A 72,089-nucleotide genomic window follows, 5' to 3' on the forward strand; every position below is an offset into this window, starting at 1 on the left:
ACATCACATTAACTGGAATGGGAGGTCAGAACGGACTCACTACTAGTGGGAAGATGTGCCGTTTATGCCCATCTTTCACTTGATAACTAAGCCATTTATGAAAACCCTGCCTTTAAATTATGACCCTGTGGAGAGTGCTTAGATTTTTCAAAAATAGCAAACCTGCAAGTACTTTCAAAGTATCTAATCCTATGCAATTAATTTATGTGCTAATGGAGAAGCACAGCATTCTAGTCACCCCAGTAGGGTTCCTGTAACCTGTGTTAAGCAGCATTTTTAGACTGGTCTCCACCGCACCCCCCGGGCCACCTGATATTCTCTGTATTGTGTCTATATAGACTGATGAAACCATAATGTTGAAGTAACCCATTTTTTAATTGTACTAAAATATTTAAAACAAAGTTTCCATTTTAACCATTTTTAAGTATACAATTCATTAGTATTAACTCACAATGTTGTGTAAACGCTGCTACTATCCATTTCTAGAACTTTTTCATCATCCCATACAGAAACTTTGTACCATTAAACAATAACTCCCCACAGCCCCTTCGTGGCCATGAAAGATCATGTTCGTAAGCATATTCATTTAGTGTGCTGTAGGGAAAATGGAAGTTCCATGGCCAGGATCCTTACCTGATACCCACTGTGTACCTGCGATGAGGTAATACTTGGCCCACTGACCAGGCTCGTGTTTGCATACCCATTGGCAGTGAGCCATTACTGCTGGTATTGCTATAGGAAGAGCTCTGCCTGGTGCTAAAAGCAGAAGAGTGGAGCCCAGAGAAGAAAGCAAGAGAACAGGAGAGAGGGGAGCAGAGGCTGAGCCAGAGGCACAGGTGCAGGTAGGTGTTTGGGAGTCTAACGTTCGACCTGCTGCTGTGATAATAAAGCTTGGTGTGGGCCCTTTTTACCTCCACCATTCAGTTATCATTATTCAGTCTCATCAAATCCATGATGAACTTGCCCAGAGTGGGGAGACCCATCCAGCAGGGAGCTAAATGTGCCTCGGAGTGAGAAAGTCATTTGGAACATTCATGAAACAAAGAGTTAAAGTAGGGGTGTTGAAAAATAGCAAAACTCCACAATCCAATCATGAAAACCATAAATTTGTTCATTTTTTCCTAAAACAAGATGAATATCAGAATTGGCTAGTGGTGTGAAATGTCCCTGCTCACAGAAAGTAAAGATGACACCCAAGATGTGTTTGCTGAGTGCTGAGGTTGCTCCCACAAAGTAAGAAAGACACGGAACCTCCTTAGAGCCCAGGAGGAGCCTATAGGCAAGGCTGGTAGGTGTGGGTGCCTGGCTGGGGTCAGCGGAGGGGTGAGGCCTCAGTCTCAGCTGAAAACTTAGTGTTAATCATCTGAGCTCTGAACATTTTTCCAAAGCTAAACATTTAATCACTACCCAAAAGGACATTATTCTACAATTTGAAACACCTACACCATTGCCTTTTAAATAAAATTCAGTCCCTAAACCAACCACAATTCATACTTTTAAGAAAGCATAGATAGGAAAACAATGTTAATGAAGATATTAATGGTAACAATGATCTATCTTTAAGTAAGACTCATGAAATCACTTCTTTTATGCTTTATTTACAGTCTTAGGCACTCATTCTAACTGGCCCCTTTCCAGGACCCTGCTTCTTCTGAAAGAACACAGACTGCCTTGTGAAGGAAATACATACACTTAAGGCCTTTCTAGGCTCCCTTCCCCCAAGGCATTCTTGAAAGGAGAAAAAAAAAGAAAAAAGAGAAAGAAATGCTTTGTAAAGAAATGGTCTGCCTCTGGGCACTCCTAGCACAACTGCCTCCTATTAACCGGCAACCTGGTGAAGAGAACGGGAAGTGACTGATTGTATGCAGGGTGGTGCTTTCTGTAATCACAGCTAACATTCATGGAACACTTACTTGCCAGGCATTGTGCTGCATTCTTTCTATGGGTAATCTCATTTTCTTGGCACAAATACCTAGTAAGGTAAGAATAATTTTTATGCATATCACATATTTTGAGGAAACTGAGGCTTAAAGACTGAGCGACTTGCTCACAATCACACAGCAAATTAAGTGACAGAGCCAGAATTTGAATTCTAAAAAATCTGACTCCAGGGGCCTCACTGAATTTAACTACGCTTATTTAACTCATGCAAAATCTCTATAGTATATATAATTTTTAATTATTTTAAATTAATTTAAAAGATGTAAATTTTTACTTATATTTTACAGATGAGAAAACTGAAGTTTAGGGTAGTTAGTTAATTGGCCCAATCTTGTACCTGTTATGTGGCTGAGCAGAGAAGCAGGCCTGGTGTATTGGATGGACCCTTAAACCCTTGTTGTTCTCATTAAATACACCATCTATGAGCTGCTCCCATTCCCCGAGGACACTTTAAAACCCAAAGAGAAACTGAATTGACATACAGCAGGAGCAGTTCAGTGGCAGTTTATCGCTCCTACCAACCTTTTACTTATGGGAAGGCTCCAGGGCCAGACAGATCTTCACACACATTCTCTGACTGTCCTTGCAGTCTCTTGAATGGCACTAGACACGCAGTAGACAGTGAAGGTTCAGTTACTGAAGGAGATGATAATAATACAGATTGGATTTGTTTACATGCTAACTGGCACTGATAGGAACCACCAGCCAATAGACATTTCTAGTCCAGTTGACAGAGAATGAGAGATAATAAATTTAGTTGTTTTATGGCATGCTTAAGTGCTCTCACCTTAGCATTTGTTGTTTCTCTCAGGAAAAAGCAACTTCAATGATGCAAACTCTGTAATTTAGGACAGGAGCATTTCTTTACACTCCATGAAGTTTTTACAACCTTAAAGCTATGACTCAAGCTTCTCTCCAAATGTGCCATCAATTTGGCCTGAGAAAAAAAATCTATAAATATACATAGATTGACTTTTTATCTTAAAATGTTAATTTTTAATGTGACTGTTAGGAGAAAAGAATGGTTACAGTCATCTGAGAATGAACAATCCTTTCTGTCAGGGTGCTGGTTAACTAATCATTATGGAAAACCTGTGTTCAGTAAGTTTTAAAGATACTCTCTGGTGATCCCATTTAAAATGAGCAACTATTTTGGGAAATGTAAACAATCGATGCTTATTTATCTGTTTTTAAAATATTTTTCTTTTATTTATTTGTTTAATTTTTAAATAGAAATATAATTGACATATAACATTACATTATTTTCAGGTGTACAACATAATGATTCAATATATGCATATATTACAAAATGATCACCACATTAGGTCTAGTTAACATCCATCACCATACATAGTTACAAGATTTTTTTCTTGTGATAAGAACTTTTTCTATTTACTTTTAGCAATTTTCAAATCAATTGCTTTTGTTTAAGACTGAGATTTAAAGGCCAGGAAGAGACTGTTGAGAGAGCAAGTTGACTGCCCAAATCAAATTGGAAAAGATAGTTCTAGAACAGAGACTTGCAGAGCTGGAGCTCGGTTTCCTTTTCTTTCTTTCTCTGCTTACTAAAGGCAAGAAAAGACAGGATACTGTAAGCTCGAAACTCAGTAGGGCAACTAGAGCTTTCTGCCAAAGGAGCAGCAAGCAGACAACAGGTGACGAGTGTCCTTATCAGAAGCTGCTGTAAGGAAACGCATCCCTCTCATCACACCTGACACCTCAGCCAGCCGTTTCCAATTGCTTTCCCCTGAAAGTTTCCACTGGTCTCATTCCAAGAGCGGTTCCCTCTGGGTAAGAGACAAATGAAGACAACTGAAAGTGGGTCAGAAAACTGCCTCTACCTACTTGCTTTGCATGGCGATTCTTTTATTTTCTGTTTTACCTCTGTCTTCCTGCACCTTCCTTTCTTGGAGACTCTCAAGTTGGTGTTCTTGAAACTACTGTCTTAGACATCACCCATGAGGTTGTGTCCATCTCATTCTTTCTTGTTAAGATTTCTGCTCTACTTGACTGTGCAGATCTCTATTTTATTCTGCAATTCGGGTGGAACCCTAAATCTGCCAGAGAGCCGTTTCCAAAATGGTAAGAGGTTTCAAAGGCTGGCCTTTAGGGAGAATACCTAGGGTCAGTGGTCAGGTTCAGGGCCAGGAAGTCGGACTGCTGGAACAGAAAAGTAGGAACGTGAGGTGGAAAGTTGGAAATAACAGAGCTCCGAGCCCTGGAGACCACGCCGGCCCCGGACAGTGGCAGCAGCTGAGGCGAAGGGACCAGCAGGCGTCTGCACGGGGTGGGGCTAGTGGTTCTCGGGGTTGATAGAAGAGGTTCTGATGCCCAATCCTGCCCACAGAACTTGCCGTTCTCTTTGGTTTCTGAGCATTATATATTCACTGTGGTTCCATCCGACCCTCTGACCTTTGGCCTTCTTTCCTCTGAGTCTCTCAGTTCATCCTCACTCCGCCTTCCCCGAGAGCCCCTGCCTCCTCGTTCACGGTCTCCTGGTTGCCTGTGCACGCCGCCAGCCCTGCTTCGTGCCTACATTCCAGTGCTCCGGCCGGATGGCCTCCCAGCCTGTCCTCACGGGCCTTCCCCTTATCGGCCCTCCCTGGACAGTCAGCAATCATGGCAGAAACTTATAACAGCGGTGTCACAGTCGAACTGAAAAATGGCACCACCCTCCTCTTCCCAACCTCTTGATTCAAGGGATGGGGTTTTTTCTGGTCCATGCTATGGAAGTTTACGGCCCCTTTAACTCAGAATACAATCATTATATTGGAATCAGCCCTTCTCTTAAGGGATTCTAACTGCCAGGGGATTGCTGGACACCTGCAGTCCCTCACCCTGAGGATGCAGAGCAGAGCGGCTCAGTTCTGGAAACCCCGGGCGAGGCCCACTCACCGACCCAGAGGTCCCTGCCCACCAGGCTGGTATGAGAACATTATTCCTTTGATCCTCTGCTTCTTGAGCACACAGCTGGGTCATTTACAGAGCGGCCAGTTCTCATTTATCCAAAATCCCCTGGCTCTTTCTTTTTTGCCTTTGGAATTTCTTTGTCCCCTGCTGGCATCAAGTCTTTTCCATGCAATTCTTTTAGCACAGATGTCTAAAAAGGTAAATTTTCACTTTGAAGTCTATGCAAGAAATATTACTTTTAAAACAATGGGGAAAATCTCCTAGAAAGGGTAAAATATTAATTATTTATGATATTTTCTGGCTTTTGACACAGAACAAAGATTCTGTCTTGTTTTTCTAGAACAAATAGGGCTTTCTCCCATCTCCCTTTTTTCCCAATAACCTTGACTTCCCTTGTAGCTTCTTGTTTGCCTTAATATCCAAACTTAGGAAAGGTTTGAGATTTTGAAATATAGATTATTTCTAAGACCAGGATGAAGATATTCCAATTTGACAGCTTGTTTTAGAAAAGAAAGGATTATGAGAGTAAGAAAAATTTTAGTAGTGATACTCATATGGACAGTGAATCTAGGGTTGTGTGGATTGGTGCACTTTACAAGGGATGGTGACGAGAATGGAAAAAGAACTTATGGCTCACTAAATTATTTTAATACCAAGAGAAATTACCTTGCAGTCTCCACTACATTAAGGTTATTCTGTCTGCTTTTTCTCACTAACTGTAGGCTTCAAAATTTGCAGTGTAATTGCTATCAGCTTTAATGTATGTGATTGTGATAAGAGGATTTAATGGTTCTTGTAAAGTAATGAAATCCTACAGCACTGGTATCTTTAGAGAAGTATTGGATTATATTTGTTATTATCTATAATAATTAGTATTCAGGGAGCACTTTACATTTTATATTATAGATGGAGTTGAGGTCCTCCATACCATTTCCTTCCCAGAAATATATACTATCATGAATTTGATATTTAACATTAGCTGCATTTATATGTTAATTAATTTATTAACAATATGTAATATTGCTTTCCATGTTTTGAAATTCTATCTAAATGTAACATACTGTATAAATCTTGCACTTGTATTTTTTTGCTCGTATTATTTTAGGATTTAGTCCATTCATTCATGTAATCCAGTTTACTTATTTAATGTCTGTATAGTATTGTTTTATATGAATATACCTCAAATTATTTATCTGTATTTCCTGTTGATGAATATTTAGATTGCTTTAATGTTTCTTACCATTATAGTGTTGCAATGAAGTTCTCTGGATGTGTTTTCTTGTGCATATTTGTGAGGCCAATTTAGGGTATATAACTAGGAGTGAAATTTCTAGATCTTAAACTTTTCTTTAACCCTACTAGACAGCTGTTCTATCAGGAAAACTTTGGTTACAGGTTACAGGAAAGCTCACTAATAGTTGTTTATGCATTAAAGAATTAATTATCTAACATTGTCAACAATAAGCCCACCCTCCTGCTCTTGCCACATTAGTGTGATGGTTTTAGTCCTTCTGCTTGTTGCCTCATGATCACAAGATGGCTTCCACAACTCCAGGCATCACAATCTCATTCCAGTGTCCCAAGAGAAAAAGCATGTGGAAAGGAAGTTTTATTTTCTTTTCTTTTTTGAGGGAGGAAAAAAGTCTTCCTATGTCTCTAGGTATAGGCCCCTTCTGACTTCGGATGAAGACACCGTTGAGGAATAGAGGGACCACCTCTCATGTTCTATCTAGCAACCAGAAGTTCTCCATCAGCAACATTTGCTTTGAGGTTGCTGATGTTCAGAGCAGCTAGGCTCTCCTGTGTGTCCCTCAGTGGCCCTGCCAGGCAATATGTCACAGAGGGAGAAGCTCTCTAGCCAAGGTATGTCAGTTTTTATGTTCCTGAGATACTTACATTGTCTATCATTGGCCTATATGTCAGCACCATTTCCTCCTCTTTTCTTTCAGTTACTTTAGACTCCAAGCCTCAGTTATAAAAAAGAGTGGATTATTCCCAATTCACTCCAACCCCTGAGGGGAGACAGCATGCCCTCTCCACAGACTCTCTTGTCAATAACATCATAATTCACATCCTCTTCTCAGGAGTTTGGCATCAAGCCTTCAAAGAGTTCTTCAGTTCAAAACAAGCACCATGGAGAGAACAGGTGGGAGTACAGGGGGGAGTGAGGCATTGTTATGGGCTGAATTGTGTCCCTTCAAAATGGTATGTTGAATTTCTAACCTCCAATATGTCAGGACATGACTGTATTTGGAAACAGGGTCTTTAAAGAGAAGTTATGTTTGAATGAGATCATTGAGGTGGGCTCTCATCCAACCTGACTGGTGTCCTTGGAAAAAGAAATTAGGATACAGATGCAGCACAGAGGGGGCATCAGGCGAGGGCACAGAGGGCACACAGAGGGGCCCGTACGAGCCAGTGAGAGAGGCCTTGGGAGAAGCCAACCCTGCTGCACCCTGATCGTGGACTTCAATCCTCCAGAAATGTGAGGAAATAAATTCCTGAAGTTTAAGTTCTCACTCTGTGGTACTTGTTATAGCAGCATTTGCATACTCACACAGGCATTCTCTGCAGTAAAGGCTTTTGCATTCAGTAAAGAAAAGGGCCTGCTTGGGAACAGTTATAGTGCCTGGGCCGAGTGTGGATAACCCCTCCCCAAGGGGGATAACCAGGGCACGAGGGAGGAAGTCACTTGCAGCTGTGGCAATGTGGGACAGCTCAGGTAGGAAGTGGTCTTTGAGCTAAGCCCTGACAGATGGCATGGGAGACATGGACGCTCAAGGTAGAAGAAATAACATGAGTGGGGCACAAAGCCTTTTAGAAGAAAAGAATATACTGTAACAAGTTGTCTCAGTTTAGCTGAGACCCCAAAACATCAGAATGAAAGGAATTGATGACACATACTTGTTCATTCCAAAGTAAAGTTCTAGACCATCTTCTTAGGACTTTAAAAAGAGGTTGGCAAAAGCCACTTTTGCATCTCTTGGCACCTTACACAACTTGAGGGTAAACAAAAGATTCCTGTCGGCAAGGATTAGAAATTGGACAGATAATTCTTTGGAGGCTGTTGTGGGAGTGCTGCCGCAGTCTCCTTCCTCCCAGTTGGAAGTAGTTCCTCTCCTCTTAGACCAACTGAAAGGATGCTTCAAGGACACCACTCTGAGATGAGGACCTAGGCCTGCTGGATTCTGTAAGGACAAGAAGCTGCTACTGGACCTGTGACTGGAAAATCCTTGAATCAGGAGTCTGTTGGGACCAAGGATACTTGAGTGATTTTCCAAGGGCCAGAGGTGCCCACATGGAGAGAAACAACCTGCCCTAGGGCCTTGCCTGGAGTGGGCTGTGACTGTAGTGGAAGGAGTGACTACCAGCTGCCAGGGGCTGAGGGAGGACACTGAACAGGGGAAATGCTTCCCCTGGATCAGGAGAGATTCAGGGATGTATACTTGGTGGAGCCTCCGTAGACCCACAGACACACTTTAAGAGAACTATCAGCTTCAGACCTCTGCCAGCTGGAGAACACCAGCACCAGGCCCCTCTGCTGCCAGTCAAGGCAGACGTGCCCCTGCCCTTGCCTCCCCGGTGCCCCCCTCTGTGGGGCTCCAGGGGCAGCCCCCTGTGCAGAGGAGGGATAGAAGCATGCTCAGAAGATCAGACACAGTATTACACGAAGAAGCCAACGTGCCTTCTTCTCCCACAGCATCAACCTGGGGCAGCCTAAATTGGGACACAGAGTGTCTGAGTGAGATTTGGAGTGCTGACTGTTACATGTGTTCCAACAATTCACTGAAATAAGGCTAGGACTTACACTGACCCTTTATCACCCATGAGTGAGCAGATGGGCTATGTGACCTGCCTGAAACTTCACTGAGGAAAATGATGCATCCCAGAGCAGGTGGGCTGGGCCACGAGGGGAAAGAACTAGGTTGTCTTCTGACTGTGGCCTGCATTCCTGCCTATTCGGTGCCAAATGGCTACAGTAGCTTAGCTTGAGGTAAGGAGTAAAAAGAGGAACAATGGAAAACGCTGCTTTAAAAGTAGTGAGACTGTTACATTCTCCATAGAGTATAGAATTTACTCGGGAGACCCCAGGAGAAGTTAAAGATGGGTTAAAAAGAGTAAATGGCCATCATGTCAGGCAGGCTTATGTGGGGATGAGCCAGGTGAGCTTAGAAGAGGAAATACAAAGCAGTCCACCCCCTGACCACCTTCCAGCCAGATGGCCCAGCTGTGTTTCCAGGACCCCCTCATGACCCTCTGCACTGACAGCCCCAAAGGGGAAGCAGAAGCCTGATTATAACACAGAGAAGCTCTTCAGCTGATCGCCTAGTAGTGGCAAAACTGTCTTTTCCGTACATAGTTAAGCTTAGGTTTTACTTAAAGTCCAAAACAACTCTAGGTTTGTCAAACATGAATGCTATGATGTCTAAGATTTTATATGTATACACACACACATTTGCCTGTATATGTGTTTATGTATCCATCTACTGATTATGTGTATATACCTACTTATACACATATACATATATAATATATATGTGACATTCATAAAGAAAGCAACAAGAAAGATTAGTTCCAAGATCAGTATCGTTGTTACCTCTGGGAGGAAGAAAGGAGACTGTACCGGGGAGGGGCAATGTTAAAGATGAAATGAAATTAATTGGTAGAAAAAGGTATTAAATGTAAGAGGTAATAAAATCAAGGTCCATGTAAGAGTTCATCTTTGAGATAAGCAGGGAAACTCTTTTCTAAATAATGCTGGATGGAAGAAAATGTCTTTAAAAATTGGGAATCTAAGGAAGAAGATAGAAAAAATTCACAGCAAACATTTCAGTGAAGTGGAGTAGAGGTCATCTGCGGAGAGTGTGGGAAGTGGCGGGGGTGGCATGTCAGCTCTAGAGTCTGGAATACGATTGCTTAATAAATGTGTGTTGAATGCTGAATAAGAGTTTAGAAAAAACTGGAATAAACACTGTTAGTCATTTGCTAAGGAAGTAAATCATGATAGAATATAAGAATAAAAGAATACTTGGACAGCTCTGTAGGTTCAACTTGGGTTCAGTTTCACGAATCTATTGTAGTAAAGCCAACTGGCAAACCAACAGTTCTAGAGAAGGAAGAAAATGGTGGGACTGGGGAGGAGGGAATAACAAAAGAGAGGCATTCTGGAGGGTTAGTGAATGCCTGTTAGAAAGAGCCCGTCACGGGACAAGCTGCCTAAAGAGGGAAATGAAAGCAGCCTGGGGGCAGAGGGAGGAAGGGTGATGGACCAAAGGTCTCTCCACTGGCTCATTCCCATCACCATACAAACTTGCTGGTATTTCTCTCATCTTTAAAGAAAACTAAACAAAGCCCTACTCTCTGACCGCGATTCCCTTGCCAGCTCCTGCTGTTGCCCTGGATGTCCTTGGAAGAATCTCCTATACTCACTGGCTCAAATTTCCTTCCTCCCAGTCTCTCCTAAACGGTCCACTGAGGCTTCTCTCCGCTGAAACTGCTCGGGCCGAGGTCACCAGAGACTCCCATTTTGCTAAATACAATGACCAATTCTCAGGTCTCATTTTACCAGAGGTACCAGCAGCATGAGATACGGCTGATCACTCCCGCCTGCTCAGCACAATTTCCTCGCCTTACCTCCCAGGGCATTGGATCCCTGGCCGCCCTCTGCCCTCTCTGGCTGCACCTTCTCCCTCTCCTCCTCTGGTCCCCCTCTTCTCCCTGACCTGTAAACCCTGGAGTATTCCAAAGCTGAGTCCTTGTTCTTTTTCTCTTTGCTGTATCTATACCCACTCCAATCCTGTCTCAAGGCTTTAAATACCTGTGCCTCCCAAATGTACATCTCTCCTAAAAGTCATCCTCACACATCTGTTGCCCCTCCATCTGCTCTGCCAACAGTCTTCCACGTCCCAGTTGATGTCAACTCCGTCCTTCCATTAACTCAAACCAAGTCTTAGTGTCAGTCTTTACTCCTTTCTTTAACACTGCACATCCAATCTGTTGGCACCACTTGTAGGTGCTTTCAAAATATATCTAGACTCCAACCTTCTCACAACATCCATTACTGTTATTCTGAACCATTGCCTTTCACCTGCATAATTGAATAGAATACCTAGGTTTGTTTTTGCCTTTCTTATAACTTTTCCCCTCCCATCAACTCCCCCAGCTCAATCTGTTCTCAAGCCAGCAGTCAAAGCATTCCTTTTAAAAATGATTCAGATCCTGACATTCCTCTGTTCTAAAACCTCCAGCAGCTTTCCAGCACACTCAGAGTAGAAGCTGAAGCCCCTCCAGGGAGCTACAAAACCCTGAACAGTGCTCTCAAGTTACCCCACTGAGCTCATCTTTATCCCTGCCTCTCAGTGTTTTTGCTCCTATGACACACTTGGCCTGCTCCTTACTTTGGGCCTTTGCAGTGGCTGTTCTGTGGCCTCCAGAGCTCTTCTCCTAGATCCCACAAGTCTGTCTCCCTTACCTGACTCATATCTTTGTTCAAGTGTCAATGTTTGATTTAAAAATCACACAGATGTCATGCTGGTAAAAGTTTATCAGCTGCCTATTTGGGCAAAAAGAAGTACTTCGTGTCATTTGCAAGTGCCCGTGGTTGCCAGGGTGACGTCACTGAAGTGGTACTGCTGAACTTGGTTTTGGGGAAGAGAAGCTAGTCAGCTCCTGGGAGCTGGTGCAAGGTAACTGTGACACGCCACTGAGTGCGACCCACTCCACAGCTCCCGACCCCTCTTAGTGCCCCTGGTGTTTTCCAGAACACGTATCACCTTCTCATGTAACATGTCATGATTATTACGTCTATCATTTATTATCTACCTCCTCCTCCACCATACTCTCCGAGACTTTTGTCTGTTATACTCATTGCTGTGTTGTAAGAACAATACTTAGCACAGAATAGGCTCTCAATACATTGTTAAATGAATGAACGGATTTCCTAATGAGGGTGACACAGTGCAGGTATGATAATAATGATTGACCAGGAGAATACACAGGACAGAGAGCCGTGATCAGATTTGAGGATCTGAGCAGACAGGACAGCTGAGGAAGGGCTGATGTGAAGTGAAATGGAATTGACGCCTTTGGAACTGAGATGGTGTGAATCGGGAGAGCTGTGAGCAGTCATCACCTTTACGTAGCATAGCTTTAGAACTAATTTCTCCTTAACAGTGACATCTGGAAACAAGGTTAGAAACCTCAGGGCTTTCTGAGGTTGAATAGCAGCCCCTTGTTTTGAAGCTCCTTATTTAACTTAAAGAATGTTATTTCAGAATGTGTCATTATTATCAGTTTGAATAAAAAGAATAATGTGCACTGAGAATGAACAAAGGGTATTTATAGGTGTGCATTTACTAAAGAGAGAATTCTTGATAGTTCCAGGATATCCTCTGCTGTCACTTTTCTTTGAATAATCTGCTCTAGAGACTTTCTTTTATTCAGTGGACGTGTCAATGTGACACATTCTTCACATCCTGATCTGGGTCTTGAACATCTGGATTTTTCTCCTTTTGCAAATGTGTTCCCTCTTACAATTTAGCAATTCCGTTTACACTAAAGCTTCTATAAAACTTTTTTCTAATGTACCACAGAAATCCATTTATTTTTCCATGCTGACATAGGACCATCCCAGTGTGTCATTTTTATGAGTTCAAAGCTTAATCATCAATTAATTGCCCTGCCTTCCTGAAATTCAATGTCATACTGTTTTCATACTTGAATATCACCAGCCTCTGCCTACACTACTAATTAGAAAGCTACTTAGCCCATTAACAGCAATTTCAAATCTTTATGGGCACATTTACTCTGGCGAGTTGTTCTCATTTTTCCAGTTCCTCCAAAGGGTATCTTTTGTGAATGACATAAAAGTAGAGTTCCATTTAATATTCTCCTTTCATGGTTGTTGGTCCTGCTGTTTGGGTACAGGGCAGTGAGGATGGAAAATATTGTGCTATTTTTACTTAACTTTATCTACTTAAAATTTTTAAAAATCATATCTGATGCAAATTTCCAAAATCAGAAATGAAAGGAAGACCATAACACAGATAGTAAGTGTCAGCACTGGCTCTTGGCATAATGAGTGAAAACCTTTGTTCAGTGTCTCCAGGACAGGATATTCGAGATCTCCCAGAGAATAATTTTCTGCAGCTGTTTATTTTGTACACAAGAGAGCTTTGGCATGTGGAGTGTGGGTTGTGGTGGGGAGGCTGCCATCAGCAATGTGGATTCCCTCCCTGACTAGGAATTCTCCTCACCCATGGTTGGTCTGCAGCAGGGTGCACCCTGCTCATCCCAGGAGGCAGGTCTTGCTTCCTGAGTGGGTTACCCTAGGCCCTTTGCCGTGATGGCTGCCAGATGTGTCCATGTTGCTCACTGCTCTCCGCACGTGCCTCTACCCTACCTGGTGGTTCCTGACAAGGTGTGCTTCCCCAAGTAGGGCCTCTGTGGGTCTGAGCCATGCTGATGAGTCCCAGGCAGCAACTTCAGTTCTGCCTGATAACTCCATGATGCCCCTGGCCAGTCACTACCCCCGCACTTGTCTTGTCACAGCAGAGACAAGCCTCACATGCCATTGGATCAGTCCCAAATAATTCCACACCCCCTTTCCTAGAAAACCAACTTTCAGATTTTTGCTTTAGCGATGAATTCATTCAACAAATATTCATTCGATCACCTCATTAAGCTTATGTGAGGAGTCAGGAAATGAGTAGTAAACACAACAAAAAATAAGTTGTAGAGAATGATGTATGTTCTAAAGAAAATGTGGTAAGGAGGGACTGTAACTGAGAGAGGAAAGACTCAGAGACATCAAGAGGGTAATCAGGAGTTCAGTTAGAATATGGTATCCCCACACTTGAGTGCAAGATATCTAGGATAAGCCACAGGAACCCACTAAATTCTAAGTGGATCCATGTATCTGAAAACCACAGTTCAGGTTAGGGAGTCCGAGGACCTCAAGCCTCATGTACCCTCCTAGTGCGGTGAGTGTAGGCCTGAGCAGCCATGCAAAGGCATAACTCTGCCATCTGTCTGTGTAGAAAAAGAGTGGGTATGGTGTTTGCATGCCCAGGGAAATTGTCCTACTCATAGCCCAACAGCCTGTAGGCCATTCTCTAACAGAAATGGCCATGCACCATGTCACTTGACTCCATTACATGCAGAAAAAGGAGCCAGGGATACGTACCCGATCCTGGCACAACCAGTCCAGAGGCTGACCAGTGATCTGTGAGCTGGCCCAAGGTGATAAGCTCTGCGCCAAGGATGGTGATAAGGTGAGCTTATCAATCAGACTCTCTTTCATGCTCTCTCTTTTTGGAATTAAAATGAGGAAATATGGTAACAGGAGAAAAAGCAAGAAAGCAGAGACCAAGAGAGAAGCTGAGGCAGATTAATGCTGAACACTGGAGAAGACACCGTCTCTCCTTGGCTGCTGGCAAGGAGCAGCAGGCTCTAGGAGTCCTGTCCACTCTTCACTTCCCCTGCCTGCTCCCCTGCCTTGGCTCTGGCTGACTCCAGCTGCCAGCATCTGCATCTCTGAGTTAAAGGCCTTATTTCCAGAACCTATAGCAAGCTAAAAGAACTGGAGGATTAGCGTCTCTCCAGAATAGCCCTCCATCAGTGGCTCACAGGAGCTGTATGAATGCTGCCCTGCTCCCTACCCCTTGGGTTGGGTAACTGTGGGTTTGTGCTTTGTACCATTTGCTCGAGTTTCCCTGAGAGATAGAACTTCAATTGCCCATTGTGATAAGTGACTGAATCCAACATCCTTTACCTAGTGCCTACTACTCTATTCTCTTCCCTCTTCCTCTACTAAGTATTTCTTGCACTCCCAAATAATATTTGCACATGTGTTCTTGTCTCAGACTCTGCTTCCCTCAGGAGGCAAGATGTCTTAGACCATAAAGAAACTTGGATCTTGAACACCAGTTGCCAAACCATTCCTAGATGGCTATATGCTTGGAATCTTGAGATGTTCTTGCTCTTTCCTTTTCCCAGGTATATCCTTAGTCAGCAAGTGCCCCTTACTAGTGACCCAAAGAGCCTAAATTCTCAAGGCAGGTAACAGGTATTTGGGGAGAGAAGAAATTGGTTTTGCAGAGATAGAACAATATCCCCCTTTAGGAAGTATTTTTGGTAAATATTTGTTTCATGTTAGTATGTTCTATTAAAGCAAAGGCAGATTTCTAGTCAAAATACTTAATGAGGGCTTCAAAACTTCCTATCTTTGTGAACATTCTATGACTGACTCCCATATGAGCATTGACTGTATGAAAGATAGGAGGTGACTAAGTACAATTTGGTCATGACACTATTGTGAAAAAAGTTAATAACCTATGATATTTTAGGAAATTCTTTGGGAATAATAAACACTTGGTTGTGGAATAGTCATCTCTAGTAGATGCCACTTAAAGAAGACTGGTGGACCAGATGCTTCTATTACATTCATTCTGAAGAGAAAATGTTTCTCCACAACTTCATTTGAGACCAGTGTGTGTGTGTGTGTGTGTGTGTGTGTGTGTGTGTGTGTGTGTGTGTGTATGTGTGTGTAGATTAGTTGAATTATGATACATTCATGTAATAAAATATTATATTCAGAATGTCAGGAAAAATGCAAAAGAGCTTGAATTGGGTAGGAATGACTGTGACTGTTCCGTGCAGCACATTCTTCTAGGATATCTCCACCTTTCATTGGTCTTTGAGTTATTTTGTACTCTGAGGTTGTAGAAAATGGTAATAATGCAAATTACTATGGCCATATAAATACAAATGGATGGTATCAGGTGTAATTGATTATTGCCTGTGGTTCCTGACCAGTTTTGCAATCATGTTAAATTCACTTCCACATTCTGATTGCCTATATAGATGTATGGTACTTTGAATTCTCCTTTGAGCTGGTTGTAACATCTTATTGGTTCCATCATTAATTAATGAGTCACATAAAATCTTTTACTCATGTTCATTTTATAATAACAAGAGAGTCATGATTTTACCCTTTAAAAAACTGTCCTTTGACAATGACATATAGGTGAGGGAAAAAACAAGTTGTACATTAGCTTGAATATGTGCTTAAGCTTCCAAAGAGCAGGGATCTTGTCCAGAAACTGCTGGAAGTAAGTTTGAGCCACAGGATTACTTCTAGAGTGAGGACAGACTCACCAGGAGGCTGCCTCATGTGGCGTTTAGCACATAAGGCTCCGTTTTAGGCAGAGGGAGGTCCAAATTCAGATTCCACAATTTATTAGCTTTGTGGCCTTGAACAAAACTTTTAACCCTTCTAAACATCAGTTTTCCCATTTGTAAAGCAGAAGTTCTTGAAGGATTCGGTGAACTGGTGCATTTTACACACTTCATGATGCCTCAGCATGTGAATATGTGGTGATTAACTCTAAATATATCGCCATGTGAATTTTCAGAATGTTGCAAGAATAAAAGTGGTTGAGAGTAATATGTGAGAAGGCACTTCCTTGGCTAGGGCCAGTCAGGGCCAGGGGGTTGCTGGGGGAAGCTGTGTGCCTCCAGTGGAGAGGGAGGCAGTGAGCTGGATGGGAGGAAGTCACCAATTACCAGCTGAGCCATTGCAAGGCCTCGGAGGAAAATGAAGTAGCCCATGTCCTTCCTTACTCTAGAGAGACTGGTGCTGGAGTTTCCAACACGGATTGCATGGGCCGTCAGAGCCAGGCTCACACTTCAGACAGAGAAGCCACATAGAGTAGGGAACAGAAAGAGTTCCATGCTTGGATTTTGCATCCATCTGAAGTTCTTGCCTGGGAAGTCAGGAGAGGCAAAGGTATAAACTGAAAAGCAGAGCCCATAGGCTGGATCTGAGAGTTCCTGGTGTCAGAGTCAGGAGGCTGGTTCAGTCTCTGTCTGCCAGCAACAAGGTCGGTGGCAAGTCCTTCATCCCTTCATTGCAAACCATGAATGTCAGACTAAGATTTCCTAAGTCCCCTCCAGCCCCAAGATGAATAAAAGCACCATGCTCCCGCACATACGTACAGGCGTGTGCACAAGTGCTCACACAGTGTTTCTGCAGGTACCAGTGAGGGGCACCCAGAGGCAAATTACACCTGGCAGGAGCTGCAGCACGTGGAGTCAATGCTCACGTTGCTTGGTTCCTTCTCTTCATGAGTTTTAAGGAAGCACAGATCTCTCACAAAAGAAGAAGGCATGAAAAAATAAAAAACAAGGGGAATATTACTGGGGAAAATGGCCCAGAAGTCCCCAGGACATCAGCACTGTCTCCCTGCTCTGTGCTGTTTTCATTAAATATATTCACCTGAATCCTTCTCTTTTGTCTGTTCTGCTCTCATTTGTGGTAGGGTTAAAAAATTTCATTTACAGCAATTCACTGTCCCCACCCCTCCCAGCCCCCACACACCCAGGCCAAATGTAGTTCTTTGTTCAGCTATGCAGATCCTCTCCCTAAGCTCTCACCTCTTTGGATAAAGGTGAGGTGGGAACCCTTGTCTGGCCAGTTAAATATATACCCTAGTTGCTTTTATGATTAAACTTGTTCTTTAATACACGAGTCCAGTGTCTTTCAGAGGTCTTCCTCAATCCCTTCCGGTAACTACAGTCAGCTATGGATATGATTGGGAGGGGAGGGCAAGGGGGAGGCAGAGGGCCTCAGGCCCACAGTTTTCTCATGGGCCTTATGGATTCACAAAAGTCCCCCTGGTGTTCCCTGGTCGCTGCAGCTCTGCCAGTATCTGCACCTGGAGCCTGAGGCTGGTGGACAGGGGCCTGTTCCCAGGGCCTGGTCGTCCTCCCTTGCTGACTGGGCCACATCTCTGCTCCTGCTGGTACTGTGGACCCCTATGTCTTAGCCAATTTCTGCAGTTAGTCTTTGGCTGAAATTGTCCATGCCTTGGCCTCTGCACAGAAGTTACCTCACCATTTCTTCTGTGATCCTCACAGCAGTTGCCTTTCAGCCAGCTGCTGAATGCTGATCGGGCTCTGAGAATGTCTGTGTCCCACTGAGGATGAGGGGGCCTCAGGAGCACCAATCAGACCTTCTCTCAGTGTAGGTCCTGCTGGGTGCTTGGGGCCCCCTTCCTTCCTGAGTCCTAACCAGGGAGGGGACACAAGAGCCCTGTGGTTTGTTTACCCTCAACTAGCAGCACCCACTTTGGAGTTTTGTCTGAAGAGAAGTCAGAACATACTTGCTTGCCTAAGTGTTCACGTCCTTGATCTCCATCTTTTTCTTCTTGCTTCTCTCCAGCGGCCTAGATGGAGTGGGCCTTCCACTGCCTCTTACTGTCTGGCTGGAATGTCTCTTAAGTTCTTCCCTAGAACAGCAAGCCTTGCCAACTAGTTATCTTCTAACTTTAGAAGGAACTCTATCTTCTGAGCCACTCAGACAAATGTTAATGGGAAGCCATGGGACAACCAGAGACCAAAGTCCATTATTTAACATCTCAAAAATGTATCCTTGTATTAATTCATTTAATCATCAGGACACACTGGGCATCTACACATGTCAGGCACCAGGCTGATCTCAGAGACACAAATAGGATAAAGATTCAGTCTCTGTTCTCAGGGAGCTCCATATGCCAGTTGAGCAAGCAGACATGAAAGCAAATCATTACAATCCAGTTGGGGTAGTTCTAGAGTCAAGAAGGTACAGTGGGAGTACCCAGGAAGGTGTGAGTAATCCTGTGTTGGTCTGAGTGCACCCAGAGTTGATGCTAGTTTAGGGAGACTAACCATTCAGGGAAGAGAAGGGTGACTGACCCCCACAGGTGTGGTGGAAAATGGCTGGGCAGGAAGTGCTGTGCTTGGAGCACAGCGAGGGGAAAGGGCAGCAGGAGATAGTGTGGTAGGGCGGGCTGGCACCAGTTCATGAATACGAGGCTGAAGAATTTGGACTTAATCACATGGGCAGTGGGGCTCCAGTGGAGTGATGTGTCCATATATGGCAGATAACCCAGATCTTTACCTCCCTCAAAAGCATACTTGGGGAAGGGGCATCATCTCGCATCTGTTCCTGAGCCTGCTCCACACTGCAGTTGCCTCTCGTCACTCTCATTCCTGCAGCAGCTGCTGGTGGCTGCCTTCTGGTCACTGCCTAGAGCTTCAGGACCACTATGCTACTTGGCACAATGATGCTGCCTCTGCTTGTCATCAGCTGAGAGGTGAATGTGGGTGCCACACCCTTTTTAATTCCCCCAACACTATTACAGTGCAAAGGCATATCAGATTTTTGAAGGTTTGGGGTGATGGAGAAGGTTGACATTACAACAAGAAATATACTTGGAGATGAAGACAGATTCAGATCCCACAGTCTGCAATTCCTCATTCCAGAAATCTCTGAAAGCTGATTTAAAATGTTTGTACCCACCCATAGGGGCTCTGCTCTATGATGTCGTTATTTGGTTATGCTTTCTGGGACCACTTCTGGCTGCAGGCCTGAGTATGTTCTTAAAGAATGTCAGAAGTAACATGAGTGTGCCAGGAACTCACATCCCTGGGAATAATCCAAGCCCAACTTGGCTATGGGGCCGGAAATGAAGCAATAACATGGTAACAACAAAACCATTTTCTAGAAACAAAGATCCTGAGAGTGTGTGCTGCCAGGAGAAGTAAAAGAGCAAGGGCCCTTTTCTAGGTACCGAAAATAAGGGTCCTTTTGCTATAGAATTTAATCTTAAAGGAGAGCTTGTGTTTCCTACTAGTTAGCCTTGGTAGAGCTAAGGCATTTATTTCAACCAGTTTTCTCTCAGAATCACAGGTGAGTCTTTCTCCACAACAAAAGTTCACACAAATTTAGGGCATTAAGGTGTAGGCCTTCAATGACAGGTTTAGGGATATAGCCTTTGCAATAATGAGGAGCTTTTGAAGATTGTTAAGCAAAGCACATGAATACAGTCAATTTCCGTATTAGTGGTAGTTATGTTCTACAATTCGGTAACACTGAGTTAGTGACTGCCGAGCCAGGCAACGTTCAATAGTAAGTTCCTGCAGGTCTGGTCACAACGTATTTGCCAACCAATCAGCATATAACTTTGTTTTGTGAGGGTTTCTATTTAAAGACACCTTCTTTAAAATATATTGTTGATTCAGAACATTAAACTCACAGCCAGCAGCACCATAACTCATGCCTGAAGGAAGCTGATCTAATTATTTTCTCCACAGTCTAATATGTTAACCACAAGGCCCATCACAGCCTTCTGACGCTTAAGGAACGCTGGACAGCATCTCAGTGCGACACTTGGAGGCCATTTAAAACAATGAAATCACCGATAAAAAGCACAAAAATGTGATGAAAGGGACGTTTGTGCATTGTGTGAGCATTGGGCTCAGCTGGGTATGAGCAGATCATACCCAGAAACTCAAGTTTCTCACCGGCCACGCTTACATCCGGGAATGTCTGTGCAAGTGCTGCGAGTGTTGATTTGGGGGTTACAAATATGCTAGCCATTAGGTGAATTCACAAATATGAAATCTGGGGATAGTAAAGATCAACTGCATGAGTTTTGTGTTTTAAAAGAGAAATTCTGTTGGGAGTGTCGGGAAAAACCTGATGAAAGTACCGCTTTAGGAAGATGATTCTCTGGGCCTATGCTGGTTGGGCAGAGGTGAAAGAAGGGCGAAAAGAAGCCACTTACAAGGCCCCCATGTGGCCTTGCAGACTATTTCAATTCTGATCAATGCCTCACTGGGAAAGTTATTAAAGCAAAATGTATCGGTAACAATAAAGACTTATTCAGTGTAACTCCCTAAGTCTAACTCTGAGCAGCTACCCAAAGGAGGTAATCTAAAATACAGGGAAAGTATATACTGAAGATGTTTGCCACACCATTATTTATAATAGGGAAAAAAATAATTAACAGCCTAAATATTTAACAAAAGGGTTAAGGTTAAGTAAATTATTCTGTATATATGTATTTGGCAGCATTTTATACAGTCATTTACAATGCTCATTAAGAATAATATAGAGTCTACCTCATACCTATTAGGATGGTTACTATCAAAAAACCCCAGAAAATCACAAGTTTTGGTGATATTGTGGAGAAACTGGAATCCTTGTGTACTGTTGGTGGGAATATACAATGGTATAGCCACTATCAAAACAGTATAGAGGTTCCTAAAAAAGCTATAGATAAAATTACTGCATGGCCCAACAATTCCACTTCTGGGTATATATGCAAAAGAATTGAAAGCTGGGTCTTGAAGAGAGATTCATACACCCATGTTCACAGCAGCATTATTCACAATGGCCAAAAGGTGGAAGCAACCCAAGTGTCCAAGGACAGATGGATGGATAAACGGAATGTAGTACATACACGCAATGGAATGTTATTCAACCTTGAAAAGGAAATTCTAACCCATGCCAAAAAATGGACAAAACTTGATATTATGCCAAGTGAAATGACCCAGTCACAAAAAGAAAAACACTGTATGATTCCACTTATATTGGGTACTTAGAGTAGGCAGCTTTATAGAGAAAAGTAGAATGGTGGTTCTCAGGGGCTGAAGGAGAGGGAGGAATGGGGCAGTACTGCTTAGTGGGTGTAGAATTTCAGTCTTGCAAGATGAAAAGAGGTCCGGAGTTGGGCTGTGTGACAATGTGACCGAATGTACACAACGCTATGCTCTGTGCCATTAGACACGGCTAAGACGGTAGATTTTATGTTTTGTATATTTAAATAGTTTTTTTCCTAAAAATAGAATATTATACAATAACATAAGAAAAATGTTAGGGACCTAATATTTAGTGTAAAAACCACACTATAAAATTATTAATATAGTTGAATAACACTACTAGAAATCTATGCAAATTAAAAAAAATTAATGTGAAAAAACCCAAATGCTTAATACGATTATTTGAGTATGGTAGGCTACTGGATATTTTTTCCACTTTAAAATGAAAATGTATTTATTAAAAGTGAACTTGATAATAAAAGCATGAGATGGTTAAAAAATTAAAGGACATTTCTGCTCAATTTCTTTCCTTTATGCATTAATTCTAGATTTTTTTTTCCATTGAAATTGATGGCAAGAATTATTCTATGGTTTTACTTTTTAAAAACTCCTAGTACTTGCACTATAATAAAAAAAGTGCTTTTGTAATACTCACATGGCTTAACAAAGAAAAAATATTCAGTAGCAATAAATGGATTTGTAATAGTTTTAGCTGAGGTTACTCAAAAGTCATTTGAAGAGGACTCTAGGGATTTTTTTTTTCTTTTAAGAGGAAAATGAATGAATGAGTGGATGAGCAAGTGAGTGAGGGAAGCTTGCCAATCCTTTCTTCACAAGAAATGCCTCACCCCATGGGAAGTAAAGATGACAGACCACAGTTGCTACAGCTGCAGCAAGATAAAAAATGAATATTAATGATTGATTTCAAATTAGCCAGCTCTCTTCCTTTTGCTTGCAGCTGATGCTGTAAGGGATATTGAATCTCGGGAGCTCACTGGAGGTTAGGTGACTGTATTCAGTCACCATTCAGAAAAAGTCCTTGTTCTGTTCAGCTTCATGAAACTTAGTGTTTTTAGCATTCTAATTGTGTTTGTTCATTCCAGTGATGAAACAGATTTTTTTCCCAGACTGCTTTCCATCTGGTTGTTTTGTAATCATAAATAAACTACATTAGAAGTCATTTTTTAAAAGCCCCAACTCCCATTTTTCTATTCTGTTTTATGTAGGTTAGCACCCGAATGCAATCAACAACTATTTTATGTCCTTCATAGAAGTGCACATTTATTATTTAAGGTGTGTGGTTTGTGTGTCTGAATATATGTGTGTGTGTGTGTGTGTATATATATATATATATATATCTGCATATACCAGCACACACACACATCTGTGTGAATATATAATAATTTATACAAATAATATATATGTGTATATATGTGTGTATACATACATATGTATAATATTGATATATATAATGTATGAGCAGAATACTGATATATGCAGATATATACATATACACATGCACACATCTCTAGTTTTTCTCTTATTTGCCCTTAGAGATTTTCGGCTAAGACCATCACAGCTTTAGGCCTTGGCCTACAGTCTCAGGTATGCAGCACGAGGCTGACATCACCATCCCAGGAAGACCGGGTTTGTTTTGACTGGCCCATCAGGAAGGAAGCAGTTGCAGCGTGTGACCTGGCGAGCTCAGGGAGCAGGTTCTGACGCACTGCTGCTGCACGGAGCACACAGCAGCCTGCCGGTCCCAGGGAAGCCAGGATGGGCGGCGCCTTCCCCACTGTCACTGCAGAGAGGACCTCAGGAACTGGCCAGGCATCGGGGGCCTCCCTGCTGGACCTGCCGTCAGTGCAGTCAGTGAAGACTCTGGTGTTCTCTAAACCAGAGGTTCTCTAAAATCAGTCCTGTCTTCACTTAGAGAGACGCAGGGAGGTAATGAAGAGGAGCGGGCCCAGGGGCAGTGGTGGAGGATTGGCGCCCAGCCTCCTCTCGTTCCTTAGAAATCTGCCCACCCTAGCCTGAAAGCTCTCCTTTCGGGAAGGATGCCCTAGAGGCGGGCGACTGTCCTGTGGCAGACCGCGAGCAGCCCAGGTCAGTGCTCCACACACCCATTGGGGAACCCACGGAGATATCTCTGTCCTCGGTGATGGCAGGGTGCTCCTGGTCCCCTCCGGTGGCGCGCCACGCTTCCGAGAACTACCTGCTCCCAGAATCCCAGCACTTCCGCTGCCTGGGAAGTTTTGTACTGCAGCGTTCCTAGATAAAGACCCGATTAGGTGGCGAGTACGTAGCCAGCAGGGCTCTCAATGGGCTCAGGGGAAGCCGCCTGGGTCCTATGCTAAACCACAAAGATTTTGTGAGGGCAGTGGCTAGTGCAGGGTGGAGCATGCAGAAAGTGGTGAAGGACACAAAAAGAAAAATATCTCTTTCCCTCTTATACAACACTAAGTGCAGCGTACATGTTACCCTTAGGTTTCTTTTGAATTGGGGTGCTATTTTAGTGGTTACTAGAAAAAAGAATAGGAGAAAAGCTTGCTCCTAAATCCATACCTAAACTCCCCTTAATTTGCAAGGCTCTTACATCTTCAACTTCCTCGAATTCCAGGGCCCCTTTTCCTGAGCAGCTAGCCCAGAAATACATGCAATCATCTCTTAGCCAAAGGAAAGCAAACATTCATTTGAACCTGTGCTACCTCCATCAATTGCCCAATTGCTCCTTTAACTTCTCAAAAGAATAGTTTACACCCATTGTCTCTAAACCTTCACCCGCCATTTACTCAGGGCATAGCAATCTGTCTCCTGAACTGATCACAGTTGGAACTGCTCACCAAAGCAGTTCACCAATTGTTCACCAAAGCCATTCAAATTTTCGATCCAATGGACTCCATTCATTCTTTATCCAGCTGGACCTCTTTGCTGGCACTGCTACTAGAGTGTAAGTCATACCTGGGTAAAGATGTTTGTTGTTTTGTTTGCTGCTGTATCCATGGCATCTGGGACAGTGCCTGGCATGGAATGGGTGCTCAGTAAGAATCTGTGGAGTGAATGGGCTGGCGAGCTCTTTTCCAGGACTCACTAAAGAGTCTATTCCTGGGCTTCCATGACTCACCACCTCCTGGTCCTCCTCTCTGGCCATCCTTTTTGGCCTCCTTCACAGACATCCTTTCTTGTCAACATCACCTTGTTTACTTTTCCTGAGTTTCTTCCTTGTCTGCCTCTCTTCTCATTCTACACACATTCTTTGAGCAATCTTGTCAACATTATGTTTATGCTGAGGACTCCCAAGTAGTATCTTCAGACATGAACTCTCTCTGAATTTCAGGCTCAGTGATGCCATTGGGCATCATTCCTTTGAATGCTATGAGTGTCTTAAAGTCAACATTTCTCACACTCAGTACTCAGTCTCAGATCTGCTCATCCTCTTGAGCTTTCATTTGATAACACCTTATCACCAAAGCTAGTGTCAGTGAGATTTTAATATGAGCCCTTGCTTGGAGTTAGATGTCTTGTTTGTTTCAGGCTAACTGAAAGTGTGGGTCTATGACAGAAACCTGTTCACATAGGGATTACAAGTTTTCTGGGGAAAGGATTCATCCCAAGGGAGGGGTGGATGGGCAAATTAGACTGGCTTGAAATTGCTGAGTCTGAGAAACCTGATGTTGGTTACCTTTGACTCTTTTCTTCCCTAATAGAGTCCCATAGGGCAGATGAGGAAACTTCCACCTAATGTGATGTCCTACATCTAGACTTCAACTTACGCCAACTTACCTCTTAAGAGTTTAAAAAATTTGTCTCCTTGTCTCGAAGACTCCCCTCTCTGCCCTTAGATCCAATCCCCACCTGTTCTCTATCCTGCTCTGCACTGCAGGAAAGTACATTTCCCTTTCAACTGGCTTCCAGGTTTCAATTGGCAGTGGGAGGCACTGTTGACAGGCAGGAAGGTAGGAGGAGGGGAAAAGCCAGGCATTTCTCCTTCTCTTGCTCTGCCTCTGATGGCATCTCTATCACGACAGCTCTTCCCTGCCTGTCCCTGCTCACGCCAGCCAGCCCCACCAGAGCTCCAGTTCCCAGCAGATGGCCCCAGCCCTGGCTCTGGTAACTCTGCCTCTTCCCTTTGTCCCTCCAGACTAAGGGTGACAGTGACTTCCTGGCTTGGCTCACCTTCAGATTGCCTAACACTCTCTCTTGCGCTTTCATCAGTCTCATCACCAGATAATCAAGTTACTGCATTGGTTTCCCTCTCATTGATAGACCTGGGGGAATTTGTGATTTTCTAACTGGATCCTAATGAACAGTATCCTTTTGCGTTTACTATCATCCTCCTAACTCCTAATGCAGACCTTGATCATTGTCTTGCCAATGGGTTTCAGTCCCGGGCAAGTTCACTATGGATTCAGTGTGACCAAAGAAAGTGACAGCAAAACGTTCTTGGTTCTTGGGGTGAAAGGGTTATACTCAACTTTATTTCCAGATAGCAGGTCAGTCACTAAAATCCCATTCTCTCAGAGTGAGTCTGCATGCAGCAAGCCGGTCTCTGCCTCTGGGCCCCTCTGTCTGCACAGCCATCCCACATAGCCATCCTATGGGCCTCTCTGCACAGTCATCGTGCACAGCCATCCTCTGGGCCTCTCTGCACAGTCATCCTGCACAGCCATCCTCTGGGCCTCTGTCCTTGGCGCTGCCACCACTCCAGCCTCTGCTCTGCTCTCCTGCAGCCTTGCAGCCCTGCCACTATGTCATGCCCAGAGCACTAAGCAGAGCTCTTTTAGAGTCAACAGCCATGTATTGCCCACAGGTGTGCAGTGAGCTAGTCAGCCAGGGCCAGGTGAGAATCCTGGCCACAGGAACTCTCATTTTATCCACAGTCATCCTATTACAGTGATGCATCTGGAACACAAACATGATCCTGCCACTGCCATGCTTAAATCCCTTCCACAATTCTAAGTACATTCAAGAAAAATTCTAGATCTGTGCTGTCCATTAGGGTGTCCATGGCTGTTCAGCACTTGAAATGTTGCGATTCAGAACCAAGATGTGCCATAAGTGAAAAATACTTGGCAAATTTTGAACACTTAGTGCCAAAAAAAAACATTTGCAAAATACATCATCAGTTACTTTTAATACCGATCACATATTGAAATAATTACATTTAGACATTGGGTTTCAAAAAGTATATTATTAAAATTAATCTTACCTGTTTCTTCAGATACTACCAAATTAAAAAATACGTATGTGTCTCATGTTTGATGTCTTTTGAGCAGCACAGCTCTAGACTACTGGAAAAAGCACATAAGCCCAGAGGCTCTCACCCTGCTTTTCACTTTAGGCTCTAGGAACTGCAGTCACTGTGGACTAGTGCTAATGCTCAAGCCCCCACCCCAGATCCATTAGTGTCACACTGTAACTACTAGGGTCATGCTCTCCCCCATCTGTAGCCTCACCCAGCAGGAGGAGGGAAGGAACACTGACAAGGATCCCAGCTGGGGTACTGGTGTGGAGGGTGAAAGTTTCCAGGAGAGGTTTGAAAATGTTGGACATTAAAAATTCTTGCTCCCTCCTGAAGGATCTTTCTGAGTCCTTTCCTTAGCCTGAGTCTTCCATTGAGTGTTTGCTGATGCTCTCAGTCAGTCGCTCACCAGGGGCTGTTGGAGTTTGAGAAGCCAGATACTCCCTTCCCTTCTCTCCACTTAAAGTAGGGCTGGAGACTTAAGTGTCTGGTCCTGCACAACTCATCAGCCACAAACACCTGCTGTAGCCCCACCACAAATAAGATGGCCTTACCCAGAGGATGCCTCTGTCACTGTGGCTCTCACTTGGGAGCAGTAGTGGGGGGAAGATGGGATTGAGCTTTCAGAGAGGCTGATCCTGGTGATGCAGAGGCACAGCTAATGCATGCTCAGCTCTGTCTTGGCTCTGGGCCTTTGTTCATGTGCCCTCTGCCCCCTCTCTTACTCTTCCTTCTCCCTGCTGCTTCTACTTGTTCTAAAATATACATTTCAGCTATACTTCTGGGAATGTTTTCCTGACTCCTGCATAAAACGTCAATGTTGGATTTATCACATATTTTTTTCACCGATCTGTTAATATGTCTCTTCCCCTCATTAGACTGCAGGCATCTTAATAGTATTGGCTGTATTTTGTTCATCTTTGATTCCAGTGCCTGGCCATAGCAGATGATCAATTAATATTAAGTGAATAAAAAGATAGATGGATGGAAGGATGGGTGGGTGAATGGGTGACAGATGCTTTTCTGGGGTTCCCTACAGCACTTGACACAATGCCTTACACACATTTTTGGATCAATAAGTAATGCCATTTGATAGACTGAAAGTTGGGTGCCAAGATATGCTCATTAAACTAAGCTACAGAACCAAAATAAAAACCAGATTGCTGATCTTGCTGCCAGTACTTTTATATGCAAAGAATATCCCCAGACTTGGATTCAATTTGGGGCCACTTTAGAGGTAGACCAAGACAAATATGGAAGAGGCAGACTGGTAGAATGAGTAGCTGCCAGGGTTCCAGCAGGACAAACAGCTTATCAGCCAAAAGCTCTCCCTTTCTCTCATAAGTCAATTTGTGTATTTCTCATTAAGGATTAAATTCATTACTATCATTTTAATCTTAAATTTAATTCTAATGTACTTGAAGGTCTGTAACTTGAGAATAGAAAACCCGAGTCACTGTTAACATCTGACAATTATTTGTCAGGTTTTCCTGAGCAAGAAGTCATTTTTCTTTCTGAGTCTACTTGTTCATCTGAAAAATGGGAGAAATAATATTCATTCTGCCTGCTTTTCTAGGTCATGGTGAGAATTGAATTGGGTTAGGTATGTCAAGAACTTTGAGGATTATTGTTATACAAATGTTGGGTATTATATCTTATAGTGTTTCTTAATTCCTCATGGGATCTGAAAGTAAATAGTATAATTTCATAGAAACATTTGCAAATTCAGCTATGTCTTATCTCAGATTACCTGTCCAAATAGTTCTTTAGCCCATAATAACTTTAGGTGCATTTTTATTAATGAAATTTTGAAATACTTTAATTATAAACAAATCTCTGTACATAGAACACAAATTTTCTTTTTGTCATGTTTTCTCAATTGAATTCTGACTATGTCTTTTACTTTTGTCTTGTTTTGTTCCATAAATAAAACACTGGTCCATAGTGAAGATGAAGATGGAATAAGAAATACTTTTGCTGACATCCAAACATGTACATGTGTATATAAGTACATGTGTATGCAAGTACATGTGTATGCAAACTGGTCATTACTTTACTGAGAATTTCATTGGTCTACTTTATTTGTTTATATTTGTTCTCATCTTTTTCCATTGCTTTTACATTTATTTAATCAAAAATTTAAAATATTGTTTAAATTATAACTTGTAGACTGAATAATGGTCCCTAAAGAGATCATGCCCTAATCCCTGAAACCTGTTGTTTATATAGAAAAAGGATACCTGCAGGTATAATTAAATTAAGGATTTTGAGATAGGGAAATTATCCTGGATTTTCCAGGAGGACCCTAAATGCAATCACAAGCACCCTTATAGAAGAGAGACAGAGGTAGATTTGACGTGTAGAGGAGGAAGACAGTGAGACCACAGAGACAGAGATTATAGTGATATGGACATACAAGGACTGCTGGTCACCACTAGATGCTGGAAGCAGTAAGGAAGAAGAACCTCTAGAGGGAATGGTCTGCAGACATTCTGGTTGTGGCCCAGTGAAACTGATTTTGGATATCAAGCCTCCAGAATTAGGAGGGAATACACTTCTGTTCTTTGAAGCCACCAAGTTTGTGGCAAGTTATTACAATGGCATTAGAAACTAAAACTAACTTTTCATGCGATTCAGGAGGAAGGACACTTAGTTACACAAACTAGTTATAGATCACTGATTCTCAGCCTCTTCTTTAAGATTTAATAACAATGTGTTAATTGAACCTCTTGAAGTGCTTGGAATGGTGTAAGTACAATAAGGAACATCAAAGATATAAGAGACACTGCCTCTCCCCTGAAGGAGCTTGTCATCTAGTTGAAGAATCAAGACCAACAGGTGTAAAACCTTTAGCACATAATTCAAGGCAGTGGCTAACGGAAGGGAGAAACTGCTGGCACACTGTGCCAGGTGATGTGAAGGAAATGAGCAAAGGTGGGGGCCGGGATGAATAAGATGGGTCATGAGTGGGATGTCTGCACATGGGTAGAAAGCTCGTGTGGGAGAAAGTGGGAACAAATTCAGTAGTTAGGAAGGGTTTCTGTGAAGGAAACGTCAAGCTGCAGAGAATGAGCTTAATATTGAACGACGCAGGGAGCCTGTGGCTGTTTGGGGCGGAGCCAAGTGATGAGAGCCAGGTCCGAGGAAGGCCCGTGTCCCTGATGCGGAGAGTCGCGCGCTCTGGCTTGCCTGTCAGCTTCCTTTATCTTCGCAGGTGCAGTACGACACTACCTTTTAGAATTATGTATGATTTTTTAATCTTTTGTCCTGAGATATGTTTGGGACAGCCCTGATGCTGCTTGGGGTAATTAGGAACACCTGGGATGTCAGAAACAGGAGCTATGAATCTTTCTTTCAGGGTTCCCAATTAGGTGGAATGGATATATCCCAGATATATCAGTTGGACGACAGGAAGCCCATTTTCCTACTGAATTTGCCTCTCAAGTGGTTTCTGGACACCCTGGGGGAAAGTGTAATCTGTTGTCTCCTGGCTTTCTGTAGTTTCACGAACCCTCCAGTCCAACCTGCATCTGGCTTTTCCAGGCCACTCTGGGTCCCCTGCACCTATTCCTCTGGGCAGGGACTCTGCTCCCTTCAGGCTAGCAGCCTAGCAAAGAGCAGGCTGTGGTGGGGATCAAGACATCCAGCAGAAAGAGTAATAGGCACTGCTGTTTGATGGGTATTATCAAGGTTCACGTGCACAGACCAGTGCCAGAGCAAGGGCTGTCAGAGGAAAGTGCCATCAGGCTCGACGCAGAGAGCCAGACCAGCCCCAGGAAGGGCATTCTCAGCAGCTTCCCACCTTGGAGTTGTCTCAGGAAGAGAATTCCTTGCCTACTCCATCCTGACCAACTCATTCCCATTCCAGGATGGCTGACAGTGAGAATATCCATTTCTTTCAGGAAGGCTTACTCTATACACATGGCTAGGCTTCCTTCATAGAACAGAAAAGACACTGAAATGGTTGGCTATATGTTCTACGGTCCTAAATATCGCGTGTGTAGGACACCAGTTATCAAACTCAGGGAGTCCTGGTCCCTGCCCAGCCCATACCATCTCAGAGTCTTCCTCAGCATCCAGTTTAAAGCAGAGGGAAGATCAGGCAGCTTCTCCTTCTGTGTCTTGGGCTCACAACCTCCTGTGGGTACATATTTGGACATGAAGATGCACAAATAGCTTCAAGAAACAAGAGTCTTCAAGGACAGTCCAATCGCCACTGAAAATACACAGAACACAACATCTCAAGTTGCAATTCCTTCAGGGTAATGATAATTTCACATCTTCCCCCAAATAATATGTGGATTTTTGTTCTATGTAATGGTTAATTATATGTGTCAACCTGGCTGGACTAAGGGATGCTCAGATAGCTGGTAAACATTTCTGGGTGTGTCAAGGGTATCTCTGGGAGCCCAGCATTGAAGTGGTGGACTGAGAAAAGCAGGTGGTCCTCTCCAGGGCAGGTGGGCGTCATCCAACCCACTGAGGGCCTGAACAGCGAAAATGCAGAGAAAGGGCAAATTCACTCCCTCTGTTTGAGCTGAGGCACCTATCTTCTCCTGCCCTCAGACATCAGCCAGCCTACTTGGGCTTTTGGACTTCAGCCTGGACGAGCACCACTGGCACCCTTTGAGCTCAGCCTAAATTATACCACTGGTTTTACAGTTTTTTCCAGCTTGCAGAAAACAGATTGACCGTGGAACTTCTTGGCTCCTGTAACCTTGTAAGTCAATTCCTATAGTAAATTTTCTTGTATATAATATAATATCTGTCTTATTGGCTCTGTTTCTCCGGAGAACCCTAACTAATATATTCCATATTTGTAATAAATAAATGGCCCATCCTGCTAATTATTTTCTGTGAGAGGAAATGTGTTACAGAGAAAGATAATTGCTAGCAACTTTAATTAGTGTTCCTCCAGCTTTCAAGAATGAATTAAAACCCTGTCTCCACCATACTCCATTACATATTTATTGAACTCTAATGTAATTCAACAGATGTTGATTCATTCATTCAACAAATTCATTCATTCATTCGTTCAACAAATGTTTGTAAGGGCCCATTTAAGTGCCTACACCACACTAATCTAGATCCTGTGCACGCAGCAGTGAACAAGGCAAAACCCCTGCTCCCAGGGTGTCTGGCGTTTCCCTTTGGTGAGGGGAGCTGTGAATAAACAAATTGGAATGTATCATCTGATGCTAAAAAGAAAAAGTAGAGTAAACGGATAAAGAATGACAGTAGGGAGATATTTTCAGAATGGTAAAAAGGGAAGACTTTTCTGATAAGAATATATTTGAGCAGAGTCCTGACTCAAGGGAAGGAGTAAGATGGAGACTGCTAATAACACCCCAGCATCCTTAACCTCTTGCTGCCTTTAACAATAGAACCTTCAGAGCTTTTGTTAAGCAAGTCAGTGATGTTCCTTGTGTTTCCAGCTTTCCTTGCAAATACATGTGGTGTGGTCTATGTTTGGGCTACATGCATGTGAGCAGAAGTGATGTGTAGAAATTCTGTGTCATCTCCTTAAAGATACTTGCCTTTTTCCTGCTAACTGGGAGATGGTAACCACTGGAACAATCCGGAAAACATATTGAGATGGCAGAGCTCCTCTGTCATCCCTGCGCTTTTATGCAAGAGAGAAATAAAATTCTATTCTGTATTAAATAACTGTATTTTATTATAGTAGCTTAGCTTGTTGCTCAGCTAATTCAAAGAACAAGCTGTGTGGCTGTCTGGAGGGGCACCTTTCTAAGTAGAGAAAATAGGGCCTGCAAAGGCTATCAAGTAGTGGCTTACTAGGAATGTTCAAGGAGCAGCAAAGTTGTTGGTGACTTTGGAGTGAGTTGTAGGAGATGAGATCAGAAAAGTGTCAGAAGGCAAAGCATTTAACACCTTGGAACCTCCAGCAGGTCTCAGGGTTTTATTGTTGGAAGCTGTGGATGTACTTTTGGAGCAAAAGAATGACATTTTGTGATGTGTGTTTTAGAAAGATCATCCTGGCTTTCGTGTTGAGATTAGAACAGGCAGGCAAGTGTGGAAATGCAGACAGACTAGCTGGGAGGTTATCACGGTGGTCCCAGGAAAAGATTATGGTAGCTTGGACTAGGGCACTAGTGGTGGATGGGCTTCCAGTGTATTTCTAAAGTAGAGATGTGTGGATGTGCTCACAGATTGTAAATGAAATAAAGATATAAGTAAGGGTGGGGTACAGAAGGAAAGGGAATTGATGTGGGGATTAGAAATTGTATGTGGAGATCTGGGGGTGTGGTTGGAAGTGGGAATTATATTTTCTTTGCTCAGGAGCTTCATATGACTACCTTCTCTTTGCGTAATTGTAATTAATTTTATCTTTGCCTCCACCAATCAGACTCTACAGAATGAACTCTGCCCTTTCTCTCTCCTCTATTCAGTCTTCCACCATATGTTATTTTTCTTTATTCTGAGCATTACTTTGTCCATTCGTTCATTTGGGGAGATGTTCAGTGTCAGTAAAAGATAGTGATCTCAGAGTGACATACATCGATTATCTTCTCTCTCAAAAGCACTTAAGGAAAGGGAAAATGAGAACAGTGATATGATATGGAATTGATGTTGAAGATATGTATTGTAACTGGAGAAAGGAGGACAGGTTGAAATGCTGGTGAAGTTCAGGAGAGAGGAGAAATACCGAGTCTGGGACTGTGCAGAGAAGTGAACATCCAGCAGTGGAGGATGAATAGCAGGTATTAATAGTATCCATGACTGTGAGGTGAACCAGAGGCGAGAGGGAAAATGATGACTCTCTATGCTGGGGCAGAGCAAACAAAAGACTGACCTCATTTCTCCTTCATTCTTAAGTGGTACACTTTTCAGGTGCCATGTAAATTGCTAGGATCAAGTAATCTTGAGGAAGTATTCCTAAGAAAATAGTTGTACTTTTCAAGAGCTGATTATAATTTTGATTTGGGCTTAGTTGTTCTTACAGGAAAACATGTAATTGTTACTATGATCTTCTGTCCAAGGTTGTACAAATGACTTGATGTAGGAAGCCCTTTTTCATTTCCAAGGGAAAATTATCCATGGCAGTTTCAAACCATCATGGGTCATCCAAAGCCAAACTCCAGGGATAGCTTTTTTTTTTCATTTTCTAAGAGGATATTTCCAGAATGGACAGTCATTAAAACTGTCTCCTGAATCATTTTATTATTATTATTGTAATATAGTTAGTTATACAATATTGAATTGGTTTAATGATTCAATAATTATTTACATTACTAAGTGTTCACCATGGTTAAGTGTAGTTACCAATAATATTGTAATATCATGGTATGGTAGCAGGGAATAACTACACTTACTGTGAGAAATATGTTTTAAACCAGGGGAATAACAGGTTGAAAGATGTTTATACAAGAGGTACTTTCTTAATCATGAACTCTGATCACAATTTATAGCTAATAATCAATGTAACATGAAAATTACTGTGACTAGAATCTAAGCATTGTTCATATATAAATTTCTGTTTGAACAGGCTTCTAGGCTACACAGGAAATATGATCAAATGCATGTATTTTATAAATTCAAAAGCCATGGCAAACTTAAGTCTGCTTCTGTTTTTAATTGTGCATTTAAAAAAGTCAAGAATACCAGGGCCAAAGTGGTCACATCAACATCTAGATACCTCTGAGGCTGATTTCATGTTATTGTCATATTTAAATTCTTCTCCATTATCATCATCATCATCATCACCACTCACCATCAGTAAAGATTTATAAGATGTCTGTAAGATTTGAGGCACTAGACTAGAAAAAGGGAAATCAAAGGACTATAAGACATGGTTACTTCTTTCAAAGGGCTTAGGATCTAGTTGGAAAGAGGAGACACAAATTAACAGATAAATATATAAATACTTGGTATGTACAAGTCAGGAACAGTTAGCTTATGCTGCATAAATGAATCACCCCCACATTTTGGAAGATTATAACAACAAAGGTTATTTCTCACTCCTTCATGGCATGGGAGCTTTACTTACTGTAGTCACTCAGGAGCCCAGGTTACTGATGTTGCCATACTGATGCTTACTTTTACAATCATTGAGGCAGGAGAAAAGGAAAGATCATTAATCACCCAATGGTTCTTAGAGCTTCCTCCTAGATGTTACACTTGTCACTTCAGCTCATATATCATTTTTCTAAAGCAAATAAATGTCCACACCAACTTAAAGAGAATGGGAAAGTGTGATCTACCATATGCTGGGAGGAGAACTATAAATATTTAGTAGACAACACAAATGCCCACCACAAGCTGCATATGTTAAGAGTCAAATAAATTATATAGGTGAAGTCCACATGATGTCGAAGTTCAGAGAAGGGAGTGAGCAATAAAATCTAGGATATTAATAAATTAATTCACTCATTCAGTCATCTTTTATTCAATGTACATTTAAAGAGCACTTCCTACCACTAAGCACTCTTCTTCTAAGTAATGGTCATATAATACTAAACAATACTGATAAAAATTCCCTGCCCTCCTGAAGATTATTTTCTAGTAGGGGAAAATCTGAGCTAGGTCTTGAAAGATGAGTAGAATTTAGACAATTATATAAGGGAGAGCATTCTCAGCATAGAGAATGGAGTTTGTTCACATGAAACCAGAAAAGTATATGGTAAAAGAATGGAAAAATCACTTCATAGATATAACTTATTCAGCTTCTGTGTAATTAAAGGATGTTTATAAAAAACATGATTACATAATTTAAAAAATAGTTGTTTGGATAATGAATTAATATGGATGTTTCAAGTTAATAATTAAAATTAATTAAATGGAATCTCATTTTTAGTTACTCTATATTCTTATTTAATTATATTACATGTGAAATGCAATGACTTAGATATGTTTCACTGTAATTTTCTTTTTGACATGTCTTATTTCTTGAAATATTTTGGTAGTGGGATAATTTGAGTAAAGATTATTATAAATAAACAATTATGATCCTCCCCACATTTCTAAGGACTTAGTTATCCCTTAAAGACTCTCAAAAACATTAAACTTTTTAGTTTTTTGCATACCTACATAATTTGTCATGACACTTAGAAATAAATTTACTGGGATTCTGAAGGAGGGCAAATTAAAAAAAAACATAATATTTTCATGTAAATAAAATCATGAAAACAAAATCAGATACTCATATTGAGATCTTTAATTCATTTTTTATCTAATAGCTGCTGATGGGGCCCTCACTAAATTCTAGATTTAGGTAGCTGAAAAACTTTGTTGCTAAAAATACCATCGGACTACAAATTACTGAGGACAAAGAGGTGATATCACTTGCATTGGACAATATTCATCTGAGGGGAGGGGAATGGCAAGATCTTCACTTGTAGATATTTTCAGATGAGGAAAATTCACAGATGAGGAACTTGACAATATGGGTGAATGTAGTAACCACATTGTTTTTCATGTGAAACCTTCATAAGAGTGTATATAAATGATACCTTAATTTTAAAAAAAAAGAAAGTTTGAGGCAGCAAAATTGGAAATAGAAAGATGAAGAGGAGATGATGGACTGTAGAGATATTTTGGAGAGAAAATCAAATGCAATTAGTGATTAAACTAAGTAAAAAGGAGGGTTTCAAGCCAGGTTTCTGGCCTAATTGTTCATGCACTAATAATGATTATTGTTTTAATAAATTACAATTTTTCCTTTAAAAAAAGTCTGGTATGCTTACATTCATGCATTCAGAAATAAACATAATTTGAATACAGAAAAAAAGAAAATTAACAGATGATTTATGAAAAACAAAACCAAAAACAAACTGATACTATCTCACACCCATTAGGATGGCTACTATAAAAAACCCCAGAAAATATTTAAAAATGTTGGAGAGGACATGGAGAAATTGAAGCTCTTGTGCACTATTGGTGGGAATGTAAAATGATGTAGCCATTATGGAAAACAGTATGCTGATTTCTCAAAATATTAAAAATGGAATTAACAAGTGTTCCAACAATTTCCGAAAAATAGAACTCAAAATGGGGCTTAAAAACTATTCGTATACCCATGTTCATGACATCAACATTCACAATAGCCAAGTGATAGAAGCAACTCAAGTGACCATCTACAGATGAATGGATAAACAAATATGTGGTGCATATAAATATATACACATACACACACACACTATGTGTGCAAATATATATATGTACGTAATTTGTATGTGTATACAAACATGTGTGTACACATATATGTACACACATACACACACTGGACTATTATTCAGCCTTAAAAGGGAAGGAAATTCTGACATACGCTAAAACATGGATGGACCTTGAGGACATTATATTAAGTGAAATAAGGCAGTCACAAAAAAGACAAGTACTATATGATTCCACTTATATCAGGTACCTGGAGTAGTTAAATTCATAGAAACAGAAAGTAGATGGGTGGTGGCCAAGGCCTGGAGGGAGGAAGGAAAGAAGAGTTTATTGTTCGATGGCCACAGAGTTTTTCAGTTTTGAAAGATGAAAAGAATTCTGTAGATGGATGATGGTCATCGCTGCACAACAATGCCAATGTACTTAATGCTATTGCACTGTACACTTAAAAATGGTCAAGACGGTAAATTTTATTAAGTGTAATTTACTGCAATTGAAAATAATTTAAAAATATAAACAATGACTAAAAGAAAATTAAAAATTCTCTGGATTAGTAAAATCAGCAGCCGTTTTTTTTTCTTCAGTTTGAGGCATCTCGTTTTGTATTTTGCTCAGAGAGTAATTCTCTGGTGTGATGCTTACACATCCCCCACTGTCCAAACCTTGATGGCTCTGCTTGCTGCTACATTCCAAGAGTTCCTAACCTAATTAACATTTCAATCTAATGAGATTTTTCTGGCTCCTAAAGTGTGATCTATCAATCATTGACATATCTTGGGATATGGCCAGGCATAACCCAGTTACCCACTGTGGGACAGGCAGCCTGGGACGGCTGGGGGAAGTAAACATCAGGGAACAGATGCCAAGAAAATGCAGTCAGCAGACTAGGTAGCAGGGCAGGGCTACTCTGCAGGTCAGGAATGAGCTTGAGATGGTCCATCATCATAAGGTTACAGGGGGCCCCAACATGGAGTTCTGGCAGGTGCTTACGTACTGGATCCAACAAGAACTCGGTGTCATCTAAGCAGAAGATATCGGGGAAGGTTGTTAGCAGTGCATGGTTTGGATTGTTCCTAGAAGAGAGACTGACAAGAACATGGCAGAGTCTCAAGCCTCAAGTGGCTAGAGAATTCACTAGGTTTAAAATTCTCAGCACTCAGAATCCTCGTTATCAGATCTTACTGCAGAGATGGTCCAGAAAGGGTGACCGAACCTAACTCCTAAAGTGTGGAGCTAACGTTTATATATCTCTTGCATAAAGTCAGTATTGGCTACAGGCCCAAAAGGGCATGGCTTAGGGCCATAAGGACTAGACAACTTGTCAGTGATGACTCATGATAAAGTTGAATTATTCATTCTAGAGACTTAGAGATTTTGGGATTGTTAGCATTCTAAGTGGTTTCTCAAACATAAGGAGACTACTAGTAAAGAACCTAGCATCCTGAAGATCACAAAAAAAATGTCAGAATTTATTAACCCGTAACACAAAGAACATTTTGAGGTAGAAACACACTACACTCTGTGTCTGGGCTGGAAGAAGAAGTCTCGGCAAAATGTTATTCCAAATATTTCTCTGGTATAATCAACAAATGATCCTAGCTGGCCTCCTAGAGAGAAGGGTCTAGGTTGACCCTACTGAGCAGGCCCAGCTTCCTTACAGCAGACCTGGAAACCAGAAGTCATGCAGTCTTTCTTATAACATATCACTCTTACTCTGACTCTCCTGCCTCCCTCTTTCAATTATAAGGACCCTTAAGGTTACCTTAGTCCTAACAGATAGTCTAGGATATTCTTCCCATTACAAAAATCAGCTGATCAGCAACCTTAATCAACCTCACAACATAACAGCATATTCACAGGTTTCAGGGACTAAGACATGGACATCTTTGGTGGAGGCATTACTCTCCCTCTTCTACCACAAGATCCTTCCTATTTTTTTCATGGGAGAAGGAAGGTAGGCAGAAAACACTGGGGCAGAATGAGTAGGGAACCCAGGAAACCCTGAAGCATCAGAGCAAGTATCCCTGTTTCCTGAACCCCAAGATGGCTCCACAATATTCCGGAAAGACCTGGTGTCCTCTCTACTCTGTCCTTGTCTCTTAGTTCACCCCCAGAGAATTTAAATTTCATCTGTTTGGGGAAAAATGGATCTCTTATTATATATAGATGGTATGTGTTTCAGAAAATGAGAGAAAGGGCCTCTTCTCCAGGGCCAGTGGACAGTGCTTCTAAAGAAGTGGTTTTCAAAGTACAAGCTTCTGTCCTCCTTTAATGACAGTGAGGAGTCCTGAGGGCAGTTTAGTGAGTAAGGGTCGGTGAGAGAGAGAGAGAGAAGGAGGAGGAGGAGCAGAAGGAGAAGAAGAAAGGAAGGAGGGAGTGGAGAAGGAAGAGAGGGGGAGGGAAAAAATTAAATAACATGGAATAGAAAACATCAGGGTACCTCACATGTTCTAAGGATAAAAATTGTTTCAGTTATATCTGCACATCTACAGTGGCTTATGGTGTGAGATGCATTTCACAGTGAAAATGTATGAGCTCTAGGGAGCTCCTGGGGCTGCTGCAGCCGTTTGCATGGAGAGGTCACCCTGCAGACAGGTCATCCCTCATCATTAGCAACAAAAGTGAATCTGCTTATTTGGGCAGAAACATTTTAATGGACTTTAGGAGACTGAGGAGGCAAAAAAAAGACAAGAGTGTGGTGAAAAGAGACCAGAATAGAAGAGACAGAGATGGGAGTTCAAAGGGAAAAAGAGAAAGTGAAATGTAATTAAGAACATTAGTCCTGTTAGAGAATGAAAAAGGGTAGACTCAGAGAAGAAATCAGCACGCAAGAGAAGCTCAGACTCAAGTGCTTTTCTGGGTGAAAGGACAAAGGAGGGAAATCCCCCAACCGAAATCCACGGCACCCTGCAAACCTCTGGCAGCCCCCCACCATGCCTTAGTGGGCTCCTGTGACAGGAGCACGTGCACCACGCTGGATGTCTAGGCTTGCTGGTCTGGCCTTACAGTCTGCAGCTGTCTTGTGGGGGAGGCCCGAGCAGGAGGAAGTGAAAATCACTGGGAACCTGGTCTGAGTGATTAGCAGGGAGGTGGAAGGACAGTGCTGCTATGGTGGGCCCCAGAGCTTCTGTGTAATGCTTGCTGAGAACCCAATGTCCTTAACCCTGGCTATCAAACATCACCAACTTAGGAAGCAAATGCTATTTACCACTACTAATGTAGACCAGGTACCACTACTCCCGTTACAGAGAAGAGAAAACTGGGTCTCAAAGGGGTGTAAGGAATTGCGTAGCATCAGTAAGTGTCAGGTCTGTGACTCCAGCCACACTCTGTCTCTTTTTGCCACAACAGGGACTTCTCCTTCAAGAACTAACTTTTCAAGGAGGCTGACCCATACCCATCACACATGGAGAATGTACTGGCTATTTATGACTCTGGCCTCCAGGCCTCTGACCAGGACCCCAACCCAGGTCCCTACTCTGAGGTTTGCACAAGTGGGTCTCTGGGAGTGGAGTGGCCAGGTTACATTTGGTAGAGGGTGGGACACCAAAGAACATGTCTTTCTTCTCCCACTGGGGTTCCAGAACAGGCATGGTGTATGGCAGAAGGAAGCCTTCTCTTCCCAAGATTGAAATCAAGCTTAGGCTCTTTCTTCAAAAAATTGAAAGTTTAGAAAGAAAGAAAAATTCTTAGTTCCACTATTTATAAAATTTTATGAACACCTACCTGGTTAAATGTCACATTCGCATGCATTTTATGTTTCCCTCACATAAATACAGTCAGCTTGCCAGTCACCATTGTTCTTCCTGATTTTCTTTTCTGTTTCTTTTTCTTGTTCTGACCTCAAGCACCAGGTCCTGACTAGATGCTCAGGCTAGACCCCAGAAGATCCTAGCTGGGAGGGGCAATGCATCTGACATGAAAGTTCTGGAAAGCACAGCCTCTTCCAGGGATGTCTGGGGCCTGAAATGCAGACTCGGCAGTCCCACTCACCTATCCGGTGAAATGTCCTTAAATGGAAAATGCCCGAGAGGAGGGGTCTGGGTGGAGCTGCACGCCGATCTCCAGGGGGGCTGGGCGCCGAGGACTCTGCACACTCTCTCACCTGTGGTCTTCCTCCCATGTGACAGGCTAGTCACGAGGTGACCTTCTTAAGAAAAGAAACATTAAATATGGGCAAGACATTATTAATCTTGTTATACAGTAGAAGCAGTCTTAGAGCAGTCCAGGAAACACAGAAGCATGAATATAAATTGCATCTCTGTATTTCATATTTTCTGAACTTTTTTTCATCGCTTTTTTTTGGAGGGAGGTGCAGTACTCCAGGGACCATGTTTCTAAAAACACTCTTTAGGAACTCTGACCTAACCTAAATGTAAAGTCTTCAAGGTCTCTGGCAGCTGGCCTGGCTCTGCCGGAAGGTGCCTGGGCACGTGCTATCTTCCATCCTGAGTCCCTTTGCAGCACCGCTTTTCTAAACGACTGAACAAAGCAGTGGCCTTGGGCTGGTACTTCTCCAAAATGCAACAATAGAGAAAAGTCACTTGCACCTTGGTGGTGGTCTCAGAGATTTGTTGTTCTGCTGCTGTTGGGTTAATCCTGGACACGAGGCAAAAGGCCAAGAACTTCCAGGACAAGAAGTGATACCTTCCAAAGAGAATGAACCGATACCCTGTGGTGCAGCTTGGCCCGAGAAGCAGTAAACTGCAGAAACCGCTTAGAGGACAGTTCCTTTCATTTTGCTGGCTTTTAAAATGCTGCTCATTTCTGATGCATGTCACACAAGTCAGTGTGTGACAATTGTCAAGGATGAACTTGGGCTGTGCCTTAAAGCAAACACGGCTAACGCGCTTCCGGTTGCATTCACAATGCCAGTCTCCTCTGCTGCCACCTCACCGCAGTTGGTTATCAAGAGTACATGCTGATACTCAAAGCTCATATTTAACATGTGTGTATGTATTTCTAGCTGTAATTTGGTTCAGTACCAACACAAGCATCAATGAAATCTGAATTAAATGTAAGATGACTAGCCTAAAACTAGAGCATAAAAGATTTTAGCTCTGAAGACTTAATAAGAAGGACAGTTGCTAAACACTGAAATAGGTTATCAAGGGAAGTTATAGAATCTATTTCCCTCGAGGTTCTTAAAATAAGGCAATGTCTATTCTATAGAAGAAGCTTCCAGGATCCTGACAGACGGAATATAGCTTAGTTTAACTGTTAAGGTGTTCTAACAAAAATCACAGGTACTCTGCTCAAAATATCCATCAAAGACCCTTATACCCAGGTAGCATTTTGATTCCTTAATGCCTTGCTTGCTGAGGCTATTTCTGTGAGGAGAGTTAGAAATTCCCTTTCAGGTCAAACCAGCCAGGCATGATCTTACTGCCAACTCCACAGCACCTTCTTAAACACTGTGATGATTATAGTCCATAAGGTATTGTTCTTTCAATTATAATAACATTTATTAATGAACATTTTTGAGCACTCACTATATGCTAGTCATTGTGGTAGCTCTTTACACACATTACCTCATTTTCCTCTCATAATAGCATTTTAAGATAAGTATTATTATATCTATTTCATAGATATTTCAAGTGAGTCTTTGAGAGGCTAGGCCCGTGGATCACATAGCAGGACTCAGACCCAGGGCCACTCTAAAGCCTGCGTTTTTATATTCCACAAGGTTGTGGCTAACAGTTTTAAAAGCACATCAGCCCACAAATAATGTTGGCTCTTGCATGCAGCCTCAGCAGCAGCTCTGCCCATCCGTGGGGCTCAGAAGACACTCAGTTCTCTCTTGGGCTTGCCTTCATTTCCACAGACACTCAGGGGTTTACAAAGAATGATGTATGTTTTCCATCATCCCTGAATTTTAAATAGGATGAAAAGATCCTTCATGGCTGTGGACTGTATAATATGTTTGGGTTCTCATTAGGAAAAGAAAAGCTCTGCTGCTAAACATGTGTCAAAATGTAGTACATTCTTTTGAAAATTCTCAAAAAATTTTGACACATGTCCACTGAGGACTTGTCTTGAGGGGAAATAAAACACCTGAGGATTATTCCAAACCAAACCTGGTGAGTTGGAAGAATAATCAGTCCAGTTATAAAAAAAAAATCAAGGTGTGAATGATAAAATAATGATGTAGATTTTCTTAGGTGACACAATGACATATACACTGATGGTGTACACCTTGCATTTCCATCACAACCGACTGTGGCCCCAGCACTGGCATCCATCATGGAGTCTACACAGTGACCTAGAAATGACTCACCTGGTCAGTGACCAGTGTCCAAGAAAGGGCTAAAATGATGACCTACAGGAAATGCATTCATTTAACAGCTGTTGCACTTCGGAGCAAGACAGATGGTGGAGGTAATGATGTTTCATGTAGTGTTTCCTGACTCAGCAAGGTTGCCACAATGTGCGCCTCTGCTATTTTCTCTGTCAAGGAGGAGGTGGGAGGAGAGACTCTTACTGGAGTCTATTACAGATTCATTTTCCTTAAATAAGACATAGGTCAGCAATAAGCATGAGCTTCATAAATATTTTTTAGGCATATTATAAACGGGAAAAACCACTTAGCCTCATGTTGAAAAAACAGCACAATATTCTATTGATAAGAATTCTGAATTTATTATATTTAAAGTTTTTATTCTGTTTCTGGTAGAGTTTGAGTCATAATGTTGTCTGTCTGCCGCCACAGCTCAATGCAGCCAAAGTCAGGCCTGTTTGCTGTCGCTGTGCTCCTTATAAGCCTTTATCAGATCTGAAGGTCCCCATTGTCACCTATGGCTACATTCTCCTGCCAGCCTCCTACGTTCCCAAACTCGTCAAAACCTTTCTCCTCTATCATTTTGGCCAGAGAAATCCCCAGAGCTGTGATTCCTTGCTCTCCAGGCTTCTGGAAGCCACATGCAGTCTCCGCTGCCTCAGGTGCAGGCACTGTCCACCTAGGCTCTGTGCCTAGACAGGCGGAGCAGCTCTACCTTCGCCCGCCTTGGCTCCTTCCTCAGGCAAACCATCCTGCCCGGCAGCAAGCGTTCTTCCTATCACTTGCCTAACAAAATTAAGCCAGGATTTTCCAGCTTGTATTCTATCAGCTTCTTATTCTCCTCGTTGTCCTGCATGCCTTTCCTGCGAACGCCTCCCGCCTCTGAGGCACGCTCAGACTGTCCCCCTTAGCACTGTCCACCAGGTTTCGCGCGTCCTCCCCGCCCATCACTGTTCGAGATGGCCCTTTGTCCTGACGCTTTCCCTGAGTGTATGTGCTTGCCACGTTTTCATTCCCCCAATGAACCTCACTATCCTTTTATCCCTTAGGCACTAAATTGTACAATACAACTAAAGGTCAAAATTAAAAATCCACATGCAGCTAGCTGTGTCTGTATTTCTATCTCTCCACAAACCACCCAGATTTCCTCCGTGTGAGAGCCCGTCTCTACTTTCGATGCCCCACCCAGGCCTAGAGCAGAGCCCCCTTGCAAGACGGGCTTCCATCAGTTCCGTCTCAGGCCAGGGTCAACTTTTGAAATTACACATTCTCCTTAAAAAGGTTAAAGTGAAAAAGTCCTTCCCTGTGTTATGTAACCAAGCTTCTCTTACTGGTTTGAATCAACCCACTGAACAAGCTGATCTCCTTTGTAAAGCATTTTCTCCCTAAGGATGGCTTCTAAAGGCTGAGTTAAAAATAATTCTTTCTTTTTTCCAAATCTTATTTAAACATTATGCCGCTAAGAAGGATTTGAGATTTTCAGAACACGTTTTTGTCTGCACAGATAGACAAGATGTTAAACAATCAATCTTGAGTTAAGACGCTTATGAAGCTATTCAACTATGTTTTTTTAAGTACTGAATTAAGTAGATTTGTATATATCAATTTATTTTACCTTCAAGATAATTATTTGATTTTACTATTTTCTTCTTGTAGACAATGGAACCAGCCAATGAGACAATGGAACTCAACGCAGTCAAGCTACATGTTCAAGGTGACCAAGCCACAAGTGCTAGAGTGGGGTTGGCGCTTCAGTTTCTTACCATCTGACTCTCACTCTGCTCTCAACCTGTTCTGTGCAGGGCCCTCTGGTTAGCACTGAACCTCATAAAGAAAAAGAGACAAAGGCCCACATGGCATGGTTGACCACAGTGTGGAGGTAAACAGACCTCTGGGGAATGTGCCATGTTGATCAGATATTACATTCCCATATGCATTTGGAACTGTTTCTGGGCGTTAACTCAGTTTCACTGTTTTGTCTGTTTATTTATAGGCTAGTACCACACTCTTAGTTATTGAAGCTTTATATTTCAGTATTTGATAAGGCTAGTCCCTCCCTCGTAACATTCCTCTCTGCCCTCCACCTTTGCCTGAGACTTTTCTCCTTGCTTTAGAATCAGTTTATCTGGTTCAAAACATCATTATGAAGGTTTTTTGAGTCCTCTGTCGAATTTCAAGATTAAATCACAGAGAGTTAGCATCTTGATAGCATTTTGTGTCTTCCTGACACAGAACATAGAGGTTTCTCCCATCTACACTTTTGTGTGTTTTATTTTTCCTAGCACTAGGATCTGCTGTGTTTTTACTAGAACATAAAGGTGACTCTTTTGATTGATTTTAAATCAATCTCCCTCTCAGTTCATTCTCTCATTTTTTCTTTCTCTCTCTCACTCTTCTTTTTTTTTCCTCTTTCACACAGCAAACATGGGCACACATAACAGTTTCTTCACTCACAGGGTCATCAAGGGCATTTGAAAGAAATCAAACAAAAAGGTCCAGGACCTTCTGTGACACAATAAGATGTTCTTTCTTCCTAAAAGAGCACTGTCATTGGCCGTCATGGGCTTCACAATGGAGCGACTATTATCTGCTTTGTTCCCTGCAGTTCTGCAAGTGCCTAGAGGAGTGCTGAGCCCACAGTGGCATTCAGTAAATATTCGCTGATGAATGAAAAACTCCCTAAATCTTGTTGGAACAACTAGGCTCTTGGCTTATGTTTTCTGGCAGGTCAAACTTTTTTGTTGTTGTTGAATGTCTGTTTAGAAGAGAAACAGTGTGTAGAGTATAAATACCTTCCTGTGTATGCTGTACTGACCTATTTCTTCTTGACAGTATTAATAATAAATGTTCAAGGCACTATTCAAATAAATAAGCCATATTCCTTTTTGTTTCTTGTTCCCAAAGCCTTGAAATTTATGCTTGCACAATGATGGCTCTAAAATGCGTCCTGACAGATGGACACTTCTTGAGCTGTCATAAGGCCTATGGTGAAAATCTAGTCAACATGTGGCTTAAGTCAGCAATGAACAATCATCATTCTTATACCATGTTATAAAGCAAGGCACCCGGGCTCTTCATGGCCTCAGTGTTTCCCAGCAGTGTGGGATGCAAAGTATAGGCAGGAAACAAGGTCACACTGTGGTTTTACAGGGGAGCTCAGGTTGCCTCTTATGAATATGCATGATAGGCCAGATGTGCTCTAGCCACCAGAGTTTTCTGGAGCTGAATTTAACCCCCACAAACCCATTTCCTGCCTATCATTCTGAAGAGGCTCCTTGAGGAGGTTTGAAAAAGTGAGTTGTAACTCCAGTTGTGGGAGCATTTTACTTTTCTTTTCTGAAAGATGACAAATTGCACTCTAATTTATTTTTACTCACTGTGAGTCATTTGCTAGTCTTATTTTATAAATAATATGTTCAACATCTTACTCAGAGGCAAATGGGAAAGTTCAAGAAAAAACCCTCTGGAAAGAGGAAAAGTACTCGGGTCTGTATTTGTACGTGGGCGCCATTGCTGGAGTCCCGATGAGCAGCGCTGTCATGAGGAAATAAACAGATGGCAAATGCTTCCTGCAAAGCAGCATTTAGAGGGGCTTTCTTTGTTTCAGAAGGGACTGTTACTCTGTTCTGACTGTGAACTCCATGTACTCCTGAGAATGCAAAACACAAATTGGAAGCACTTTCGTGATATTCATAGAACAGGTCACTGGATCTAAAGGTTTCTGGGCCAGTTAGGAGCACACACCAGCATACCTGGGGCTCGTTATTGCACGTTGTCTTTGTGAAAGGAAATGGGGGAGGGGAGGCGAGGTCTAGCTTTTTTCTCTGATGCCAAGAGGCAGTGCTCCAGGATCCCACGTGGTGAACAGCATGTGCTGGGAAATGCCAGCATGTGCCGCTCCTCAACTTGGCATACAGATTCAACTCCTGTTTCACAAAATTTATGAAGCAGCCAAAGTAGTAGGGATGATTTCTCTGGACAAGCAGCAGTGGGCAAGGAAATGGGCAAACGTACCTTGCTATGCTGTTGTTTTGCCTTAATATGGGAGCAATGCCAGGCAGCACATAGCCTCTGGGAATATTTTCATTATTCCATGGAGGTATCCCAGCCTTTCCAAAAGGGAGTCCACACCAATGTCTTTTCCTTTAAAGACAATAGTTAGGGAGAAAATAGACCTTCTTTTTAGATGCGCAGCTGTTTCTCCACAATCAGGCAATCTCTTCCTGAAATCTGCTACTTAATCTCACTTGTCATAATTTACCAGCTTCTAATGAACTGTTTTGTTTGTTTTTAATGTTAGACAGTCTTTTTTATATAACATTCATACTTTAAAAATTGCTCAGCACTATTTTGGCATGTAGAGTTCATGATTTAAGAGCTTATGATTTTGCCTCATTGTCAGATGGTGAAGTAAGAGGTCAAAGTGAGGTTAACAGGATTTAGAATTCTGATGTGATTGGAGCCTTTCCTTCTAAGAAGTGGTGGAAGGAAAAGAATGGAAGGAAGGATGGAAGGAAGGAAGGAAGGAAGAAAGGAGAACTAGAAGGAAGGGAGGGAGGAAAGGAGTAAGGAGAAGTGTTGCATAGGTGAGATTATTGACTAAATCAAAGTTTCTCTGAGCTAAACCTTTTTATATGCCTTTCCCATGTCTTGCTTTATTGGTTCAACAAATACCTTTGCACAGGAACAAACCAGCATTTTTAGCTATCATTTAATAATAGAATCTTTTGATTCTATCCCAAAAGTACATCCCTTTTTACATTGTGCACCTTATATTCTGTCTCCACTGACATTAGAAAAATTAGATTGCTTGTGATTTTTATTAAAACAGTTTTGTTTCAAGACAAGTTTATGGGTTATGTTTTCCCCATGTCCAGTTCTCTTTATCTGTTCAGTTGTCCTGGGCCACACAACTTAATCCAAGGCTTTAGAAACATACTGCATCTTATGAAGTCATGCAAGTTTGCTTTTCAGTGAAGTTTTGGCAGCCCTGCCTCCCAGGCCTGGATTGCTTCCTTAGCGCCTCACTCATGGCTGCCAGCTGCTGTGCACGTCTGTCTCCCCCAGAGGCTGTGAGTACCCTGAGGAGAGGGCCTGTGTCTTGTTCATTTCTGACGTGAGGGCAGCACAGTCAGCACTTAACAAATATTTGTAGAAAGAAATGAATGCTGCCCAAGACATCTTTGTTTATATATTCTGAGTCTTTGGCCTTCTATTTTTATGGGATTGCATTCTAAGTGTAGTTTTTTGGTCAAAATCATGTATATTTTGAATTTTAATAGGTATTTCTTGATTTCTTTCCACAAAAACCTAAGCAGCTTTCTCCCATATTTCTATGAGTAACAGGTTTTATTGGTCTTTAAAATGTTTGCCGGTTTTATAGCTAGAAACCGATATCCAATTGTTGAATTTTTGTTTTCCTGGTTATTGATCAGTTTGAGTATCTTTGTATGTGTTTGCTGATGATTTAGATTTGCTGTTCCATGAATTAATATTTTGTCCATTTTGACACTTAAAAGTTTGCATTTATTTCAATATATATTTATACTGCAGTCTTCAATATATATTGATTTATATGTAAAATATATTTATTATTACTTCAATATACAGAAAACATGTATTGATTTATTTCAATATATATATAAAACAAAAGTATAAAGCCCTTTTTTACCTAACAATTCCAATCCCAGGTATGTATCCTACAGAAACACTTAGAGATGTAAACAAAAATGTATGCATAAACATGCCATTAAATCATTGTTTGTAGTAACAAAAAATGAAGTTTAATGACAAGAAAGTAGCTTAATCAATTATGGTGCTTCCTTATTATGGAAGAGAATGAGAAGTTAAAATGAATGAGGGAAATCTACATATGCTGTATAAAAGGATTTCAGCATATTATTCAATGAAGAAACCAAGTTGAAGATGTATTACAGAGTTCTGTCCTAAATTATATATTTATATATGCACATTGTGGAAGAAACTGTTTCTTATTACTCTTAGGAACCATCAGAAACTATTATTTGACTCACACTGCAACAAGCAGGTAGGAATTGTAAAAGCTAGGTCACATTCTAAAAGATGCACTGAGTTTTTATAATGTGGGAAAAATATGAACAGTTCAAGGTGGGAAAGGAAGAAAAAAGAAAGAAAACCTAGTGTTACTTGGGGGTTCAATTAGTTCTGAAGTGACTAATAAGATGCATGGTTTATTATTTATTTATCCTATTTTGCCAAATATTATGACTTTGTATATTATTTAAAACATGTTTCACAAACTCTGGAATTAATGACTAAAAATGGTTTACATTTCAGATGGATAAATTCTGTGTTTGTAGCTAAAACACTTGATAGAGTCCTTGTCTACCTTTACAGACCCTTTCTTATGTTTCCTAAGTTAGATATAATTTGTGATAAAAGTATATAACAACAGTTAATTTTACTTGAGATCCTCTCAACCAATGAGTCAGCAAGTAAATTCTTTGTTTCGTGTCCTGGATCTTTAATATGCTCTATCATTTAGCTTTCTTATCATCTTATAGCAAGTAGCTTAAGTTTAGGTCCAAGTGATTTGCTTCATAGGCAATATTTTTACTCCTATTTAAAGGAAGACTCACCTTTCTAATGTTTACATTTTTTCCTCTCAAAACGATTATTTAACTCAACTATGCAATTTCCACAGCTTAGGTATATATGCATATGCCTACAAACATGTTTTTGAATGTAAACTCACAGAACTGAGAATGTATGGACATGTACCAAGCTTGTAACAGGCTATGTGCAGGGATAGGAAATATGAAAGGGGAAAAGGGATATTGGGAGAGTTTGCTTTTATTCTAAGTATTTGTATAGTGTTTGAATTTTTTAAAATGAGAATATCTTAATCTTTTACACTTGTGTAATGTTAAAAATAAAAAGAGAAAATAACTAGTAATTAGCAAAAATTAATATTTTATATATCTTTTACAACCATATACAAGGAGATTACAACTTTTTGGAATATGAGGATGCCCTATAACTGCTGAATAATTTTCTGGACAGTCATGGTAGTAGTTGTAGTCTTAGTATCTGTTTAGAAAAGAAATAATTATCAAAGGGCACTATAAATCCATTATTACTTTTTTTTTGATATCATTAATCTACAATTACATGAAGCCATTATTACTTTTTAAATACTTCTAAATAGTATCTTGTCCATAGGGTTTATTTCTAGCTTCTCAGCTCCCCTGCCTGTCACCAGCATGGTAAAGCCCCAGGCTTGAAGGAGTTCATCTTCATGTTTTCTCTGTCTGCAGCCATACTGTGGAAGCCTCCTGGAGAAATAACACAACACAGCCATGGCTGTTACTCCAGTTCTGAAGCTGCCCAGCAACACTCCTTGTTTCCCTAGCCATTTCTCTCCCACTCACCACAGTAAATATTTCATCCATCCACCATTTACAAACATTAACCTTCAAATAATTCACTTTTCTGGGATTGTTTTCATTTTAGTCTTCCAGCCTAGATCTTCAGCTCTCTGAGGACTGAGACTGGCCTTGTCTTGCTCGCAGTTATCACTCAGGACCCAGCATACTGCTAGCGTGGGCATTCAGTAAACAGTCAGGGAGTGAGTGAATGAATGAGGGATGCTTTGTAACAAATAGATGACAGATATGGTGAGGGTTGCTGTACAGCTGTGAGGCACTAGTGCTTGAAGACATGGAGCTGGAATAGCGGTTATGGCGAGTTGTGTTATTTCTCTAGGAGACTTCAATACATGGGTGCAGAGAGGGAAAACATGAAGTTGAACTCATTCAAAGTTGGGGATTTGCTAGGCTCATGAGGGGCAAGGGAGCTGAGATACTACAGAGCATGCTTAAAGTGATAGATCATGGATCTTAGCTGAGTAGGAAAGAAGTGAAGAAAGGAGGTGATTAATAAAGAAAGAAGAGGACTGGGCTGGTGAAGGGAAAGTCCTGGTGGGGTGTGTGAAGAGTAGCTAACTGAGAGCTGGAAGATACTTGGAGTAAAAAATTCTCACCTGAACATATCAGAGGTAAAGTAGTCCTAGGTGATGGTTGAGGGTGTGGCTAAAGGTAGCTGATTGCATAGAGGGGTCATTAGCTTTGAGAGGTCAAGAAAAATGAGAGGGCCCAGGGTACTGCTATATCACCACATAGTTGTTCCAGGTGGAGAGTAAATCTGTTTACTGGGAGGAGTGCCACCGTTTTCAGTGACAGGAGGGACTGTGAGACTATAAACCACATTGATGAAGGATGGAAGGGGATAAAGGAATTAACCACATACATGTGAAGAACAGAAAGGATTATGACAGAGGTGGTGTTAACTGAGACCTCAAGTTGGACAGAAGAGAGCTAAAAGAGAAGTGAATATTTAAAGGTAATGAACATTTTGTATAATTTCCAATTGTTGAAAATAAGCATTACATTAAACAAAACTTCCAGGAAGTTCAAATACATGTTTTATTAGTTGAAATTACTCTAAAATAAAAACCGAGATCATATAAAATTTTTCTGAACCTTTCAGAAGATATAACATTGCAAAGGGGTTCAATTATAGAAGGAAAATCATAGCGGCTTGCCAATTCCTGTTCTGGTCAGGCATTCTTAAAATAGCTTGGAGTGGATTTTAGTCTCAAAGGGATTCTACTTTCAGAATATGAGCAAGTCCTGGAAAATAAGGTTCTTGAAATGCTTCTTTACTGAAACCTTCAGTCTGCAAATCTGGATAGCGGCAGAAATACATGAGCTTCATCTCTGGGACTTTGATTACTGATGAACTTGGACTTAAATACAGAGAAAACTACTGTTCTTTTTCCTCTCTGTGAAATGTAACTAAAAGCATTTCAGAGTATCTGTGCTCTATGATTAAATTTAAGGCAATTTATCAAGTATATGTTATATGCAGGATCTGAGTCCTTCCCTCACAGAGAACAGTACCTGAGCAGCAGTGACACACACCCAGTGAAAGGCTGTGGTACCACAAACAAAGCACCCCCCAAAATCCCCAATTAGCTTAGTGTTGACTGTGGGCAAATAGCTGAGAGCGACAATTGGGGCAGGATTATCAAGGAAGGCTTCCCAAGCATTGCACAAATGCACAAAGAGAGAGAAAGAATTCACACCAGGGAGGGAAATTATTTATGGCATTGCAAGGGTGAAAAGACTTTTTTCAAGGTCCTGTATCTCTGTTACTCTCTTCTAGTGTTTAGACATATGGAGTCACCATTGTCATTAAATTATTAAAATGTACCAGAAGGATCGGAATCTCTTAAGAGCATGTTGTAAGAAGGGCTGACACAGCTCCAATTACACCTTTGGTAGAAGTACCATGTCAGATTGATACCTGGAAAAGGACTAAGATTTGGAAAACTGCATAATGAGTTCTTGCATTCTTGCATTTTTTAATCCTGTATTTTGTGCAAACCACACTCAACATGCCATGAGTAGCTTCCTCCAAACTCAACAAGATAAAGATATGTAAGAGGAACTTGTCAGCTATCTTGATCCCTAATGGAATCCTCTTAAAACCTGAATTTTATTTCAGGGTCTACGCAAAGACCCTTGGTGAGCCCATTGCATGCCTTGTATCTAATCTTTACATGTTTTCTCTCTTGTTGTTCCTTTAGCAGAAATTATATTCCTTCCACTGTCTATAAACTGTCTAAGCTCAAAGGGATGGTTTGTGCTTTCTTAGTGTTATCTCACAGCCTAGGGCAAATTATCAGATAAAACAAGAAGCCAAAAGCTAATCAGAGGTCGGGTGCAGGAGGGTGTGAATCCCTCAGTATGAAAAGAAGACAGGAGCACCCTTCATCTTCCTTTAAAGACTATTTGACCCGTGTGCTTATAAAAGCAGCAGAAGAAACAAGAGCCCAGAGTGGGAAAGGGTGTGTGTGGGCGATGTTGTTGCTTAGCAACAGTGAAGCTTCTGGCTGATTTTCTGAATCGAACAAAGAAAAAGAGCTAGGACAGCACGGAAAAAATGGGGAAAAAGTGCAAGGGAGGAAAGCAGATGTGGTGGTGAGGGAGGACTAAGAGGAGAGGGAAAGATGAAACAATAAAGGAAAAGCATGAACATGGATGTGATAGGTACTTAAAAACCAGAAGACCGTGATAATAATTATTTGGGAAAAAAAGTAAGTGAAAGAAAGGTGAAAGCAGCCAGGAGAAGCCTCTGCGGTGGAGTCCGCTGGGCAACATCCCCAGTGCTGTGAACTCAGTTTAAAATGCGGCTCTTCCTTGCCATCACACCAGGGTGGACTTGAGGCAAAGTGCTCAGAACAAAATCCAAACCACCCATGTCTGATTAGGCCCTTCAGAAGATGAGCCTGGAGGTAGGGTAACTCCAGGGATGTTTACTGTAACATTTTATAACAGGTATGAACCCTTAGAATGGTGCTAAGTTAACTTAGGTTTTTAGACTACTGATCCAAAAGGGAGACCCCAGGAAAACTGGATGTACTTCAGTTCAGGTAAGAAAACTCCTAATTCCATTTGTGATTCCTCCAAAGAGCATATCACAGAGTCATAGCACAGGCTAAGTTGGTAAACATCCGTTATGGACACCGTGTAGGCATGGGTGTGTTCATTTATATTATATGACAGGTATACTTCTCTTCTATATTTGTCTCTTTAAAGGTTGACTATGCTTCCTAGTCCATCCTCCATGTTTTTTTATCATTTACCTGTGTAAGTAAAAATATTGTGAGCATTTCCTCCTCCCAACATATGTACACTTGTATTCATAAACTACATATATTATTTAATGATACATGGACCATTAGGAAAAGATACACATATCAAGAAAGATGAGATAAGATGTATTTTAAGTTTTAATTGTATAAGAATTTTGTTTTGTTTATTAATGGAACCTTCACCTCCACATCTTCACCTTCCTTTCCCTGCCTATCCATAACCTACCTACCTACCTACCACAGAACATGATGCACAACAATAGGATGTAGTAGGGGCTTATTAGCTATTTACAGTAAACAGAATGGAATGGCATTTTCCTGGTCTCTGCTTGGGGCTATCACATCAAATTTTACAGGGATGCATGGAAATAACTATGTTATCAACTCCGTACAGGTCTATATGTTATTTCTGATTTTCTACATATGAAATAGGACTTTGAATTCATTTCTATTTAAAAAACATTTTGTCATCTATAACATGATTTCTTGGTTTCTAGTTAAGCATGGTTGAATGACAGTACATTTTCTGGTCCTTATCTTTCCCAAATCTTACTGAAATGACAGGAAAAAGGACATGAGGCAACCATAAAAATTATAAAAGGCTTCATGTACCAGTTATCTATTGCTGCATAAAGACTACCTCACAACTTAGGGGCTTACTGTAACACGATTTATTAGTTCACAGTTCTTAGGTCCATAGTTTGTGCAGGGTTCAGCTAAGAACTTATCTCTGCTCCACATGGTGTTGGCTGACCTTACTCGCACATGCAGTCAGTGGGAGGTTAGCTGTGGTTAACAGCCAGGGTGCCTCAGCTCTCCACACAGCTTCTCCAGTGGGCCAGCTCAAGCATCTTCACATATTGTTGAGAATCCAAAGAAGGGCAGAGCTGAAGCTGCAAAGGCTTCTTGAGGTGTTGCTAGAAATCACAAGTCATCACTTCTGCAGCATTCTGTTGGTCAAGGCAAGCTGCAAGGTGTTATGGACTAAACTGTGTTCTCCCAAAATTCATATGCTGAAGCCATAACCCCAGTGTGACTGTATTTGGAGATGGGACCCAAATACATCACTACCTCTTATTCACTTAAATAAAAATTCTCAATTTTAGTTATAAAGAGTTTAAATGAAATAAGTGTTGGGGAAGTAATGCATGCATTTCCTTAAGTATATTTTTTGATACACCTATACTTTCTAAAACAAGCTGACATTTTCCAAGTGTGCTGAATTAAAAATGATCACAAAATGTTTACATCTCCTTCCATCAAGAGGAGGGGTCTCTTTTCTACCCCTTAAATCTGGGCTGGCCTTGAGTATGCGCCTATTAAGTATGCCCTAACAAAATACCACAGAGTGGGAAGCTTACCCAACAGAAACTTATTTTCTCACAGTTCTTGAGCCTGGAAGTCCAAGATCTAGAAGTTAGCAGGGTTGGTTTCACCTTGGCTTATACAAAGCCACCTTCTCACTGTGGCCTTTTCTCTATGTGCATCCTTGGTGTCTTTTCCTCTTCTTATAAGGGCACTAGTCCTATTAGAAGAGGGCCCCACCCTTATGACTGCATTTAACCTTAATTACTTCCTTAAGGGCCCCATCTCCAAATACAGTCACACTGGGGTTATGGCTTCAGCATATGAATTTTGGGAGAACACAGTTTAGTCCATAACACCTTGCAGCTTGCCTTGACCAACAGAATGCTGCAGAAGTGATGACTTGTGATTTCTAGCAACACCTCAAGAAGCCTTTGCAGCTTCAGCTCTGCCCTTCTTTGGATTCTCAACAAAATGTGAAGATGCTCGAGCTGGCCCACTGGAAAAGCTGTGTGGAGAGCTGACGCACCCTGGCTGTTAACCACAACTAATTAGATATAACTAGAAAATGATATCAAAGATATAGAATTTCCACTAAAAAATAAGAAAACCTTATTATGCCAAAACAGGTACATCTATGGAGAATAAATATAAAAGAAAAAATTTGTGTATCTCCAAGATTGAGCATTAGCCTTAAATACTGTATTACTTTGATTTTTCTCTGACTACTAGGTGAAAAAAGACATTTCTTTCTCAACAGATCTTGTACCTTATCAGTAGATGTTATACCATATGGGTTTTTCCCTTTCCTCTTTTTTAGTGGAAACGTTAATTTTTTTCAGGTATTCCACCCACCTTCATGTACAGATGTAAACTAATTAGGTCAAGCTGTCATGCTAATTCTCTCCCCCTTCCTAATGGCTGGTCCAGGAACCCAGTCTTGAAAGCTATTCTGTACATGCCACTTCCATGGTGACTATTATTGATACAGAAATGCAAGTCACTCTGAATGGGAGAACTTACGTTCCATGACTCTGAGATGGATCATCTTTCTGTTGAATATAAACAAGGAAGTATTATGGTCTGGTGGCTACCTTAATACCATGGAAAGTATCCACCTGAGGACAAAGCTAACAGAGTTCCCAAAGTTCACCTTTTCTCTGGAATTCTTAGGTATGTAATGAAATTCTGGCTCTTTAGGCCAATTTTACAGTTTTTTTTTTTAAACCTGTAGCCAAAAAGACCCTTCCAGTCTGTTGATGCGTTTCCTGCCTAGCCTCAGGGGTCCTTAATGATATCACATGAGAGCAGCTATGGAATGGTTTTGTAAGACTAGTCAATTCTCCTTATACTCCACTTCCACTGTCCTTCAAGATCACCAGACCTATAAGCAGATTCAGATCTCCATATGCCTCAGGAGATCCATTATAAAAAGTTGAAAAGCTCTTGATTTGTGTTGGCAAAATATGGAGAGTATGTGTGGAAACTGATTCTGAGAGTACTAGCCCAATGAAGGAGAAGTACAATTGTAGATCAGATAGAATTTATCAATAGAGGTACAGTTATCAGAGATTCTAGATTTAATGTATTCGCTCAGTTGGAAGTTGTCTAAATTATTTGCTAAATTATCTTTAGCAGTGCTCAACAGTAGCCTATTCTGAATGTCTGAGATGCCAGCAATTTCTTGTTATAGTATAGGGAAAGAAATACATCATTTTATTGAGGTATAAATAATGGGTTAGATTATCACATGTGAACCACTTACCTATTCTCTAACTGTCTCCTTCCTCTAAGAGGAGGAGGAAATTCCCAGGAAATATTTCCTATACCAGGAGCTTGAGAACTGCATAGGTGTAGGCAAGACTCAGCTTCTTGGAAAGCACTTTGGCTGTTCTTTTTCATACGCTGGGGTAAGATGAGGATATTCTGTGGTTGCAAAGGATTTCAATAGGGATGCTAAGATGGAGGAAGGCAACAGTGGCATTTAACTGCCAAAGTCAAGGTGGGCATGCTGACCATCCTAATAGCAGTAGAGTTGGCATGGCATTCAAAATGATACAACTCTCAAAAATCTCTCCAAGTCTTTTATACATAATAGAGTTACAAGATCAAAATAGATAGCAGCCTACTAGGGTTCTAATTCATCTGTGCAATAGAAAATAGTCCAAGATTAGTGGTTGTAGCTCTGGTGTTCTGTTCTTGAACAGAGTACTTCTGGTGGTGGCCTCTGACATCTACATCTCCGGCCTTTCCAGTGATTTTGTGAGCACCTATTTTTCTGTCTTAAGACTCTTCTACTTAAAGAGCGTTAGGGGTCCAGGGTAGTGAGCACTAACAGATGCATTCTCATAGGACCCTGAACCATTGCCATGATTATTTCCCCGCTTTCTGGGAATATTCTTGGGATAGATGACCTCAGATGTTAGAATTCCAACACTGACCCCTGACCTGTTGAGTGGAGGCTAAAGTCATCGTGGTAGAAATAGCTTAGTGAAGGCTCAGGAGCTCAACTTCTCATACAAATAGTAAATCAAAATGTATTTTTTTATACTTCAATAAAACAATTACTGTATTTTTAAAAACTGCATCTCTGGGGAAATCCTGTGTTTCCTATTACATCCCCACTTTTGGCCAGTGCAAAAATATGGATGCTTCTTGAGTCACAGGGGATCACTGCAGGCTGAGTCAGGTGGTAACTGCAAGTACATAAGGATACTCCAAATGTAATTGTGTTATTGCAGCAAGTCAGCAATAAAGGAGGCACGCTGACTGCAGATTGAATCTGGACAATTCTTTTCTCTGCTCCAGTGAACAGATTTTAGTGTTCTTTGTCTATTGGAACAGAGAACACCCGAATTAGTTTGATTTCACTTGAAGTGGCAGAAATATATTTTCCACTCAAGATTATTTGAGTTCTCTATTCTCTGTGCCATAAATTAGTCTGTAAGATTATAGAACTTGTAAGAATGAGGTCATTTCATGAGCCCAGGGCAAAGTGGGTGATAATATGCTGATAGCCTCCAGAGAACAGGAAGTGGGTGATATTTTAGATTAAAACCATGCATGCCAGAGATGGATTTACAAAAAGTAACTGAATGAAGTTTCATGGGATCTGTGTTATGTGGCATGTGATTTATCCTTTCCAATGTCAAGGACAAATGTTTTCCTACTTTTAGAAAAAACTACTATGATTGATGGTGCTCTTTGGATTTAGAAACAACATATATCACACTTTGTGTGCTCTTCAGCTCTTTCCTGAGTAACCTGAAAGAATGACAGCTCTGAGGGTCTGGAGGAAGACTCTCCAACTGGTCCAGGCTGCAGTTTTTTCATGTGGCCTTTTAGGAACCAATGAGATGAGTGGTGCTCAAAAATCAAATGAAATCTGTGGTTTGAAAACATTGAATGCAAGATTCACAGAAGAAATATCAGGGTTTTAGAACCAAGCTACCTGAGATGGATTCCAGGTCTTGTTGTGAGCAAGAATTAAGGATGGATGCAAAAGTGGTTGAGCTTTAGCAGTTTATTGGGAAATAAGAGTTTAAAAGCAAAAGCCTACTTTGAGAATTGACAGCAGGCAGATTTGGGAGTGAGTTGCCCCAAGGATACAATCTGGGGCTTTTTTATGTAAAAAGAGATGAGTATTTACTAAGTGGGAATAGGTTTCAAAGGGAACAAGCAGAGTCTTCCTGGAGTTCGGTCTCAGGGGAGTTTTTGGCTATATTCGATTCTCACCAGACCATCATGGCAGCCATCCCCAGAAAGAGGAGTCAAATTTGCAATGCTAGTGTTATGGTAATAAGGGTATAAGGAACTTGGGGGTGAGGCTTGGGTCAATTTCTCCATATTGGAACCAGCCGGCTTTAGCCAGTTGTTAACTTACATTCTGCACATTCCATGTTAACTGTTCTAGTCCCCACTCCCCTTCCCTGCTCATGTCTGCCTACCTACCTACTCTAACATAACCATTATTCTTTGGAGAAATAGTACTTGGCTTGCTTCTCAGCTCTGATAGAAACCAGGTGACTGTGAAATATAAGCCAGCTATCATGAACACCTGATCTACCCAGCTAGAAAGGCAAACACATCCAAGTGGAAATAGTATTTAAGTGAGTGCATCTGAGCTGGGCCTAAAAGTTCAAGTTTCACATGCTGATGTTTTCCTACTATGCCTAGTCAAGTCGCACAACCATGTCTCCACCAACCGACACTTACAGTATCATGAACGGTTCCCTACTATCAATTAACCAAAGAAAAGGAAAAATGAAGCATATGTACACATAGCTTTGCACAATAAGCTGGCAACAGCCTCAGAAGGGTTGCTGAGACCCACTCAGTCCCATGGGAGTGAAGGTGGAAAATTTTCCCAGCAAGAGAATAAACATTTTTGTTTTTTCCTAGAAGGAGAGATAAGTTAATGGACAGCCACAAATAGTTTGGTCAGATTGTCATAGACATGAAAAGAAAAAGAAGACCACAGGACTGGTGACAAGGAACTTTGGGGAGAAGGATGTGGGTGAGTCTCATAAAATGGGCCCATAGTGTGAAGACATTTGGGTTCCATGTAAATATCCACCACATTGGTTGTTAATCCAATAGCCATTCCTTTCTTGTGAACAAAACTTTGATACAGGTGCCTGTGCTTCTCCAGGTGACTGTATACTCTAAGGCTGACCACATCTCTACCCCAGCAGGTGAATCAATTAATTTAGCCAATCATGGTTATTCTATTCTTATGGGTGGTTAGTTTAAAAAGGGCTATGTGATACAATTTTGGTCAATTGTAGGAGACACTGAAGGAAGTCTGCTGTGGAGTTAGTACTGTGAGAGATTCTTTAATGAACAAGAATTTCTTTAAATTAAAGGTAGGCCCTTCCTCTGCCTCATGTTGAATTGGGACCTAGCCTTAAAAATAGGGGAAGAGGGGAAAGCACTTCTATGGTGGTTGTAGCAAAAACGTCTGGTTTCTGAGGACAGCATTGCTAGCCACGTTTACAGCAGTATTCAGCAGATAGTGACGACAGTGTCAATGGTACAAGCTGTAATATCTGACATGGAAGGGCAGCAGCCATGTCCTCACAAGACTAGCTCTCTGATGTGATTTTGGTTGAATCCCCGGCTACATGGCTTCTGAGACCGATTGTTCTCCCAGTCTTTGAGCTAACTAATATCTTTGCAACAAATTCCTTTTCTCCCAAACCAGGCAGAGTCTACTTTTATTCTTTGCACTGAGGCTCCCTGGCTGATACTGATCTTTAATATCCAATTATCTGTGAGGTATTGGTCCAAAATGTATTTTTTGGACCAATATTTTTCAGAATTAAGTATTTCTTTGTTAGTTTTACTTTTTGGTGTTATTAAAAATTAGAAAAGACATATGTTCTCTGGGAGAGTAAAAATTTTGCCTATTTACAATTTATCATGGGACCATCCTTGTTCATGAATTGAATGTAGTAATTTCAGCTATTTTTTCCACCTAGCCTGGTTAGAGGTCTCTGCTTTCCTTCCATCTCACCTCAACAGCTGGGGCCATATGATTTCCACCTTCACCATCTGTGTATGCCTATTTCTTAGGACTAATCCCAATCAGAGGGTAAGAAGAATTTAAATAACCCCGGCTTCACATCTGGGCTACTGTGTGCTGGGCATCCTTCTTGGCACTGAGGATGCCCCAGCATCCAAAAGAGACATTTCCAGCTTTAGTGGAACTTCCTTTCTAATGATTTATCTCCCTGCAAAAATCCCTGATGCTTCTTCGATCAGTACTTCTACACTTCCTCTCATTTCCTCTGCCCCCGCCTAGCTCGAGGCCATCTGTGCTTCAAGTGTGGAAGTGTGGTAGGAAGTCTTAATAGATCTATTAGAGTAAAAGAAGTTCGGCATTGTTTCTTTTCCTATTTAGGAGATTAATATTGTTAATCAGATGTATACCTTTATTCTTTTGTTAATTGGTGTAATATATTTATGTCTTCTTTAATGAAATAAAACCTAGATGTGTCAAAGTAGTCAATGAAGGTGAGTCTCTTAGTAGGGAAGGCTGTCCAACTCTATCATTTTAATGATCGTATCACCTGCTGGCCTTGAGGGGCAAAGATTGATGCTCTGCTTTCACTGCTTTGTCCCACATGTGGTTGCACGACTTTTCCTTGTACACCACTTAGCCCAACTGAGACAGACTTAATGCCCAAATCAAGCTTTTTTTTTTTTTCTACTTTGTGTAATAGAGTTTTGAGAACATTTCCCTCACAGGACAGCTAGAACAACCTTTTAACAACTGAGAAGTTAAAGATTTGAAAACAAGCTTGTCCATATGAAGTATGATTTTCCTAACCAAATAAGAACTACAAAAAGTATTGTATGTGAAGCTACAGGTAGCATACTAAGCTACCTGCAGTGTACAAAGTTGAATAACCAGAATTTAACATGAAATATTTTGACGATTAAATTCAGACAATTAATTTTACTATTAAAAAAAAACCATAGACCTAATATGCACCCCCTGAAAGCAGAAGCTGAGACAAAGATTTAGCCACAAGTCACGTGTTTAGGAGGTGATTCCAGGTAATAAGAGCAAGGGAGCAGGGCGAGTGAGACAAGAGAAGGAAAAGCCAGCCTATGGGCTTGTTACCCCAGTCTCTGCTGAAGGTACAGGGACTCTGTTCGGCAGGACTTTTGAGAAATGTGAATTTTTTCCAGAATTTTCCATCTGAGGGAAATGAAATGAAGCCTGGCTCCCACACTGGTTACTGGCCGATATTTGCCTTGGAAAGCATTAACATAGCTCACTTTAGGGCTGTGTTTATACACAGGCCCAGTGGCTCCAAGGCACAAGAGGAACTCAAGGCAGAAAGTGGAATGATTCTGTTCCTGCTGGAGGTGGGACCTTGTCAGCAGAAGGTACACCTGAACTCTCAGCAGCTGAAACAGAGATGGGCCATTGGGATAGGAATGGGGCTCCAAAGTGTCTATGACATAAAACAAACATGTGAAGGCCAAATGTAGTACATAGTTTGCCAGTATTTGACCTTTGGTCCTTGGCTTAGAAATTCACAAACTAAATTCATGGCATGGTCTGATTGACACCTCAGAGATTCTAGAAATAAAATATTAAAGAGGGCCAAAGTCTGCTTTTTCATTTATGCATTAATTCAACAAATGTAATGAATGTTTACCACATGCTGGTGCTGGTGCTGGAGACACATCAACAAACAAGATAAAGTAGCTGCCTTATTGAGCTTGCATTCTGCTTGGGACACAGTCAACAATGTAAGGTAATTTCAGATTTTTCAGTTATAGGTACTAGTGAAAAATGGAACAGGGCAAACCAACAGTGAGAGAAACATGGCTGCTATTTAAAACAGGGTAGCCATGGAAGTCTCCTCCACCTGAATGACATTTGGGGAGATACCTGAATGAGAAGATCAGGGAAGAGCATTCTAAACTTACAAAATAGTTTATGTAAGAGCCCTGAGGGCAGAATAATCTTGACAAACAGCAAGATCAGCATGTGTAAAGTTGAGAATGAGAGAAGTGGTAAGAGATAAAGTGAAACATGTCAGCAGTGGTCAGGTTATGCAGAGCCCTGCAGGCTATGGCCAGGAGGTCAGGTTTCATTTTAGTGAGATGGGAAGCCACTGGAAAATTTTAATCAGAGGAGGGATGTGATCTGATTTTTTATTTTAAAAAATCCACTCTAGTTGCTATGTGGAGACTAGGCAGTTATGTTTCCTGGAATTGTGTAACACAGGCATCCACACAAAGGCTTGCACGCAAGTGTTCTTAGCAGCATTATTCATAATAGCCAAAAAATGGAAACAACTCAAGTGTCTATCAACTGGTGAGTGGAGAAACAAAATGTTTTTGTTCTCAAGTATATATATACACAGTGGTAAACTATTTTACAATTAAAAGAAGTATTGATACATGCTATAACATGAACATCAAAATCATCATGCTAAGTGAAAGAATCCAGACACAGCGACTACATATTGCATGATTCTATTTATATGAAATGTCCAGAAAAAGCAGAACTATATATAGAGAAAACAAATTCCTGACTGCCTGGGGCTGAGAGTGGGGCCAGAGATTAACTGTAAAGGAGCAGGAGGGATCTTACTGGGGTGATGGGAATGTTCTAGGATTGTATGGTGGTGCTGGTTGCGCAACATGGTAAATCTACTGAAAATCATTGAACTGCATATTTAAAACAGGGGAATTTGAAGTATGTAAGTTATATCTCAATAAAGTTATTTCCAAAGGTATTTCTGAATTCAGAACATATATCTTCAGATCCTATGGCCCCCTCCGTCTCCACAGACCTTGACCTGGCTTGCCACCATCACCAGGGACCTGTTTTGGGAAACTGTTGAGTTACTGTTTCTTCTTCTTCCAACATTTTCCCCTTTCTGGAGATCCTACCCTTCCAAGTGTTCCCCATTCTTCCCATCTTCAGAACTCTCAGGTTAGTAGGGTCCTCTGTAAAGAAATCTGTATCATCTTTAGCCCATTCACTTATCTCTCACTTTGCCAGCATTTGCCAACTGTTTTAAGATACTTTCTTTACTACTTTCTTTTCTCTTTTTACTCCTTTTTTTCTTTCCTTTTCTACCTCTATTTTCTTCACTGTCACCCATCATTTTTTGTCTTTTCTGTTGTTTGAGCTCATTTCTTGGTTACAAATATGTAAAAATGTGGGATTAGAAATTCAGCTTAAAGGAAATAATCAGGACTGTGCTATTATGTGCAATTATGAAACCAGGGGCTTGCCTTAAGGGAGACACAGACGGACAATGCAGAATGCCACGGCAGACTGCATTCAGGGGTGTAAAGAACCTGCTTAACCCTATTGGGAAAAGTATAGGAAGAAACAATGCTGAGCTTTTACTTCCTGTAGGCGGCTCATAATTTATGAGATCTCTTTGCAGCTTCAAATATCTTTAAGATTTATATATACTTGTTAAGCCACAATAGTGAAAACTAAGCTCGTAAACAGCAAAACTCCATTTACATGTGGCCAGAACTTTCTGTTGTAACCTACGGGGAAAGTATCTCAGCAGAGTTGTCTTTTATGTTTTGATTTTTAACTGCTAATTTTTAAAACAGGCTGCTACAGAAAAGGGTGTGCTTTTGTTTTAGCTTTGGTCTCCATTTCCTGTGTAGGTCCAAGAACCGATGTTATTATAGATAGGGAATCATTGGAAAAAAACAGGCAAAGAAAAAATATTATGATGAAAAATTAAACATTAGTTTTCCACATAGTGTTTGGAAAGGAAAGTCAGTGTGTCAAGGTGGAAAAGGACTTTGGCAAAATAGGTGGCCCTGAATTCTGTATCAAGGCTCCCTGATGAAAGAGCCTAGTCTTTCGAAAGATCCTCCACCAAAATAAGCAGGCCATGATCCAACAAGTGCCTCTGTAGCTGAAGTCTGTAAGAAACAGGTGATTAAGTTTAGAGCTTTTACAAAGGTGGCCATACTTTTGAATCCTGCCCTTTAGCTATATATAGGCTTTACAAAGCTAGGTAGCTGTAGTAGAGAGGTACACTGAGGTGTTAGTCTTATTTCAAGAAGAAAAAGCACCTGGAATTTACAAATGGACATTGGTCTGTCGCTATGTGTTGATAAGAACATTATGATCCTTGTCACACTGCACTGCAAATGCACCAGGATGATGCGCAGATTTTCCAGCACCACTTGTGGAGTTGGGAAAGGACACAGACGACTGGTTACAGTTTCCCTTGGAGAATGTTTCTCTTCCTGCCCATCTGGGCCAAGTGACTCCTTGCAATGCAGCCAATAAAAGGTTAAAAAGTTAAGTTTTCACATAGATATGTTTATGGTTCATATCTTTCCATATAAACATTTAAAGAGGGGAAAAACTCCCGCCAGCTTGGCATGAAAAACATTGGTTTGGAAGTCTTCCCGAAAGAAAACTATTTGAACAAATTGCTGTACTTTCAACTAGTAAAAACACAATGCAGCTATCAGATTGTTCTAACTATAGTATAAGAATCAGAACTCTCAGAATCGGCTTTCTTATCTGGAATCTTCAGAAAAGCACATACCTTTGTAATGTAGGATGGATCACTTCTTGGAGGCCTCCAGAAACTCCACAAATTCTCTTATTAGCAACCACAGGAGCCCAACTGCATTAACCTTCATGCCTGACAAAAACTTGTACTTTTTCAAATTTAGACCCTTTCTCCTTGTTTGGCATTGTTCTGATTCCCTTGTCCTCACTGTGGTTAATATGAACACTCTGGAAACTCAAGAAGACATAAACTTCTAGATCTAAGCTCTAGGAACATTTCTGTCTTGGAGCTATGAACTCTAAAAAAACGTTTTGGTACTAAGTAATTGATATTCAAGGGCAAAAATTTGGAGCAAGCTGAAAGTGTGTGTGTATGTATTTCAGGAGTAGGAGAACTTACCTTAAGGGCACAATGTTATTTAAAGCTTCCCTTACCTCTCAAAGGAAATGAACAACTAAACAGTGGAGATATTTATGTTCCTTGTGCCGTTTGAGTGCCACATCACTTGTTTCCTTAACACATGGTGAAGGCACCCCTTCTGTAACACTTCTTCATGAAATTGAAGTGTGAACTCACGGAGATGGATCCCCTGTTTCACACACAGACAGCCTGTGTTTCTGAATCCTAGGATCTAGTATATAACCCTAGTAAATAAAGTACCAAAAAAATGATTGATACATAAAAGAAATCAATAAATTAGTAACTGTGTATTTATATACTGCTGTGACTAGGAAATGTAAGGCCTTACTTAATAAAATCAGTTTATGATATTAAGCTTGGATGAGTAGCTGCTCAATTTTTGAAAAGTACCATACTTTATTTTTCCTTGATTGTTTTTGTCTTCCTGAAAGAAATTATTTTGAACTGAATATTAATGTAGGTGAAAACACTGCTGAAACTGTATGATGATATTTAAGTGCATCACAAGTTTAATTATAGTAAAATAATACAGTAAAATAGAACTGGATTTAAAGGTACTTAGATTAAAATTTCTTAATCTGTCATCTGAGGTATAATTAAAACTCTATCTGCTTATGTATTAGTGACATTTCAGGAAAATTTCACTGGAGTACAAATACTGTGAAAAGGAAAACTGCAAACATTAAAAAATTCAGTGGGAAAAATAGAACAACTTCAGATATTTTGAAATCTTCTAAATTTCCTTGAAAATATTAACACTAGGTCTGTTTACTATTACTAATGGACATATGGGTGTTTTCACTCCAGATCCCTGATAATTAGTATTCAGCCTTGTCCAGGTCCTTGCTTCCCAACTGTTCTCCCTCTTATGATTGTATAGATGAACTCAATACCTGGACACTATACACTCTAAGTAAAAACACAGCACAAATCCTTGTTTAAAAAAAATGTGGTTCTGTTTATTGTAATTGTCCTTCCTCATTTGACTTTTATAAATTAACATCTTTAAATTCTCTGAACTGCCTTCAATGTTCAGGTTAAAAATTGTACTTTTCTATGTTGAGTTACCAGTAAGTTTTCTGTGTTGAATTATACTATTAATTAGGTTTTCTATGTTTTTAGTTCCTTAACAACCAAGTAAAGTTTCTTTATGGATTGGACTCAAAAGCTCTTGTTTACAGTCAATCCAGAATCCAGCAAATGTCATATGCACAATGGTTCTCTTGTGGATTCAGAACCAAGTTCCATTTCAACAATAGTTAACTCCTCCTCAGCAGGCCATGTTCTGCAGACATCTGGTTTCAGTCAAGCCCTTTAGAGCCACCTCAGAAAGTCTTTATTAGGTCTGTTGGGTCACAAGTTCTTACAGATACCCAGATGTTTAGAACTAAATTATTTCCCTGCTTCTCTGCTACCTAGCTCTGAGCATGTCAATTCCACAGTTCCACTTAGTATCTGATGCAAAAATTGTCAGGAGTAGTTGCTCACCAGTGGTATAATTTTGAGGAATTATTTTTAAAGTTTTTTCTGTATTTTCCAAATATTTTACAGAAAGCTTGTGTTATTTTTATAATAAAAAGAAAACCTTTGTTTAGAAAAACAAAAAAACAAAAAGCAGTTCCAAGGGTAGATACCAACGTTTTTTGTATAGCAGGAAAGGATTTTTTTTTTTTTTTGGCTGCCTGTGAAATTTCTGATCTAATATCCTGGCAGACTATGAAACCACTTCAGAAAGAGTTTTATTTCTCTCTAGAAATAGAGGTATTTCTTCTACATGGTTGAAAATGTCCACGTCTCTTCACACTTACTTCCATAGTAGTTTAGAATATGTTTGATTTCAAAGCGTGCATAAAAGGAGGTAAACTGGTGGCGTGTAAACCACATCAGGCCCAAAAACTGTTCTATTTGGTGACCACATGATTTAAAAATTGAAATTTAATGTCCCTTGCATAAACATTTAGTTCCCCACAGGCTCACCATACAATTAGGTAACCTGCTGGGCACCTGAAAGTATTTGAACTTAACACTTTTAAGGTTGGCATTTAGTAGAAAATGGGCTGAGAGATCATGTGACTGAGACATCTTAGGAAAAGCAGTTGTGCTAATGTCATCATTCTGCTCTTAATTTTGCATATGGGAAAAACTAATTTCAGAAATAGGGACTTAAAACTAATTCAGGGTCCACAGCCACATGCCTCTTACATAACCTTATAATTTTCTCCTCTGTATCTTCATCTCTTTTTAGTCCATTCTGCACACACTTCCAGGTTAAATTCCTGGGACCTAACTTTGCCCATGTATTTATTATTTGTTTACTCATTGTTTCTTTCATTATTGTACGCCAGGCCCCCTCAGGTGCTAAGGAAACACAACTGGTTATGAAGTTACCTGTCTGGTATCTCCTGAAGGAGATTAGACACGTAAATTAAAAGTAACAAGACTGATGGTTGGTAGCAACTGAGTCCTGTGGAAACACAGAGGATGAAGATTGTGACTGTGCCTAGGACAGTCTTCCGAAGGTGACAAATGAATTGATTCATGAAAGGGAGGTAGGCATTTTGCTGATGATCAGGTCAGATAAAGGCATTCTAAGCCAAAGGAAGGGCAAAGGCGAAGCATGGGTTTGAGAGAAGGCTTAGGAAATTCAGGGAATTGCAATTTGTTTGGTTTTACTGGAGCACCAGGGAGTATTGGGGAGAAAGGAAATATGTACTATTCTTTCATTTAATGATTCATTTGATAACTTGTTTAATGGCTTCCTGTGCCAAGCATTCAGGATATGATAGTGATTTATATAGTCTAATCATTTGTTACAGAGAGATCACAGTCTAATTAAAAATACAGAGAAGTAAAGAGGCAATATAATAGAGTATAATAAAGTAAATACTAGGGGTCAAGGGAACACAGAAGGATGTGCAGAGGTAGACAAAAGTATTGTGGATTCTCTAATGTGTTTCCCAGGTCCCCCTTCAGGAATGAAGGACTTTTCCTCCCGCCTCCTGGCAATGTTACTAGAAGACAAATCTCAAATTGTAGCATCACTCAAGGTCATACTTTCTTTCAGGGACATACTGCATCCAATGCTTGATCAATGTGCTATGTAAGGCTCTGGTCCCCTCACCTCAACTTGGAATAATTCTCAGGTGCCATTCTAGCTACAGAGCTCCCCATGGGGTGGGCTGAGAAGCTTATGTTGAGGCAGCAGGAGAGCTTAACTTCTTCTCCCTCTGCCCAATCCTGCCTCCTTTCCCACCCTTCTTTGAGTAGTGAACTGCAGGGTACCCTCTAATAAATATCCTGAACACTGGTCTCTGTTTCAGAATTTTATTTCCTGAACAGATTATGAGGTGTCATTGACTGCCTATTCTACGTAACTTGGATTTTGTGTTGTAATCAATGGGAGGCAGAGAGGGGTTTTAACAGAGAAATAATCTGATCATATGTGTAAGTTAAAAGAGTACAGATAAATTAATCAGAAGGATATTTTAAAAGTCCAAGCAAGAAATGTTTAGAATCTGAATAAAGACAATGACAGTAGAGTGGAGAGAAAGAGATGGATATAAAAGGTATTTATGGGCAATATTGGCAGGATTTGGTGATTGATTATAGGTGGCAGGCAAAGTAAAATGATACAGGAGATCTTCTAGGTCTTTGGCTTGGAAGAATGAATAAATTTTATATTATTAATAAATATGAAAAATACAGTTGAAAAAGTAGGATTAGTGAATATGACAAGTTTACATTTGGACCTGTGGAATTTGAAGTCAACAGGGGAATAAAATGAAGGTGATGCTTGGCAGAGAAATGAAAGCATGCATTGAAGGATGAAGAAAGAGGTCAGTGCTAGACATACAGGTCTGGGGGCCATTAATATGTATGTGGTAGTTAAATACATAGATGCACATGAGCTCAGTGTATCACTGTTCTGCTGTAAAATGGTCAGATCTCCATATTCCCTACCAAAGCAATTCCTGACTCCTCCATCTGGCATTCAGACAGAACAATGATGGTTCAGCACTATGGACAGTGGCAGGATTGCGGGCACATCCCTGCCCTCTCCTCATCCCACCCCTAATATTTTATTTCTGTTAGATAAGGACTTCATTATCTTCCTCTATCTAGCTTTTGCTTTATCTCCTTCTGCTCCCATGACCCATATCCTATGCTTAAGGTGATTGTGTTAAAGTCATCCAGTAAAAGTTTTTGTTTTTATCAGATGACAATCTGAGGCCCAAAAAGGCCAATGATTTGCTCAAAGCCATATTCCTGATTAGTGACAGAGCTGGGATGCAGGTCTCTAGGATCATGGTTTAATGTTCTGTTACAATACAACATGGAGTAGATACCCGCAATTTTCCAAGCAACAAGTTTCAAGCTAATAATGGTAAAAAAAAAAAAAAAAAAACAAAAAAAAACACAGAGAAACAACATAATAGTAGCAAAAAAAGAAAATAAATAAAAATTACTCTTTTTATCAGATTCTCTGGATCTCAACTTGGCTTAGTCTTCTGCTCAGCGAAATTTTTGTCTGATAATTATTTTATCCCCTTTAAAAAAAATCCTTTATTGGATATCCTAGATCTGCTCTCAAAACATCATCTTTTCTCCCATATTATTCATTCCTTTATAATTTTCCTCTGAGTTCTGTAAGGTTTTTTTTTAGTATGTCTTCAAATTCATTGATTTGATTTTTTGCATTTCCCAATTTTGCTCTTTGCTGCTTCCATTGCATTCTTTCTTTCTCCCTTTCCCCACTTTTTTTTAACTTGTAGCGATCCTATTCTTATTTCCAAAGCAATTTTTCCTAATCTCAAATTGTTCCCATTTTAAATATGTAATGTAATGTTATTTTTTAAAGTGACAACTTTATTGAGATAAGATTCACATACCATAAAATTCACTCTTTTGCAATCAAGTGGTTTTTATTATATATACAGAGTTGTGCAACCATCATCACTACCTAATTTTGAAATATTTTCATCGTCTCCCAAAGAAAAAACATTTACTTATTAGCAGTTACTACTTAATTCCCTGGTCCACCCCAGCCCCTGGCATTGTTTCCAAGGTTCACCAGTGTTATGGCATGTTAGCTGTTCTCTATTCTTTTTTATTGCTGAATAATAGTTGTGTGGGTGTGTGTATATAATTTTGTTTATTCATCAGTTAATGGACATTTGTGTTATTTCCATTTTTGGCTATTATGAATATGCTGCTGTGAACATTTGTTTACAAATGCTGTGTAAGCATACAATTTTATTTCTCTTGGGTATATTTAATTTCTTCTGGATATGTACCTAAGAGTGGAATTGCTGGGTCAAATGGTAACTGACTAACGTCCTGAGGAACTGGCAAACTGTTTTCCAAAGTAAGTACACCATTTAACATTCCCACCAGCAAAGCATGAGCATTCTAGTTTTTCCGTATCCTCACCAACACTTTTTATTGTCTTTTTTTTATTGTAGCCATCCTATTGGGTATGAAGTGGTATCACATTATGGTTTTAATTTGCATTTCTTTACTAACTAATAAGTTTTTTCATATGCTTATTGGTCATTTGTTGATCTTATTCAGAGAAATGTCTGTTCATTTTATTTTAAATTTGGACTGTATTGTTGAGTTTAAGAGTTCTGTATACTAGTCCCTTATCATTTATATGATTTGCAAATATCTTCTCTCATTCTGTGAGTTGTCACTTTACGTTCTCCAGGTTGGCTTTGAAGCAGAAAATTTCTTAATTTTGATGAAGTCCAATATATCTTTTTGTCTTCTTTGTTTGTTTGTGCTTTTGGTGATATATCTAAAAAATATTGCTTAATCCACAGTCAAAAATATTTAGGCTTACATTTTAGGAGTCTTATATTTTAGCTCTTACAACTAGGTCAACAACTCATTTTGTGTTAAATTTTGCATATGGTGTGCATATGCTATAATGTTCTTTTGAATATTGATAACCCAGCATCTTTTAGTACTAGGCATTTAGAGATTTTCTGAAGTTTTCTTTTGTTTGTATATATTTCATGAGTGGAATCATTTAAGTTTATTCCTCTAGTTAATCTCCTTTAATAGATTAAAACTAACTCTTTTAATCTAGAAAAGTACTTAAATATTGTTAAGGTATTTGTTCATTTTCATGATTATGTTTATGTCCATGGATGGAGTTCATGGTTTTCAGAATTGTCTAAGGGTCCTGTTCAAATAGGTACACTGGAAAGAAGGGAAAAGTTAAGGTTTACTATAGTTCTACAGTAATACATTGGATTCTAGTTGTCTGTTGGAGTAGAGAAAGAGTTACAGCCAAAGGTGGTAGGGCCATTTTTTTGCTATTTTCTACTTAACTACTGTGCCACTGAATTACTACTTGGTTTTTATTTGTTATCATTAATCTACAATTACATGCAGAACATTATGTTTACTAGGCTCCCCCCTTCACCAAGTCCCCCCACAATCCCCATTGCAGTCACTGTCCATCAGCATAGTAGATGCTGTAGAATCACTACTTGTCTTCTCTGTGTTGTACAGCCCCTTCATGCCCCACCCCCACATTATACATGCTAATTGTAATGCCACCTTTCTTTTTCCCTGCTCTTATTCCTCCCTTCCCACCCATCCTCCCCAGTCCCTTTCCCTTTGGTAACTGTTAGTCCATTCTTGGGTTCTGTGATTCTGCTGCTGTTTTGTTCCTTCAGTTTTTCTCTGTTTTTATACTCCACAAAA

The 72,089-nt window shown here is 40.7% G+C and overlaps 1 long non-coding RNA gene across 2 annotated transcripts; it reads right to left on the minus strand.

The window, feature by feature from the left end:
* Positions 1 to 24,084: 24,084 nt before the first annotated feature.
* On the minus strand, positions 24,085 to 40,638 carry LOC118932029 (uncharacterized). 2 transcript variants are annotated; one of them, XR_005032583.2, is made up of 4 exons: positions 40,376 to 40,638; positions 34,176 to 34,296; positions 30,572 to 30,734; positions 24,085 to 26,362 (listed from the first exon to the last, which is right to left on the minus strand). It is a non-coding gene; the product is annotated as an uncharacterized LOC118932029 (long non-coding RNA). The 2 variants fall into 2 exon arrangements; XR_005032582.2 differs by lacking the exon at positions 24,085 to 26,362 and having other exon boundaries at positions 28,533 to 30,734.
* Positions 40,639 to 72,089: the final 31,451 nt, after the last annotated feature.

Source organism: Manis pentadactyla, chromosome 12 (genome assembly GCF_030020395.1).
Source record: "Manis pentadactyla isolate mManPen7 chromosome 12, mManPen7.hap1, whole genome shotgun sequence".
Lineage (NCBI taxonomy): Eukaryota > Metazoa > Chordata > Mammalia > Pholidota > Manidae > Manis > Manis pentadactyla.